General features: G+C 55.5%; 5 protein-coding genes across 5 annotated transcripts in view; 2 read left to right on the forward strand and 3 right to left on the reverse strand.

Moving 5' to 3' along the window:
* The first annotated feature begins 14,771 nt into the window (after positions 1-14,771).
* SRC (SRC proto-oncogene, non-receptor tyrosine kinase) lies at positions 14,772-23,506 on the forward strand. The gene is made up of 11 exons (XM_054392018.1): positions 14,772-15,015; positions 15,252-15,351; positions 19,155-19,253; positions 19,944-20,047; positions 20,921-21,070; positions 21,343-21,498; positions 21,659-21,838; positions 21,917-21,993; positions 22,327-22,480; positions 22,712-22,843; positions 23,298-23,506. Exons 1-11 carry the CDS (start codon positions 14,772-14,774, stop codon positions 23,504-23,506), a joined length of 1,605 nt encoding a protein of 534 aa, XP_054247993.1.
* Positions 23,507-32,720: 9,214 nt separating this feature from the next.
* BLCAP (BLCAP apoptosis inducing factor) lies at positions 32,721-39,545 on the reverse strand. Its single transcript, XM_054391879.1, has 2 exons — positions 39,507-39,545; positions 32,721-33,118 (listed from the first exon to the last, which is right to left on the reverse strand). Exon 2 carries the CDS (start codon positions 33,028-33,030, stop codon positions 32,767-32,769), a length of 264 nt encoding a protein of 87 aa, XP_054247854.1. The 5' UTR covers positions 33,031-33,118; positions 39,507-39,545; the 3' UTR covers positions 32,721-32,766.
* Positions 39,546-42,467: 2,922 nt separating this feature from the next.
* Positions 42,468-47,934, reverse strand: PIGT (phosphatidylinositol glycan anchor biosynthesis class T). Its single transcript, XM_054391839.1, has 12 exons — positions 47,760-47,934; positions 46,837-47,014; positions 45,889-46,016; positions 45,314-45,414; positions 45,070-45,156; positions 44,726-44,813; positions 44,539-44,636; positions 44,076-44,241; positions 43,778-43,978; positions 43,136-43,301; positions 42,916-42,999; positions 42,468-42,779 (listed from the first exon to the last, which is right to left on the reverse strand). Exons 1-12 carry the CDS (start codon positions 47,932-47,934, stop codon positions 42,527-42,529), a joined length of 1,725 nt encoding a protein of 574 aa, XP_054247814.1. The 3' UTR covers positions 42,468-42,526.
* A 1,880-nt stretch (positions 47,935-49,814) lies between these two features.
* On the reverse strand, positions 49,815-56,563 carry DBNDD2 (dysbindin domain containing 2). Its single transcript, XM_054392019.1, has 4 exons — positions 56,543-56,563; positions 51,743-51,898; positions 51,137-51,280; positions 49,815-50,379 (listed from the first exon to the last, which is right to left on the reverse strand). The coding sequence occupies exons 2-4, from the start codon at positions 51,891-51,893 to the stop codon at positions 50,171-50,173; spliced, it is 504 nt and encodes a 167-aa protein (XP_054247994.1). The 5' UTR covers positions 51,894-51,898; positions 56,543-56,563; the 3' UTR covers positions 49,815-50,170.
* A 7,723-nt stretch (positions 56,564-64,286) lies between these two features.
* LOC128975293 (neuritin-like) overlaps positions 64,287-67,292 on the forward strand; it is a 4,151-nt gene continuing 1,145 nt past the window's right edge. Inside the window, exons 1-2 of the mRNA XM_054392113.1 lie at positions 64,287-64,329; positions 64,780-64,927. Coding sequence (XP_054248088.1) covers positions 64,287-64,329; positions 64,780-64,927 — 191 coding nt within the window. The remainder of the gene's footprint in view (positions 64,330-64,779; positions 64,928-67,292) is intronic.

Raw genomic sequence — 67,292 nt, forward strand, 5'->3', positions numbered from 1 at the left:
CTTGGACTTGTGGCTGGAGATAGCCGTCCCAGCCTGGCAGTTCTGGGACAGCAGTGCGGATTGTCACTGTTTTCCAGCCCAAACTCCTCTTTTTGGCTGCCTGTAGCTGTGGGGGGTGCAGATCAAGTCCCCTAGGGCTTGAGTCTTGCTGAAATTTCCTGCCCGTCAGAAAAAACGTGCAGGGTGTGAGAGGCTCTTGGAGCAAGCCTCAGAGAAACAGTCGTGCCTTGGGCCTTCGTCCTTGAAATGGGCAGCAAGCTGTGAGATAGCCCAGTGTATTGTGTGCTCAGGAGGGGAAAAAGAATGTAGTGAACTGGCTGATCATGGTACGGCAGTGTGGGCTGCAGTCGGTGCTTGAGTGCATCCAGGCCCCCAACTTGGCCCCGTGTTGGCACAGGTGACCTCAGTGCTGGCTGCAGCAGGAACTGGTGCTGCTTTGCACATGCCTCTGCACACACAAGCTTTGAGAAGAAAGCCCTGAAACAGATTTCAGGAACAAATGCGGTTTGAACCTGGGCCAGGAACCAGGACCTGCAAATCTGTGTCTTGTGCTGACTTCCCTGCAGGCTACAGATCTTCTGGCTGCCCTGGCTGTGGAGCAGGGAGGTGTTTGGGAGGGCTGGGAGCTGCTGCGGGGCATTGGCCTCTGGACAAGAGGGGGCCATCACTGATCTTAAGTCAGACCTTAAAGAAATCTGCCCAAACCCCTTGGCTCCAGGTGGTCTAGGTGGAGATGCACCATCCAAAGTACCCATAGGTAGGTGTGCAGGATCAATGGGTGCATATGGAGGGCTTTGGGAGCAGAACCCCCTGGGTGTTTAAGGCAAAAATAGAAGGGGTGTAGGGAGGCTGCCCTCACCTTGCAGCCAGGAAACCAGCAGAGGTGTGGGCAAGCCCTGCAGCCGCCGGCGTGCCTGGGCCCCATGCTGGGAAGGTATTGGGGTGATTTTGAGGTCCACAGCAAGGGTGAGCAGGTTGTGCTGGTTCAGCACCACCTCCCACGCGTGACATGGGGACACTTGTGACTCGGACTCCGCTGCGCTTCCTTCCCCACAAGTCTTGAAGGCTGGCCCCGAGTTTCCCATTCCTGTCCCAGGCTTGACCTGTTGTGGTCTTGCTTCCGTGACCATGAGGTTTCAGCTGGCCCTGAGCCCACTTCTTTAGGGCTGGCTGGATGAAGGAAAACCTGACTGCCCGCTGCAAAAATAGCTTCCACCCAGCATGGCTGCTCCCATCCTTCCTGACCGTGTGTGGCAATCTTGGCCACCAAAAACCTGGGCAATGAGGGGAAAAGCTCACTGCTGCATTGACCTTTCCACTGTGGGTGAGGTTAACCTCAAAGTCCAGCTTGTTCTGAGCCACATGCCTGTTCCCATGCAGCATCCCAGGCTGTGTCCTGGTTTGGAGACAGCGGGCTGAGGGCAGCTAAACTGATCCTAAAACATCTCCCCTTGGAGCACCCTTTAGCAGGAATTTGGAGTGGAGGTGCAGCACTGTGCCTGGGTTTCACCGCTTCGTTTCACTTCCCTACCTGGTAAAGAGCACTGTGTGCCTCAGTTTCCCTCAGGAGCACCTGCGGAGCTGCTGTTGAAGGTCGGTAAGGTTTTACACTGAGTGTGTGCCTCAGTTTCCCTCTCTCCTGCCCCAGCTGCCTTACTTTGCACTGTGCACCCTCCACGGGCAAAGCTCTTCCTTAGGCAGGGCAAATAGAATCTGATCTCCATGAAGTGCCACTGTCTTCTTCACCCACTTGCCCACACCCTCTCAGATGCTGTTTTCAACATCTTCTTCCCCAGGCTGTGGCCCAGCTGGGCACCAACTTCCCTGGCTGAAACCAGCCCTCGTGGCTTGGTGGTTTTGTGGTGGCACTAGTGGCAGCAGGGTCAGGCTGTACCATTCTCAGCTCTGGATGCTCTCAGGGTGGAGGCATACACTTGCTGACTTCTGCAAAAATATTACCCAACAGAGAAAGGCTTCAGAGTTGCTCTCTCCTCAGCCAGGCTCCTTCCTTCCCCTGCCCATCAGATGAGTGTTGGCAGTGCCAGGGAAGGGATCAGGAAGCCTTGGCACAGCTATGGGGGAGCTGCAGTTGAGCACTCCACTGCGCTGGGCAGGGAGGGTAGCAAGGGGCATGGCATGGTGCCTAGGTAGCTGCAGAAGTCTCTGCAGCCAGGGTGGGTTTCATGCTCCAGCAGCACAGATAGTTGAAAGTGTAGGGAGTGAGAAGAAAGGCACAGGGTGCTGGAACTGGTGTGTGGCTGGAGCTGGGTAAGGAAGTAAGGAAAGCAGTTCACGGGGGCTGCCTGCCCACGTGTAGGGCTGTGTGGCTTAGTGCACCTGTGTGCACATGCCCTAATCTGAGCCCTTCGTGGTGCTTTGGGGATGGGGGCAGCTCTTGTGCCAGGGTCTGGGTGGGTTGTGCTGAAGCCACCGTGAGCCACAAGTGATGAAAAGCAGAGGAGATGCATTTTGTCCTTTCGTTCCTTTGTCCTTTCATCCCATCTCTACAGGCCCTGCCCAAGAGAGAGGCAGCTTTGGGTAGGAAGAGCAGCACGAGTGATGGCAGGAGAGATGCCATGGGAGGGTGCAAGGTCCACCTGCAGCTTGGGCTGGTCCCATCCACCTCACCAATAGCCTGTCTCTGCTTTCCACCAGCATGGCAGCGAACAGGCACGGCCAGGAGGTGTGTGGAGCTGGGAGGTGTGTGCAGCCCGGCTCTCCCTTCAGGAGTGACAGGGATAAAAGACACCAGCTCAGCGTTTTTCTTTGTTTTTCATCTGCTCGGGCTGTTGATAGCAAGCTCCGTCTGAGGCTTCACCTCCCGGCCGGCTCCTCTCCCAGAGGCTCCACTGGAGCTGTTGAGCATCCTGCCTACCCCAGGAACAGCCTGAGGAATCAGCCACAGCATTTTGGATATGGAAATGCTGTCCAGGGCTGGCTGGGCTCCGTTCACCCTGGTTGCTTCGTCTGACACCTCCTGGGCTTTGTTTTGGTGGTGCAGATGGGAGTGGCTGTGGGAACCAGCATCTCTCAAGGCTCTGCCACCATCAAGGTCCAGACTCTCTGGGTGTGCCTTGGTATGGAGTCTTACAGTGCTGAGTAAAGAGCCACACTCCAGGGCTGTGCCCTCTGCTGTGGGAGCTGCTTCCATCACAGCCATGCTCACAGGGGTGAAAGCAGGAGTCGAGTGTGCGTTGCTAGAGGTTGATCCTGATCACACACACACACTCATAGCATGTATTCATTACAGCTGGTGGCCCCACAGTTCCCAGAGCATGTGGCTTGTGTCAAGCAGATGCCCCCCAAGGCCCAGAGTAACCTGGGAAAATAAGCCAAGAATCAGCATAAATTTGCTGTGTGGGGTCCTGCCTCTTCGGTTTGAACTGTTCAGGGGTCTGTGAAGTGTTGGAAATGGGTGATGGAAGACCCTTGGCCTCTGCTTTGCTTCTCCTTCATACCCTCCCATTGCAGCGAACCCAGCACATGTCCTGCCCAGTCCCCATGGCTCTTGGCCAGTAGCAGGGCAATGCCTGACCCCACAGGGTTTGTGTGGGGGTGCAAATACCCTCCCTGCATTTTCCATTTTTCACCAGTGAGTGCTTCAGTTCCTGTTTCATGTCAGGAGGCTTGCTGGGAGGTTCCTTGCCATGGAGGACCTGCAGGACCCCTTTGCAGGGCTGATGGGACTCAGCTCTAGTTCTGGAGGGCCAGTGGAGCTCCTCTCCTCGCTGGACTGGATGGGCTGGTTTCTTTGAAAGTGGAAATGTTTTAGCAGTGACGCCAGCGTGGCCAGGGGTGGTTGTAACTTGCTAAGATCCAGAGATTTTTTGCCTGCTGAGTGTTCCTTGCCCCCTTCCTCCCCCTGCACTGGAGATTTGCCACCTGCCTGTGCTGACGTCCTCACCTGGGGGTGAAGTTGCTGTGGGGTGCTGTTGGGTGTGGCAGCCCTGGAGCTGAGACAGGAGCAGCTGGCAACATGGTTTTGGCCGGATCTGAGCCACCTGTGAGTCACATCAGCCTTTCACTGACACCTGCCCCTTGCTCAGGAGCCAGTATGGGCTGGGTGCTGTGCCACAGCCATCCCCAGAGAACCCAGAGACCAGATGTCCCTTTCCAGAAAGCAGAACCAAACTCCATTTCCTGCAGCCCGAGGCTGGCTGTGCTGGGAGAGGCCCTGCAGAAATGAGGAACAGAAATCCTCCCTTCTCCTTGAGCATGTCACTGCATCTTCTTCACCCCCTCCAGCCAGCCAGTCTCTTGTCCTGGTGCTTCACCTGGATGGGAGCAGTGCTGATGTGATGGGGCCATGGGAAGCTGGGGAATTAGGTGGTAAGTGATGGGAGCAACTGGATGCCAGCATGATTGGGGGCTAGCATTAAAACTACATTTTGGGGGGCACTGAATCCCCAGTGGCTGTTTTGGGGAAGTATTGCCCCACAGCTCCAGGCAGTCCTGATGGCAGGAGCTCCAGCTCCCAGTGCTGACCCAGCTTGACATGGATGCTCTCCTGCCCAACATCCATCCTCCCCAGCCCCGAAGGCATTCCTGCCCTTGGAAGCATTTCCTCTCTGTTTCTTTCTGGAGTTGGCAGAAGAGCAGTGCCCTCATCACCTGTCTGGGAGAAGCTACCTTCAGGTTAACACAGGCCAAAGGCTTTGTGTGCCTTTGGAAAGTGTTTGCTGGAGTTATTGGGCAATTCCTGGCTTTGGCTGGTGTCCTAGTGGGAATACTGGCAGTGCAGGCTGAGGTAAGCTGGGAGGCACTGAGAGGAGTCCCTACTCTTACCCAGAGCTGCACCAGCAAGGTCAGGGTACACAGTGCCACAGCTATGAACAGCTCCTCTAGGAGATCCCACCATCTCTCCAGTGCTGGACCACCCTTGTGGTGAGGTTTTTTTCTCCCCATCTCTAGTTGGCAGGATGCTCTTGCAGTGCAGGAAGGGCTGGGGGATGTGGTGCTGGCCAGGAAGCAAGCCCTGCTTCTCCCCCTTGGCTCTTGGCTTCCCTTTCCTCTATGCAGGCAAGCATCAGGACCTGCATCTTTGTTGCCCACTTGTCCCCGAGCTCTCCCAAAGTGCCAGTGCATGGGTAACAGGGGACAATGGAGACTCCAAGAGCCTCCAATCAACTTTCATTTCCTCGCTGACCCCAAACACTCCCCCAGTGCCCTGAACCCAAGGGGTCTTCTTTGGACCAGGGCATGGGGCTAGCAGAGCTGCAGACGTCTGAATTTTTGGGGTAGAAAGAAAAAATGGAGCCCTGCTGGCTGCCCACTCTCCCTTGTGGCAGCAGCAGCTCCTTGTGCAGCTCTCTGCAAGGGACTGCAGCTCCCAGCAGCCACCATCCCAGCACTGGGTGATGCTGGGGAGTGGGGTGCTGGTCAGGAAAGGCAGTCACCAGCTGCCTCTGGAGCTCTCCATGCTGCTCGGTGATGGGATACAAACCAGGTGTCTTGAGGGAAGCTGGGGCCGAGTGGAGCTTTACAAGCTCCAGCTCTCAGGGTGAGCATCACAGTGGGTCAGCCCAGGCTGCTGCCATCTGGATGCTGAGGGACTGCAAGTCATGGCCCTGCCGCTCCCCGGGTCTGCTGCAGTGCAGTGGTGGGGATCTGACATAGTGTGGCAATGGCCTCCTTCCCTTCTCCCAGCCCTTGGGGCAGAAAAAGACTTAAACCCCAGCAGTCTAGGTTGAAAGCCACCCCCAGTGTCTTAAGCCTGGGTGTGTTTTTAGCACACTTCAAACCAGCCAGCACATCTTGCCACACGTCCTGCTGCTGCTGTTCCTGCAGGGAGATAAGGCTTTGGCGTTTTCTCTTCAGCCTGACGCAAGATGGTCTGGTGGGGCACCCACTGTTGAGCTGCCCCTGCCCTCACCCAGATTCAGGGTGCTGAGGGGGTGGTATGGGGCACTGCCTGCAGCTGTGACCAGCTGCTGGTGGTGCCAGAGCTTGCTGCCCATCACCTCGGCAAGCCAAAACCTGCCTGGCGAGGGGCTGGCCCCATGGTAGTGCGGAGAGCTTGAGCTCTGTGTGTGTGTGTCTGGTGTTTCCCAGCTTCCTGGCCAGATAAAGATCCAGAACCTGCATTTGTGTGTCTCAGGGGTTTGTTATGGTTTCTTCAACTCCCTGTTTTGACATGTCTTTCAGAGGCATTTTGCATCACTCCTGACCAGGACTCTCCCCCATGCTTAGCAGGGGGAATTTGGATGCTTGATTTAATTATCCTTTCCCCTTTCATGACCCACTGGCCTCTGCAAGCTCAGGCTGTGGAGCTTTAATTAAGATGGGTTTAAATTTAACGGGAGTTGACAGGGTCGGATGGGAGGGGCTGGGAATTACATATGTGGGGAGCATGTAGCTGGCCCTGCACAGCAGCTGTGCTGTCCTCCCCTCCACCACTGATTCCTCTCATCTGGGAGAGGTTTCCATGAGCCGGGAGTAGCCAGGGGAGGACTGGGGTCCCTAACTCAGTTGCTTTCACCATGTAAGTCACTGGGCAAAGCTAGGGTGGGCACTAGAGACACTGCCCACAGCTTGGTCCCACAGATTGGAGCTGAGAGATGAATTCAGCATTTCCACATCTCTCCTTTTTCTAGGAATCAGTGCAGCTGAGGAGCGAGTGTCCTTGCAGAGAAGGGCTGGAGGCATGACCCAGACATGCCTTCACAGCGTCAGCCAGGCAGGGAGGGGAGCTGCAGCATCAAACCCTGGTTTGCAGGGCTTGGGAGGGAGCAGTTCCCCCTTTTTCACCAGCACCTGGGGCTCATTGCAGCAGAGCTGGTCCCAGCCTGGCAGAGATGTGCCTCTGTGTTCCCACCTTGTAAGAAAGCCTGATGGCACAGGATAGGGGACTGGAATTGCTTTTTTCCATGGAGGACACAGTGACCTGGTGTATTTGGGAGGCAGGATGAGATGGTGGGCTGAGTCAGGGCAGTGAGGCTTTCCCTAGAGCACCAGGGGCTTTGCTGCCCTTCACTGGCACCCATCTGTGATGCTTGCTGTGGGAAAAGGTAAAACCAGTAGCATCCCCTGAGACCCAGGGGGAAACTGCCGTGGGACTGTGGCTGGGGCTGCGTTTCCTCCCCAGATGTGGAGAGGGAGCAAGGGGCAACAACAGGAGGGGATGGGGTGCTGGGATGCATCCTGTTCAGGTACCACCTTGCCATGGTTGTGGTAGTGCCAACCAAGCAGCAATTCACGGTCTCTGGCTTGACAGGGTGCTGGCCTCGCTGTCTGGGTGCCACTGTTGGGGAGCACCACTGCCACCTCTTCTTGCTACCTGTGCAGGAGGACATGGGGGATGGCAAAGTGCCCTTTAGCTCTTGGCTACCTGCCTGCATCCAGTCTAGGATCTCTGGTTTTTGTAGCCCTCCTGTTTGTCCTGCTTGGATCCTGCTTGGATCCAGCCCTGGCTGGACTCTGGTCCTGCTGGCATCGGGGCAGTTGTGTGCAAAGGGGGCTGGAGCAGGGTGGGTTTGGCATCACTGCTCTCTCTTCTTTCCCATCCCCAGTGCCTGCTGCCGTCGGCTGGATGCTGTGGGGCTGCTTTGTCTCGTCCACCATCCTGCTCACTTCATTTTTCAGTCTGCCCTGAGACAGTCACCATTATTCATCTCGCTGGGGCCGTGCGACCGCAGACGTGGCTCAGCTCTCCCCGCCAGCGGGTGGGCGCTGATGCCCCGGGCCCCTCACCCACCTCTTATCAGGCACCCACCCCATCCCGTCTGCTGGCGGTGCCCCTCGGCACCCACCCAGCTCCTCCGCAGCCCCAAGGACAGAGCCTTTTCTGCTGGAGACATTTCCCTCTCCAAGGCTCCGTGTCTGGGGTTGGGCTCCAGCCCGTCGCGGCATTTCCCAAGGTTTCTGCCTGCAGAAGCCGTGCTGCTGTGTTTTGTCGGCTCCCAATCAGTGTCTTTTGTTGGTGTCTTTGCAAAGCAGATAAGATCGTTTCCCGCTCCGCCGCCAGCCCCACTATCAGCCTGGCCTTGCCACGGCCATTGTATCCTTGAGCGATCCGGGCGCAGCGGAAGGCAGCGGGAGCAGGACCTGCTAGAGAGCAACAGATCCCCTCTGCTGCCTGCCCAACAGCATCTCTTCCCTGGGGAGGTAGGGCATCGAGCCTCTTTCTGCATCCCAGCTTGCCAGCCAATTTGCGGGGGGATAAAGCCTGGGGACAGAGGTGTTGGAGAAGCGGGGATGCTGGGTGGGGATGCTGGGTGGGTCAGGCAGCGTTTCCAGCGCCGGCGGGGGATGCCGGGGGTGCCGCTGACTCGTGTGCCGTGATCTGATCCGAGCTGAGTTGTGCAGCTGAGTGTGCTTCATTTTTTAATTGCTTTTGAAGAGGGGAGGGCGGGGGTGGCCTCTTGCTGGGGCTCTCTCCTTGCTGTGGCCTCTGCCCCAGGCAGGGTGCGCGGCTGGGCTCCGCCCTGGCACCCTCCCCTTCAGCTGCCACTCAGCCCAGCTGCAATCTGGGGGGGAAGTGGGAGGCTGGGAAGAGCCGAATGCAGAACCTGGCAGCACACGGGGCTGGCAGTGGTGCGGGGGTGCTCAAGCCCCACTGTCGCCATGCCAGTGATGTATCAGGTAGGATCACAGTTTTTCTCGGGAGTTGGGCAGCAGGGTTGTGCCACAGTGTGCCAGGCTGTGCTGGAGCAGCCATTCTCAGCCACCATATTCCTAAAGTGTAAGGATGTGAGTGCGTCCATCCTCCTGGCAGCCATGTGAGGACCAGTCCCTTTTGGCAGACCTTACACCTCACTGAACCCAGGTTCAGAGGTGCATTTGGGTTTCCCCAGTGGATTTTTCAGTCCTGTTTTGTCTAAACACAGCCATGGCCTCTCAGCGTGTGCCCAGGAGCCTGGGTGGCACAGTGTGCCCAGGCTGGGAAGTACATGGGCACCACGTGTGTACACAGAACAGCCTTATTTGTATGTGCTGCAGCCTGGAGTTGAGACTGCAGTTTCCCCCCTCCCCACCCCGCTGTGCAATTATTGCTGGTGAATATTAGTCAAGTACAAATTACAAACCATTCAAAGGCTTAAGGAGCTGTCAATCAGACGCTGCTTATTATCCTAATCAAATGCACTAAAAATAGTGACAAAACTTATTAGCAGGGGGAAAGAGGAGGCCATCAAAATAAAGCAGCGGTGTGGCACATCAGCTGCCTGGCAGCCGTCCTCCCAGGTGCCCCTCCAGTGAGAGGGACATGGGGCAGCTGCCTGGCATTGTGCTGACATAAGGACAAACTTCTTAACTTTGAGGGTGCCAGAACCCTGGAGCAGACTGCCCAGAGAGGCTGTGGGGTCTCCTTCTCTGGAGAGATTCCAAACCCACCTGGACATTGTGATCCTGGGCAAGCTGCTGTAGGTGACTCTGCTTTAGCAGGGAGGTTGAACTAGGTCAGAGGTCCCTTCCAATCCCCACCTCTCTGGGATTCTGTCACCCCATGGAGGTTTGCTTGTTGGTTTTCCACCCTCCCACCCCTGGCGCTTGCAATGTAGCAAGCCTGATGTGTGTTCCATGGGGCTGCACATTGTGATCTGGGGAATGCCCAGGCTGAGAGGGTCAGGGCAGCTGGGGCCAGGGAGACTGTGATGGCAATGGGCAGTGCAGGGGGAGCGGCAGCTCTTTCCTCTTCTGTCATCTCTCTACAAACCTCTCCTGGCTATGTCTCTGTGGCTGAGGGCATAAAGACAGGAGGTTGTGGCTGGTCTCACTTCTAGGCTTGCTGCCAGCAGGGTCAAATGGCAGGGCAGCAAAAACTTGCCCACACTGTCTTCGGGTGTTCCTTCTGATGAGATGTGAAACTTGGGCTTCAGCCAGGACTGGAGCCTGTTGGGATGCTGCTTGGAGCTGAGAAGCTGGAGGTGATGCAGAGGCTGAGTCTCCACTGTGCCAAGCAAGCAGGCAACTCTGCCTGGCACTGATTGAACAGGGTTGACTGGAGAGGGATTTCACTTTTGGTAGGAGAAGGGACAGCTTCTGCATGATCTGGGGGCTAGGAGGGATTGCAGAGCCAGGTAGGTGGACTCTGTCCTGCAGGACTCTGCCCTTCTTTGATTTTGACCCGAAGCTCTGCCGCAAGCCACTGCTGCTGACAAGTGCCCCCTTCCCCCTCCCCTCCCCCATCACACACATTTGTCCTTTCTGAAAAATCTGGATAAAACTTGCTTTTCTGTCTGAGTCAGGGCTTGAGCAGCACAAGGTGCTCCCAGACCTCATAGTGGTTCATGCTGTAGCACATCAGTGCTGGTGGGGATGCAGAAGATGACTCTCATCCCTGGGGACATGTACCCTGATTTGTGGCCAACCCTCCCTGCCACCAGTCCCAGCTGTCCTATATGGAGCAGCAGGGCTGAAGCTGCTGGTGTGTATCCAGAAGAATCAGCTCTGCTTCGCACTTGAAGAGTCTCCAGGTGGGCTAGGGGTGCCTGTGCTCCCACCTCACCCTGGGACATCACTCAGGGCAGCTCCAGCCACCTCCTCTCCTGTCCCTGGATGGGTTTGATGAAGTGGAGCAGAGAATTGTCCCCTCTTCACACATGAGAGATCAGAGCGAGTGGGTGTGAGCTGCTGACCCATGCTGGAGGAACAGTGAGGAGGAGGAGGAGGAGGAGGAGGAGGAAGGCAGTGACAGCCCTGAGTACTGGACTCTGGTGTAGGGAAGAATGGGTGTTGGGATGTGGGAACGGCGGTGGCTGCCGTGGGTGCTGACGTCCCTTCTGTCTCTCAGTCTGCAGCGGGAGCTGAGCTGACTTCGCCGGCGGCCCCTCCCCACCCCGCAGCGAAGCTGTAGCCGGAAAGCGCTGGTAAGTCATCTGCATCAGCCCCGAAGACGGGGACCGGGCTGAATGAGACCATCTGGGAAAAGGGACAACCTCCCAATCTCCTAGGGATCTCGGGTCTGCGGTACCGGGTGCTCTGCACCAGCCGGATTTGGCCCTTGAGCATCCCCGGGTGGGTCGGATGCTGGGTGCAAGAGCAAAAGGCAGAACCCTCCCTCCATCCTCCCCACTCTGGTGCTTCCTGCGGCGTGGCCAGCCCGGAGTGGGTGGCTGAGCTGAGGCCACGGTCGCCGTGGTGCCTTGCGATCTGCCGCCAGCACTGACCCCGGAGCCGGGAGCAGGGAAGCTCCTGCGGCTGCGACGTGCCCGGGCTGCTAATCCCCGCCGCAGGGACGCCGCCTCCCCACGCCGCCTCGCATCCCTCGCAGCGCTGGCCCTGCTCCAGCCTACTGCCGCCGCGCAGACCTTGGGAGGGGAGGCCCTGCCCAAAGCAGGGCTGTAGAGTGGTGCTGAGCCCCCCATTGCAGCGCTGTCAGCTGTGAGAAGCGTGGGAGCAGGGAATTATCCTGCCAAGCATCGGCCAGGCTGCCAGGGCTGGACGCTGGCAGCGTATTCTTTGCAATGTGATGCTGTCCCACAGCTCCCAGTGATGCTGCTGGGCTGTGCTGGGAGCCAGGTGAAGTGGGTTCAGCCACTTCCTTCTCTACCCCTTGGCTTCCCAGAGAGCTGGGAGTTTCATCACTAGCTCTGCTGGAGGCAGGAGGGGCTGGTGAGTGACCCCTCTTCTCCCAGGGACCTGAGCTCACAGCACATTCCTGCCACCATTAGTAACTCCTCTGTGTGGCTCTTGCACAACCTCCTGCATGGTTCCCTGAGAATCTGCACCCTTTTCTCACCAGGTGCCAAGGCACTGATGTGGGTGTCAGAGGACTGATGTGGGGTGGCAGGGGGTTTCTTGAGCCCTTCTCCCTTCTCTAGGGGCAGATGGGGAATGTCGTCTGCAGGGCAGCCACAGGGCTAAAACCTTAGGGTCATGTTGGCTGAGTGACCCGGGGCTTAGAGTGGGGGTGGTATGAGACTGCCTCTGGGCATGTTTTGGGGTTGACAAGCTACATTTTGCAGTGGCCAAATCAAAACTAGTGTGTGCAGGTATTTAGGTGCAAGGACCTTTGCAACAGGAGAGCTCAGAGCAGGGCTCACTGCTCTGTGATCCCTTCCCCAGAAGACCATGGGCTTGTGCTTCCTCCTTCTCTTCCTCCTCCTCTCCCATCTTCGGCTCTTTCAGTCAAAGCCCTGTGGCTGTATTGTGCCCCTCAGAGCAGCATGTCCTGCTGAGTAGCACACACACAAGTAAAACCCCGAGGAGGGTTATCAGCCAGGCAGAGGCTGGAGCTTGGGGTGTGTGTTGGAGAACCCTTCCTCCCCAAAAGCACCACACAAGGAGGGATGAACTTGTAGTCAGTGGTGTCCCTGACCAGGATGTGCCTGGAGGATGCCCAGTGGTCTAATGGGGGTGAAGGCAAGGATCCCCTGGCTTTGGAGATACTGAGGAAGTGCCTTAAGTACCCAGCCTTCCACTTCTGTGCTCCGGTCCTGGCTAATCTCAATGCACATCGACTATTTACACTCCGTTTTATCTCAGTGTGTTGATAAATGAGTTGCTAGGCCAGGCTGGCAGCCCCGTGGGGTGCACTGGGGGTACTGCCAATCCCCCCTGCCTCGGCCAGGCTGTTTTCCTGCCTGGGGAAGTGCTGTTTCCAGGGGAAACTCTGAGCAGTTGTGTCCCTTGCTCATGGTCGCGTGGGCAGTCACAAGCCACACGGTCACAGCCCCACTGTGTCCCTGCTTTCCTCCCCGTGCTGCCGCTGCCATCTGGGGAGTGCCAGCGGGTGCCAGAGCCCTGGGCAGAGGTGAGCAAAGGGCTGCCTGGGGCATGGGGAGCTTCATTTTCCTTAGCTCTTGGGGCTTTTTCTTGTCCTTTTCAAGATCCTGGTTCCCTCCCCCCCCACCCCCCCCCAGTTCTGCTTTAGCATCTTCTGCACCAGGGTTTTGAAAGTGCAGTTATTTATGGATCCCCTTTGCCATGGGAGCTGCCTGGGGATTGCCAGCAGTGATGTTTTGTAAGCACAAAGCTTCTATTTGACCTTCCTTTGCGCCAAGGCCCCCAAAGCCTGACAGACATCTGTGAGCTGAGTCCTGTGGAAGATAGAGGCATTGGTCTCTCCTCTTCACCTACATGCGTAGGAGGAAGGACAGCTCAGCTGCCTGCTGGAGCAGCTGCCATAGCTGTATCCACCCCAGTTTATTCCAGTTCCTAAACCCTGTCAGGGTCTGATCCTGCCAGCATGGTTGCAGTTGAAGCCAACCTGTGTGGAAGTGAAATGGGAGGCTACTGGTGCAATTTAAAGGTGGAAAACAGTAGATACAAGCAGGTCTTTTGGAAAATAAGCCCCAGTTGACAGGCAAAGCCCTCATCATGGGGAGGGGAGCAGAGCTTGTGTCTGGCACCCTTAAGCTTCCCCATGGCAGGAGCTGAGAGGCTTTGCCCCACCAACACCAGGGCTCTGCAGGCTACTAGAGCTGCCCTATGGCTCTGGTCCTGCTCATGGGGGCTCACCTGAGCTTCTTTAAAAAGCTGGGTTAGAAAAACCATCTGTTGGATGAGGCTGAGCCCTCAACAAAGCCTTGTGGGTGGATGTGTTCAGGTCTGCACCCTGCGGGCAGCAACTGCCTCCTCTGCTCCTTCTCTGCTTGTTTTTTCTTATCAGAGATATTCTCCCTGGTTGTCTCCACCTCCTGTACTCCTCCTGCCATGCATGATCTAGCCTAAATATTTCCTTCCATAGCTTCAGGACACTGCTGGCTATCCTGCCATCTTTGGGACTGCAAATAATTCCCTTCCTTCATTTATATTGTTACCTTGGAGGTATTTATAGAGCATGATCTTGAGTGGAAAGGAAGGCATGACTATATATAAAGCCAAGATCCCTTGGTCCTTAGCTGCTACTGCCTGAAACTGCTCCTGGTTTAAACTTTTCTCCCATTTGCTGCACATTTTGGACTTCACAGGAACATTTTCAGCATTCAAATCCCCATCCTGAGCAAGCAAAATGACGCAGCTGTGGGTTTGCCGTATTTCTCCTGTCAGAGTAATCCAAATCTGTGAATGTTTACCTGAGTCTTGTCTTCTTCTGTCTGTGCCCTGGTAGAAACCCTAGCATAGGAAGAAATGTGGCTGCTTGAGGTGCTGAACTACATCCCACAGTGGGTACCTGGCCCTGGAGCATCCACATTCCTGAGCACCAGTCTGGTCTCTGTGCTCAGCATCCTCCCTCCACACTCCCTTTGCTGAGCGTGCTTCCTTCTGCTCCCAGAGCAGTCCCAGGGCTGAGCGTGCTTCCTTCTGCTCCCAGAGCAGTCCCAGGGCTGAGCGTGCTTCCTTCTGCTCCCAGAGCAGTCCCAGGGCTGAGCGTGCTTCCTTCTGCTCCCAGAGCAGTCCCAGGGCTGAGTGTGCTTCCTTCTGCTCCCAGAGCAGTCCCAGGGCTGAGTGTGCTTCCTTCTGCTCCCAGAGCAGTCCCAGGGCTGAGCGTGCTTCCCTCTGCTCCCAGAGCAGTCCCAGGGCTGAGTGTGCTTCCCTCTGCTCCCAGAGCAGTCCCAGGGCTGAGTGTGCTTCCCTCTGCTCCCAGAGCAGTCCCAGGGCTGAGCATGCTTCTCTCTGCTCCTGGAGCACTCCCGGCAGCTCTAATCCTGGTGTCTTGCTGGCAGCCGTGGTGAGGTGGGAGGTGGCTGGGAGTTAATGAGGAGTGATGGTGTCCCAGGGCAAGGGCAGGATGGGCAGACTTCCTGGCAGCTGATGCCTGAACAGACTCCAGAGGTTGTTTTGTTGCCTAGTGGGCAGGCGTCAGTCATGCAAGCCTCATAGTAATCCTCATCACAACCATCATCAGAGAAGCCCTCTGCATGTGTGTCTGTCTCCTGCAGCCCAGGACCATGGGGAGCAGCAAGAGCAAGCCCAAAGACCCCAGCCAGCGCCGGCGCAGCCTGGAGCCCCCCGACAATGCCCACCACGGGGGTTACCCTGCCTCCCAGACGCCCAGCAAGGCAGCAGCTCCCGACAATGCCCATCGCACCCCCAGCCGCAACTTCGGCACCATGGCTGCCGAGTCCAAGCTCTTCGGCGGCTTCAACACCTCTGACACGGTCACCTCACCGCAGCGTGCCGGGGCACTGGCTGGTCCGTGTGGGCTGGGGCTCGGGGGGACAGGGAGGGGCTCAGTTGGGTCTTTGGGGGTTTGACTTCAGTTTCATCTCATGGTGATGGAGTCTTCTGCTTCTGAGGGGCTTTGAAGTGGAGAAGAGGAAGAGATCTGTGTCTCGTTGGCTGGTGGGAGAATGATGGGAGAGAAGGGTCCCCAGCAAGGGGCACCCAGCACACATCACTGTGCCTGTCCTGAGTGCTCTCTGTTGCAGGTGGAGTCACCACTTTTGTGGCCCTCTATGACTACGAGTCCCGGACTGAAACAGATTTGTCCTTCAAGAAAGGAGAGCGCCTGCAAATAGTCAACAACACGTGAGTGTCCCTGCAGCCAAGCCCATGGGGTGAGCTGCCACCTTTCTCCTTCCCATGGAGCCCCTGAGCCAAGCTCTCCCCAGGGATGGGTGCTCAAGGAGGGATGTGTCAATACTTGCATGGACACAGTGACTGGCATGGACATCAGTGCTGGAGGTGATCGTTTGCCTCCTCCCACATCCTTCCAGTCCTGCTTCTGATCACTGCTGCCTTGCAGCTTTGTCACCAAATCACCTCCTCTGCTTCTTGGCTGGTCCATGCCTTCCTGATCCTTGCCTTTCCCCTATCCCCGTCTGCATTCAGCTCCCCCTTGTTTGCCTGCACACATCTCCTCCGATTCATGGCCGCTTTCCCCTGTGCTTGCGTGGTCTCTGATCTCAGCTTCTCCCCTGACTCTTTTTTCTCTCCTCTGTGCCATGCTGTCGCTTAGGAGAAAAGTGGACGTCAGGTGTGTATTGCAGATTGTTGCTGTTACTGTTGTTGTTCATCTTAAATGACAGAAGGTTGCCTGCTGCCCAGGTTGGGTGGAGCAGGGCTGGGAGGACGTGGTTGCCTGATGATTTTGTGGTTGGTTGGGTTTGTCCTTCCTTAGTGACCAGGACAGAGTGAGTAGCCCTTTCCCATGCCAGAGAGCTGCCCCATCCAGAGCTGTGTCTGCACCCAGGAGCTCTGAACCTGGCCTGCTTTCCTCATCTGCCTGGCACCCCTCTGCAGTCCCTTTTCCATTGTCTCTCTGCTTCCCCTCAGCATTTTTTGCATTTATTTTCACATTTTTTAATTTATTTTTGATTATTTGTGTGTGCGCATGTGTGTGTGTGTGTGTGTGTGTGTGGCTCAGAGGACTCATGTGCTTCCTGAAGGGGCTGGCTCCTCGTGTTTGCTCTCCATCCTGGTTACAGCAGCACACCCATCGCTTGCTGTGCTGCACAGGGCAGTACCACCAGCTGGAAGCTGCTCTTAAGAGCATGATCCTATATTAAACCCACATGTGCTCTATCCCAGCACAGGGCATACACAGTCTGGAGCCTGACTGGTGAAGCCACTGCCCCAGTCATGAGCTCCCTGGGGTCTGCAGCTCCCACTACGCCCTCCCCCCCAGCTGCTGCCTTTCCACCCAAACACCCGAAACAGCTTTGCAAATGCAGAGGGCTGGAAGACAAGGAGATGTCCTGGGGTGATATTTCTCCTGCAATGGTTGAGCATTGTTGCATAAAAGTGTTTTCAGTTTGGTCCTTGTTCTCCTTGTTCCATCACTGTTTATTAATGGTGGTTTGTTTAATCCATGAAGTCCAGGATGTGGAGGGCTTCAATGCTGCAGAAAAAGCCTGCATTTGGGAGTTTTGGTGCCTCTTGCTTTCACAGACTCTCCACTATACTAGCCCCAGGCTTGTGTTCTTCTTTGGGCTGTCTCAAAGTCAGCCCTGCCCATTGCATGCCCACCTTGGGCTCCTATATGAGGGGTTTTCTTTATGCCTTGTATCACTTCTGGGATTTCCATAGGTTTTTCAACTGTGCTGCTGTTTGTCAAAGGCTCGGTTAGAGGGAGGGGTCAGGGTGTGATGGGCTCTGCAGCATCCTGGGGAGCAAAAGGTCTTGTTTTGCTGATGAAACCCAAGAGTGGAGGATGCAGAAGCTGGCTGCTGACTTTCCTGGTGTCTGCTGTGGGTGCATGGGTGGATGTCCACAAGGAGAGAGGCGCTGGAGAAAGCTGAGCAGTGATCAGAGGGTGCATCTCTCCTCTCACTGAGTGTCCAGATGCTGTTGTGCTTTGGCAACAGCAAACAGCGGCCATGCAATATCCCTTTCCTCTGGGCTCTTCTGGGCTGTGGGGAGGGTGCTGGGGTCAGTCCAGGAGGGACTGGTAAGTCTTGGGAGCCCGTGGCCACATGGAAGACTGTCCACCAGCAGCTTTACATGGTGGCTGCATGCTTGGGCTGCTCTAATGGGCTGGAGTTGGGCAGGGCATGAGGAGAAGCCTCCACATCACTCACCTCCCTGCTCCTGCATCCCAGCAAAGCCCAGGCTGGCTGCAATGACCCTTTGTCTCCCAGACAGGCCAAATCCATCCACCCCAGTGCAGAAAGGCTCTTGTGGTACCATTTCCAGTGGGAGGAGGTCTTCTCCCAGTCAACTGGCAGCCAGCCGGGATGTGGTGGGGTATTTTGGGTAACGTTGTGCAGGGATTGTTGAAATGCTTTGTTTTGATGATGATGATGATTATTATTATTATTTTCCCCACTGAGACATTTTTGGAATAGTTTGTTTTTGCTCAATTCCCAGCTTGCAGCCTTGCAGTCCAAGCTGGAATAAAGCCACCAGTCAAAAACTGGGCATTTCTCAAGCAGATGTTTTTTTCCAGTCTTGTGGGAAAGGAGCCCAACCAACCTCCTGTCCCCTTCAGAGCCACCCCAGTAAAGGTGGGGAGCCCAAGCTACCTGCCATGAGATGTGCTGGGGACTGGGAGAAGTTAAAATACCAGCTGGGGCTTCTGTGGCTCTGGGAATGGGCAGCAGAACCTCACTCTGTGGCTGGGAGGAGATGCCCAAAAGGTTCCTACTTTTCCTGGCCCTGCTGGCACAAACACAGGGAAACAAAGGTCCAAGCAGCACTAGTTTAGGTGAAACAAGCAAAAGTCACAAACTGCTGGTGTCTGGAGTTAGGATGGAGGTTCACACAGCTGTGAGGGTCAGAGATGGGTCTGGATGTGGTCATGGGTCTTGCAGTGGTGACTGAGGTCATTAAGGTTTTCTGTAAGGGGTTTGTGGAGGTCACCCTGCCGAGTCCTTGCATGCTCACAGTGCTGTTCCCACAGATCTGTAGCTTTCCCATAGCCTCATCTCCCTCGTGGTCAGGATAAATTAGATTACTCTTGTCTTTGATGGGCAAGAAAATGTGAGTGGCTGGAGGAAGCCCTTCTGGCTGTGGGGAAGGGGAAGCCACCTCCTGCTGTCCTGTTGTTTTCTATTATTGTCTTTTCCTGCCCTGTCCAATGCAGGAGCCTGTGGGGAGGAGAGCAGAGCATTGAGAAAGCTTTTGCACCCTACTAGGTCCTGCGGATGGGCCTGGGGCCACCATGCCCAGGGCATGAGGGATGGTGGGTCAGCCCTGGGGTTTTGGGGACAGCACAGGGGCTTCTGCAGGGTAGAACTATGCTTGGGGCTGTGGGTGTCCATGGCTCCATGTCATCCATCATGCAGGCACAGCCCATGCTTGGCTGCCTGGAAGCTGGTGGCCAGGGATTGCTTCCATGCAGTGTGCCTGTCCCAGGGCTGGAGGTGATGTGCCTGAGCTGAATGGAGCCTGCTGCATCCGAGCCAGACATCACTGCAGGGCAGGTCTCACTCTCCCTGCCCAAACCTCAGCCTCATGCTGCTGCTTTTCTGCAGCCTGTGTCTAACAAACTCAGCTGGGTTTTCCTGGGGCTTTTTTTCAGTCCCTGCCATCATTCTATTGCTTTTTCCCCACTTCCCTTCCTTGCTCTCCACTGCCTTGGATCCCCAACACCTCTCAGCCACCAGCCAGACCCTGCTGGCAGTCAGGTGGCTCCTGACTGGTACTTTGCCTGCCTGGCTGGCTGCAGTCTAAGTTTAAAGCCTCCCCTGTGGGCAGGGGCTGGCAGCAGGCAGGGTCTGGCTGCAGACTGGGGGCTGAGGGGGCTGCAGACTGGGGGCTGAGGGGGCTGCAGCCCTTCCTGTGGAGCTCTGCCCTGGCTCATCCCTCCTGGTCCCAGTTCCTGCGGGCAGAAGAGGGGCTGGCTGGGGGTCTCCTGGCTTCACACTGAGTGTGTTTTGGTTCTCTTGCAGGGAAGGTGACTGGTGGCTGGCTCATTCCCTCACTACAGGACAGACTGGCTACATCCCCAGTAACTATGTCGCGCCCTCAGACTCCATCCAGGCTGAAGAGTAATTGGCATCTTTTAGACAGCTTACAGACGGGCACATGCACCCTGAGAATTTCCTCCCCTCTGCTGGGCAAAGCCTGCCAGGCCCCTGGGTGTTCCCTTTTGGTTTTCTTTCCCCTTTGAATTTACAAACCCTTCAGACCTTTTCCAGCCTTTCTCTAAGTGTGTAGGTGCAACCTGCTTGTGTGGTGGAGGGGTGAGCTGTGGCCTAGAAGGGGCTGTGGTGGACCTGATGCTTTGGGTCTGGTTTTCACCCTTCCATATGTACCCACATCCATGGGTGAGGATGCTGCCAGCCTTGCCTGAATGGATCAGGCTGAGCACAGAGGTGACTGTCACATGGGGAGAGCAGGCAGGGGCAAAGCTGGGCCTAAGTCTCAGAGAGGAAGGTGCCAGCCATGTCCCCACAGCCAGTGGCATGGCATCCCCCCGAGAAAGACCTCAGGGGGCTTCAGGGGGCTCCAGAGCCCCTTGTTTGGGGAGGCATTTGGAGTGAAGGCACTTGGTGCAGGGTTGCTCCGTGGCAATGCCCAGCCCAGGCTGTATGGGGACACCATGCACCACCAGGTGCCCAAGCCCAGAGACACTTCCCATAGTCTCCAAGCCATGGAGAGGCTGAGCCAGCTGCTTGACCAGGCAATGGAGGGGCTGGGTGAGTGCCAGGCACTGAGCTGCTGCCTTGCTCTTCCAGGTGGTACTTTGGGAAGATCACTCGCCGGGAGTCCGAGCGGCTGCTGCTCAACCCCGAAAACCCCCGAGGGACCTTCCTGGTCCGAGAGAGTGAGACCACAAAAGGTGAGTGGGGCTGCAGGGAGTCAGCCTGGGAGACTCCCTGTCTGGGGAGTAGAGGGACATCTACATGGGGACCCTGGTCCCCTCTGTCTGGTCCGAGCTCCCACAGCTTAGGTGCACAGGACAAGAGAAGGAAAGGAGTTGTACCTTGTAGAGAGGAGCCCATGTTTTGGGGTTAGTTTTTTTCACACCCCCAAACAAGTGGTTTTTTTGGCTTATCCTGGTCCCTCTGTAGTGGCAAAATCTTAACCTGTGCCTCTGGGAAGCAGGCCAAGGAAATGATGATTTTTTTTTTTTAGGTCTCTTTCAAGTCTGATGACTCTTTATACTTCTGTTGTGCCTCCTGAAACTGAGTTGTGATCTTTGCAGTTTGGCTGCCTGAGGATGCAGTTTCTTACCTGGAAACCAGGTTTAGTTTGGCTCCAAATGCAGCTTTGAGAAAAGCTACTCGATGCTTCTTTCTGTTTTGATGCCTTGAACTTGCCACTGATTATTTTATTCTAATGGAAACAGCTTCTTCAGGCAGTGGCAAAATCTTCCTCTCTGTTCTTTGTGGCCCCAGCAGTGCGTGGTGTTGCTCTCCTGTGGGCACAGCAGAGACAAGGGATCTCCCAGAAGGCTTGGCAGAGCTGCCATGCACATGAGGGCAGCTGGAGGCTGTGGTTTCAAGGCGTGGCTGTAGCTGGGGTTGTGTGCTGTCCCTCCCTGGCATGAGGTGCCAGCTTGTGCAGCCAGGAGCTGCTGCCCATCCTCTGGTTTTTGGTGGAAGCAGCAGCCTGCATGCCCCAGTCCTGCATCCACCTTCCCCTTGGGACCCCAAGGGGAGCACCCATCTGCAGCACATCTCCCACCCAGCCCCTTGGTCCTGCTCTTTAGGTGCCTACTGCCTCTCTGTCTCTGACTTCGACAACGCCAAGGGGCTCAATGTGAAGCACTACAAGATCCGCAAGCTGGACAGTGGTGGCTTCTACATCACCTCCCGCACCCAGTTCAACAGCCTGCAGCAGCTGGTGGCCTATTACTCCAGTGGGTAACCACTTCGGGTCCTCTTGGGGTCTTGTGGTAGTTTTAGGCTGGGTGCTGTGCTTGCCCTCGCTGCAGGATGGGTGCTGCTGGGAAGCCAGTGCAGGGCTGGGAGACCCCAAACCATTCTGGGGGGACCTTGGTGAAAAGCTGCTTGGGTTTTGGGGAAGAAGGGGAGGGTCTAGGTATGGGTCCCTGAGGTGTTTTGTGGGGGAGACGTGGGGTAAAGCCATCATGCCCAAATGTCACCCTAATGGTGTCCCCTCCTATGCTAGAACACGCCGATGGCTTGTGCCACCGTCTCACCAACGTCTGCCCCACATCCAAGCCCCAGACCCAAGGCCTTGCCAAGGATGCCTGGGAAATCCCCCGGGAATCGCTGCGGTTGGAGGTCAAGCTGGGACAGGGCTGCTTTGGAGAGGTGTGGATGGGTAAGGACTTTTCCCACCCCACTGTCCCCACTGTGTGCCCACCTGCATCCTCTCCCCAGCCATCTGCAGATGCCCAGTGTCTGCAGGGGTGGGGCGGCAGGTGAGAGACACAATCCCCTACCCCACAAATGTCCCCTGAGCAGCCTGTCCTGTGCTGCAGGGACCTGGAACGGCACCACCCGGGTGGCGATCAAGACATTGAAGCCTGGCACCATGTCCCCAGAGGCCTTCCTGCAGGAAGCTCAGGTCATGAAGAAGCTCCGGCACGAGAAGCTGGTTCAGCTCTACGCCGTGGTTTCAGAGGAGCCTATTTACATCGTCACTGAGTACATGAGCAAGGGTGAGCATGGGAGGGATGCTGGGGGAGCTGTTAGGGCTCTGCTCCTCTGGATTGCCATGACTGTGGTCTTCCTCACAGGGAGCCTCCTGGACTTCCTGAAGGGTGAGATGGGCAAGTACCTGCGGCTGCCCCAGCTCGTGGATATGGCGGCTCAGGTGGGTTTGCGCATCCCTGGGCCTCCTGCATCTCCTCCCGAGGGCACAGCCACCCAAGCACCTCACTGCCCTGGCTGTCAGTTGGTGGGGTGCTCTGCAGCCTCACTCAGCTGGATGCCACCATTCCCTCTGGGTTGCAGTCAGGGACCATCCTTTTGCCCATTCCCATTGCCTCCAGCACTCCCTGGACAGCAAAACTGCATCTTGTGTGGGTTTTCTTGAGCAAGGAACTATTCCCACACCCTGGGTTGGATCCTTCTGCAGAGCTGTTCCCCTTGGCAGACCCTCATGTCACTCTGCCAGCCTCAGTGTCCCATGTGCTGGTCCCCACAGATTGCATCTGGCATGGCCTATGTGGAGAGGATGAACTATGTCCACCGGGACCTTCGGGCAGCCAACATCCTCGTGGGGGAGAACCTGGTGTGCAAAGTGGCTGACTTCGGCTTGGCCCGCCTCATCGAGGACAATGAATACACTGCTCGGCAAGGTGTGTGCCTGGCACTGCCTGAGGCTGCCAGCACCATGCCTGGAGAGGTGGCACCGAGTGATGGCTTCTGGTCCCTAGTCCCTGGTCCCCGGGGCTGTGCACTGCATCTGGAGCTGGCTCCTGGCCCTGGTTGTGCAGGGATCCCAGAGGCACTCACAGCCCCACGCACCCCCATGTACCACAGGGCTGGGAGCAGCCCCTCACAGCCCCTCACCCTGCCTCTCCCTTTAGGTGCCAAGTTCCCCATCAAGTGGACGGCCCCCGAAGCTGCTTTGTACGGCAGGTTTACCATCAAGTCAGACGTCTGGTCCTTTGGCATTCTCTTGACCGAGCTGACCACCAAGGGCAGAGTGCCATACCCAGGTGAGGGCTGGTACCCACCAGCAGAAGCCCCATTGCAGTGCCCCAACACTAGCTGCTGGTGCCCAATGCTGGCCTCTGGCACTCTGTGGCCCTCAGAGCCTTGTTTGCAGAGAAGCAAACTAATGTGAAATTTGTCCTGCAGTTTGGGCAGGAAGGGTGGCTCAGGAGTGAGCTGCCCCTGCCCAGTTCAGGTCCTGCCTGCTAGCATGGGGTGAGCAGAGCCTGGCCAGGATGCAGGGTCACAGCAACCCTCTCCCACGGTTGTCCCCAAACAGGGTGACAAGCTGTCAGGGATGAGCATTGGTGGGCTGGAGGGTCCCTCTCCCTGGGTCATCAGTGTTGCCTGTGGTACTCATCCCAGCTTGATGCCCTTGGTGTCCCCTCTGGGAAAGGTGTGGTGGTACAGGATCTGGTTGGCTCTAATCGACCCCACATCTCCTCTGGCCACGCACAGGAATGGTGAACCGGGAGGTGCTGGACCAGGTGGAGCGGGGGTACCGCATGCCCTGCCCGCCTGAGTGCCCTGAGTCCCTGCACGACCTCATGTGCCAGTGCTGGCGGAAGGACCCCGAGGAGCGACCCACCTTTGAGTACCTGCAGGCATTCCTGGAGGACTACTTCACCTCTACAGAGCCCCAGTACCAGCCTGGCGAGAACCTATAGAGTCGGAGCTGCTCCTGGCACCAGGGACGCTGCCGTTCTCGCCGTGGGGCACCAAGGGCTGGCCTCCCTCCCAAGGAGCAGCCCTAGAACAGGATGAGGTGTCATCTCCAGATGTGGCCAGGGGAGGTGCTGGGTCCTCACTGCTCCTTAAGACTTCTGGCCCGTGTTTAATGAAGTGGCACTGTCCCACTGGCAAGAGGAGCCTGTGGGCACTGGTGGACCTGGCTTGGGAGGGTGAGCGGAGCATTGCCCACCGAGAGACTTGGCTTTCAGGAGACCTTTGTTCCTCAGCAGCTCTGGGGAGAGCCTGGAGGAATTGAGGGACAGCATCACCCCACCTTGGACACACAGCCCTGATCTCCTACACCCCCTTTCTAAATCAGCACAAATTTCCCTGCCCCTTTGCTCTCTTCCCCAACCACTCCTTGGCTCCAGCTCTCCCAAGGGCACTGGCAGAGATATTTCTCCATGGGAAAGGTGCAATCCCTGCTTCTGGCTGGTGATGTGCCAGGGTCGTGGTGCCAATGTGGGGTGACAGTGAAATGTTGGTGGTCTCCCTTCCTGGAGTGCCCTTCCCAAGGGCACTGGGAGTGTGAAATGTGGCTGCTTGTGGCTCCATTGACTGACACCATCCCATGGGAGCATCCAGGTGCACATTCAAGTCTTCCAGCTGCCTCTGTCCCCCTCAAAGGACAAAGTGGTGTCCTTCTGGGAGTGGCACAGGGCTGGTTCCAGCAGAGTCCTCCTTAGCCTGTGGCCAACCCCACTAGCCCAGCTCTGCTTTCTCCTACTGAGCACTCCTGGTCTTCCAGCTGACCCCCTGGGAAGTGCACCAGAGCCCCCTCACTAGTCCCTCCCTGACTCTGCCACCAGCTCTCCCACCAGCAGAGTTCCCCAGGCTGGCCCTTCTGCCAAACCTGGTGCCACCACAGGGCTTGGATGCATGGAATGTGTGGCTGTCCAGGGTACTGGAGTGTTTTTGGGGAAATACTAATCTCTCACAGCTGGTTTTTCCCACCCAGTACATTTTTAGCTGCTTTCCCCCAATCCCTCAGTCTCAGCTGCCAGGCTCTGGTACCCATGCAGTGGGAGCAGCCTCAGCCATGGGCCACCATCCTGGAGGAGAGGTCTGGGAAGCACTGTGCCATATGGGAGACATTCCCATCTTCATCTCCTGCCCCTGCTCACTGCCAAAGGCCTCAGCTGTGTTCGGAGGTGGGTGGCTATCCTTGTCTGGTTTTGCCCCCACACACATCCCATGGGGCTAAAGCCCAGCCCCAGCACTCTCTCATCCCAGCACCTGCTTGTACATAGCCCTTGAGCTGTCCTAACACCCTTCCAAACATCACCTTCATTGCATGTGTTGGTTTTTCCCTCTCCTGTGGCTGGACCCAGCTGGAAACCCTTCACCATGGTGGTTCAGAAGGCTTCACTCCCTCACCTCTTGGGTCCTGGGCGCCCTTTCTCCAGGAGCCCTGGGGGATCTTCAGATGCTTTCTGAGACCTGGGGTGGGATGAGGATGCTGGGGGCAGGGGTGATGGCATGCAGCAGTGGGAAGGACCCAGAGTGGGGAATCAGTGGCTTTGCCCACCTCTTGGTCCTCACCTGGAGGGCTTGCTTTGCCTTGCTTGTGGGATAGGGGTTCCCTGTGGCACAGCCTCCTTGCAGGTAGCAGACCCTTCAATCAGGTCCTTGCAGGCCCAAACGACTTCTCACCAGCCCCCACTGCTGTGCCAATGTCCCATGGGCAGGGGGTGGCCAAAACCCCCTCCCCAGAGCTCTGCTGGAGTAGGGCCCAGGCATGCTGCTACCTCCTACTTGCTCCTGCAGCTCCCTGACCACTTATTTATGAACCAAGCGCTCATTTGGTTGCTTGGTGGCTCCTTTTTATGAATAGAACCTTGAAAATCAGCTTGAGTTGGCTCTTCAGCAGTACAGAGATCCTGCTGGCTTGGAGAAGAACAACTGGGTTAATGATTTTTTTTTTTTAATCATTCTGGGACTTGGAGCCTTTTCTTCCCCCTTCCTAGCAGATTTGCTGTGCCTGCATCTCTTCATTTGGGCAGGGGCTCTCCAGACCCTGGATGTTCTGGGTTTTCCCATGTTTGCATCCCTGTCAGTGCTGCCAGAGAAATCCTGTCCTGAGGCAGCCAGTCCGAGGGGTGGGCTGTGCCATAGCTCTGCCTAAATTACACCAAATCCCCATCCCTGGGGAGAAACCTCCTAAAACTGCAAAGTGCAGAAGCCAGATTGGCTCTGAAAGCTGGGGAGAGAGAAGTGCAGATGTTGAGGCTTGGCTCTTGGCTGTCTGCAGCTCATACAGAGTGTTGGTGAGCAGGAGGGGACTGGGCTTCACCCAGTGGGTTGATTTTCTGGCTCTTGGTGGGAAGCAGCAGAGCAGGAACGCAGCCTTGACACATGGAAGACCTCCGAGCTGGCTTCATTCCCTACGGCTTTTGAGAAGCTCTGATGAAGGAGACGTGCTGGGGACATTTCCAAGCAGAAGCCAGCAGAGCAACCCTAAAGGAGCCCTCCTGCACAGGGCTGGGATGTTGTGCATGTTCATGTGTCCCCTGGTGGGTTTGTGCAGGCAGCTTGGTGGCACTCAGCATCCCCAGACTTGCTGCTGCAGCCAGAGGCCCCAGGGATCTGCCACAGCTCCTCCATCACCATCGTTGTCTGCCAATCTCTTTTTTTTTAAGCCAGTAAACTCCAGAGGGGAGCTCCCACCTAAGGATGCTCTTAGGAGTCAACAGCACCCTACAAGTCACTCTCCTCTGCTTATCATTGTTTTTTTTACACACTGTTTTGTAAGATCTCCAACCGACTATGCAGAGAACATGTGGATCTGTGTCTCTCTCCACCCAGCTCCCCTCTCCCTCCCCACCTGCCTTTTTCAGTGTCAAAGTAAAATATTTAGCTTTTTTTTTTCTCCCCCTCTCTTTTTTTATAATAATAAAACTTTGGGAAAACAAACAAACCTGGAAAGGTCCAGCTTTGTGGGTGGTGGGGGGTGGAGATGCTTTGAAACTCTAATGTTGATGTAAATACTTTGCAATTTGATAATTAAATACAAACAGACCTCACAAAACCAAAAGTGTGGCTCATGGTATGAGAGGACTTCTTGGAGCACGTGCAACACCCATGTGTGGCTTCTGGTGCTTCAAAGGCTTTCTAGGATCTGGTGCCACTTCCATGCTGCTGGAGCCATTCATGGGCTTGTGGTCCAGCACAGACCCAGCACCTGCTCCTGGAGGAGAAGGCTCATCTGTTGAGTCCCTCCTGCTCCAAGGGCCAGGGATGGATGGCTGCTGGTGGTGGGTGAGTTCCCTGCGCCCAGACCATTCTGGTGCAGCAGCACAGGCATGGTGGGCACAGAATCAGGCCCAGTGTGCCCTGACCTGAGCTGGGATGCAGGCTGCATCACCGGTGGGATCCCAGCTGCAGTTGTCAAGGTGGAGCAGAGGGCTGTGGCATGCACCACTGGCACATGAAGGACCCTCTGCTGTGTCCATAGGTGTTTCCTATTCTGGAACACCCAGGTCCCTGCCCACACAGCAGGGGCAGCCCCAGTGGCTGTGAGTGATACAGTGACCATCCTGCACACATCCATTTGGCCAAATCCAGGGCCAGCAAAGCAGCCCTGAGCCCAGCAGGCAGGAAACTCAACCTTTAACCCCCACTGGCTGGGCTGGGGTGGGATGGGCACAGGATGGGGCAAAGGCAGCTCTCCCACAGAATCTGCTTCATCAGCAGCTACGAGAAGCAGGCCTGCCTCATTAGGATAATGAGTGGGTGTTGATTGGGATCCCTCACTGTGTGATCAAGTAATTGATATATAGCACAGTGTTGGGGGAGCAGAGGTGTTGCTGCTTCTGCTGCTGATGGTGATAATGCTGATGCTGCTCGTGCTACTCCTTCACCACCACAATCCGGGGTGACTCCAGTGCCCTAAACCCTGGGTCTGGTTGCTCTGTGCTGGCATGTGGCTGTTCCCTCCTCCTTCTTGGGCTGGTAAGTGACTCAATCTTATCACCTTCAATGTTTAATACTTTCTGGTTTGCTTCTCTTTAAAGTAATTAAGTGATCGAGGGATTATCTCTTCTTGGCAAGTCCCTGGGTCTGTGTGCAGTGTGTGGGCTGGGCCAGTGGGGCTGCTCCTAGGAGGATAGCTGGTGCCAAGGTTCCTCTAGCTCTTGGCTTTGCAATGTGGTGTCACTGCTCGAGTATGGGGTGTCTGTGGGGTGCTGAAGGGCAACCATGGGGTGCCACAGAGATGCAGCGTGCTGTGGTCCAGCCTGAGCCCTGGGGCAGTGTGAGTGTCTCTGGTGGGTTGTGCTTGGGGGATGAGAGTGCTGGATTCAGTACTTCCAGGTGCTATTCTTTGCTTCTTCCTTTGTGTGTCTTCTTCACTTTGTGGCTGGTTCTGAGCCTTGGAGGCAGCTGAAGCTTCTTGGGGCAGCTGGCAGGACCTGTAGCCCACCATGGCTGGTCAGCCATGGAGACAGTCCCCTTGTGTCACTCAGACCAGCTAGAGCCCCTGCCAGGCATCCCCAGCCTGAGCCAGGCAGATGCTCCTGGGGATTACACCACATGCCTCCTGTAATGGACTTAATCTTGATGTTTGCTGCATGCTCATGCTGTGCCCTGTAAGCCCAGGAGAGGATTGGGGTGTTGGGGTGGGGGGCTGGTGAGGAGATGGGGGTCCTGGGCTGGGCAGCTTTTGCTATCAACAGGTCGAAAATGGCCAGGGTGAGTTGTTTGGCCTGAACATTCCCTGGAGTTTCCCCAAAGCACCTCAAGTGCTGGCTCTTGATCCAGGCCCCCAGAGGATGAAATGTTTGTACTTGGAAGGCAGCCCTGAACTGTTCAATGTGTTGAAGGTCCTCCAGAGCAGACCCTGGGTGGTGGGTCTGGGGTCTCTCCCACAGCCCAGACCCAACTGAAGGATGCTTGGGGCAGGAGCAGGGTGCTCATTAAAGGGATGGGCTGCAGCAGGGCTGTGCCCCACTGCCAGGCACTTGCGTCTCACAGGCTGTGTTGCTCAATGGTAGCAAAGGGGGTGCACAGGAGGCTGGCACACACTGACTTGAAGGACAAAACCTGTCTCTGTCCCCTGGGGATTTTGTCACTCATATCTCACCACCCCCCCACCCCCCCCCAGCAGCAGCTGATGGCACCCGAGCTATCCCTCCTGCCTTGCCCTGCTGCCAGAAGGTTTGCCTTTGCTTAGAGCAGTAGCAAAACCCTCTTGCCAAGGGTTAACCTCCAGGCTGCCAAAGGAAGGGCTGAAGTCCTTACTTGAAGTGTAGCTTCACCTGAGCTTTCACTGAAGGCTATGAAACAGCTTGGTGCAAGGAGCAAGAGACAGGCAAGAACAAAGGGCAATGGCAGGGCTCTCTGTGGCCCTGAGCAATGTTTTTGGCTTCTCTGGTGCACTGGTTTTGGCTAAAGTTTATTTTCTGGCTCAGTGGGGTTTGGCTGGAAGAGCCCCAGGGCAATAGTATGAGGGGATGGGGCTGGAGGCCTTGGGAGCCTGGTGCTGTCAGCAGCAGGACTGCATCTCTACGCATTGCAGCTTTTCTGAGCTGGCTGCTGGGTGCTTCCAGCCTAAACAGCTCCTCAAGTCTGCTGCTAAGTTGTTAAGGCCAGGCTGAGGGCTTGTCTCAGGGTAAGCATCCAGGCAGGAGGTGCTAAGCACCTGATGAGATCCAGGGATGGATGGGCAGGTGCTGGGAGAGCAAGCTGATGGCTGTGGTGGACTCAGACAGATGGCTCCCAGCTTGCATGCCAAGCAGAGCTGGGGCTCTCATCTACCAAACATCAGGCAGTCATGGTCAAACCTTCTCCATGGGAAGCCCTGTGCTGTTCCAGTTCCTTATCTTGAGGTTGATGAGTAGCGAGGAAGGAGGGAGAAGCCCCTGGACACTGAGGCTGCAGTGAGGAGCCCGAAGACCACCTGATGTATGCTGCATCTCTGTTTCTAGGGATCTGTGTCTGGGTTTGGTAGATTTTTTTTCCACCCCCTCTCCCGACCCTGCTGTGTCACTGATCTGTTACATGACCTAGAAAAGAAAATGATCTGCCCTTCAAATGCAAAGATAAAGGAACAGCTTAAGGCTCTTGCTGCCTGTATCTAGGATGCACCAGGCAGATGGACATTATAATACAACAAGGTGTTGAGTCTCCTCTGTGCCAAAGCCCTTGCAGGCAGTGTCCAGGCTCAACAGGACCTGGCACACAGCAGTGGTTGTGTTTTAAACCCTACTGCTTTCAGTAAGTAGTGCAGCTACCCCCTAGAGTGCCTGCTCATCAGCACAGGCCCCATGCAGAGACCCCTTGATGCCTTCAGGATGCTGGGGACAGAGCCACCCTCCCGCTCCTCTGGCACAGAGAGAGAGGATCCTTGAGATCAGGACAAAACATCTCCTCTGAGCTTTCTTCTCTGCAGCCAGCAAACACCTGCCTGAGAGTGCAGGTGCTGTCTGCGCAGGCTCAGCCCCACTGGTGCTGCACAAGCAGCAGAGCTGTGCCAGAGCCATCGGGTCCGACCTGTTCTGCAGTCACAGGCTGGTTTTTCATGGTCTCTTTACAGAGGACAAGAAGGGCATTAGCATGAGATGTGAGGCCTGCTTGGGTTCCTCACTCTGCCCCAGGCTTTCTGTCTGACCATGATGAAGTTGCTTTAATTTTCTATCTTTAAAATGAAGATGGTATCTCAGTGCCCTGGAGAGGGTAAGGCAGTGCTGGGGAGGACTGTGAGCAGCATATCAAAGCGTGCTCTCTATCTGCACTTAGGGAGGGAGGGCTGCAAAAAATGGGTTCCTTACCCATCAGTTGCCCAGATCTCTCCTGTCACTACACTCCCCTTTTTGAAGTGCTTTTTAGGTCCAGGGTGGGCCCTGCAGATGAGAACCCTGCAGCCATACCTTGCCTTGAACCCCAGGTACAAAGCTTGCTGTCATCCCAAGGACTGTCTGGCTTCATGGCTAGGATTTATTTAAATCACTGCAGAGGGCAAGCTGGCTGGTTAGGAAGAAGGTGGTGCTCCTGAAAACTGCTTTAGCTCTACTCCATTGAAAGTTAGAAGTTGCTCAGAGCAGAAGTTGCTGCCAGAGCTTGTGAATGCGATGCCCTCCCCTCTCTGTTCTGTCATCTCTGCTGTAGCTGATATGGCAGCTGCTGGGGTTTCCCTCGGCCTGGCAGGTGACAGAGCTGTCACATTTATTCTTGGTGATGTGGCATACGCTTTTTTTTATTTAGACTTGAAAACACTGATAAGCCCTGAACCCTGTCCAACTTGGACTTGGTCTCCAGGGCTTTGGAGCAAGGGTGGAAGAAGCTAGTGTCAGCTCCAGCAGCACAGCTCCTATGCCCTTTAACTCTCTGAGGTGCTCCTGGGTGCTGTCAGGTCTGATAGCCCCGTGTCTGGCTGCAGCATGTCCCCTTTCTGCCCCCCCCAGCACAATACTGGGTCATGGCCAAAGCTGAGGAAAGGCCAACACAACTGAATCTCCCTGTGGATGAGTCATGGCAGTTGGTTTGCAGCCTGGTCTCTGCCCTCAGCAGGGGATTGGTTGGGCAGATGTGGTGCTGAGGGCTGGGCTCAGCAGGTCACACTTTTACTGTCAGCACAGGGGATTAGCAGCTCAGGACACTGCTCTGGTTTTACACATTAAGTGATAAGGGAAGGGGGAATCTGTCACCTAAGTGCAGAGACACCACACACAACCTCCTGCGTTGTGTGCAAGATGAGTCTGTTGAGGTGTAACCAGTGTGGTTCTGTCTGCCCGCAGCCAGGCTGAGGAGCTGCTGGGAGCAACAGGGCAAACAGCCTCTGCCTCTTGCTTGGAGACTCTCTGGGGTTACTGTGCAGGCAACAGAACAACAGACACATGATCACTGGGCTAAGGCACCAGCAAAGAGCAGCCAATGCATCACGCTGGGCAGGAGGCCATAGGCCAAAGTTTATAAAGCTTTATTAAACGTTTTGAACAGCTGTGCAATGAACAAACAATACTCTGCAAGTTTCACAACCTCATTGCTTGAACTTCCTTGGGACAGCAACAGCCACTTCTGCTGCTCTCCACCACCAGACTGAAGTCAAGACAAACTGATGGCAAAGGGAAGGGAACCCTTGGAAGTTCAGAGTATTTTTTGTTAACCTCTAAGGTTTCTCACAAACCAATCTCTGCAGAGTAGTTTCTGCAGCCTGGAGCTTTGCACTGCTGTGGCTGTAGGACTGCCCAACCACCACCTTGGCTCTTTGAATCCTCATGCCAGGGGAGATGGAGACACCTCCAGCTTCCTCCCTTCTCCGTTCAGTAGCACCAGCACCTTCTATCATCACTGACCCAAACCCACTCTCATTAAAAACGAGTGAAGCATTTACTGCTTCAAGCCATGCCTCCACCTTGGGATCCTCTCCTGTCCTGTCTACCCCTGGCCTTTTGGACTAGTGTGAGTTTTCTAGGTGAGGTTCATAGTGGCTTTCAGAACCCCACACCTTGCAGCATACCTGCTCTTTTATCCCAACAGTCAACACCTTGGTAAATCCTGGAAATCTAGAAGGAGGGGAAGAGACAAGTCTCCACTACCTGTGAGGCTTTATAAAAGCAGCAGCATAACTGAGGCTTTCAGGCTATGATCTCGGAGCAGAAGTAGTTCAGAAAGCACTTCAGCAGTGCACACATCTCTTTGGCAGGCTGAGCAGGAGGAGATGACTCAACTGCCTCTGGCTCCAGCAGCTTTTGGCCAAGTGCATCTGTGAGCTGTCGAGCTTGCCCTTGATCAGCAAGGCAGGAAGGCTGGCTCCCCGCAAAGAGAAAGGTGGAGAGAATCTTGTAGCTACTCGGGCAGAACGGGTGGGCTGAGAGCCCTGAGCTAGACCACAGTGGCCTAAAGCAGGCAGGGGAGTGACACACAACTCCACCACCACACAACAGACAGCTGGGCAGAGGCCAGCAGCTCGCTCCTCCACCAGCTCTGGTTAGGAGGGTCGGTGTCCGTTCCCGGTGATACGGGAAGGAAAATCCAATTCTGCTTCTAAAAAAGCAGGTGGTGCTGCCAGAGTTCACACAGTAAACAAGTTGAATTTCACAGGTAGAGTGGGAGGAGTTTACCACTCTAGTCCACACAGAGTTACAGGAAACAGGCTGGTTTTACTCCAGTCACATGCCCACCACCCCTCCCTCCTCCCTAGCCCACCCCCTTTCCAAAAGCAAAACGAGCCCTCAGCAGACTGTAAGATTATTGTCTTTTAGGTGCCCACTATGCTGGGATCATGAGCTGATTCTGGCAGCTGGGATCCCGTGCAGTGATACAAGAAGCAGTTCCCCCAGCAGCTGTAGCAGATGAGGCATAGAGCTGCCAGGAAGACCAAGGCACAAATTGTGCAAGGTTTCCGTTCCAGGAGGAAGCTCAGCAGGTAGAAGCCCATGAACATTGAGTGACTGAACCACAACGCTGGGTTGAGGGGCTTGGGTATGAGCAGGACGGGTAGCAGCCACTGAAGGCAGTACATGGTGGCTGGCTGGCTGGGACCCTGTGGCAGCAGCAATCAGATGGGCTCCAGAACAGTCTCCAGGAACTCCTCCTGCAGGCAGGCTGTTCTGTGGGGAGAGGCAAAAACGTCAGACTGTCAGAGAAACACAGCAAATAATTCAACAGACATTGTTCTTGTACAGCTTTGTTTGCTCCCAGTGTTCAGTTCTGCTGCGTCCCAAAGCTGGTGGGAAGCTTCCTGCTTTCTGAACCACTCAGCTGGGAACATGATTATCTATTGCTGGTGTTGAAGTGTATCTCATGCACTCTGCTTCTCAGGCTTTTACCCAGGCTAAGAGCTGGGAGATCCTTTTCTTCAGCTGAAACTGAAAGGGAGAGGGGAAACAGCAAGGAAAACAAAACTGCACAGCATTCCCCACACACACTTATCCCAGGCTGTCCACAGACTTGTGTGGTAGTAGGAAGAAATGCAACTGGGGGGGCAAACTATTGGTGCTACAGTGAAGTTTTAAGGAAACATTGATGCAAGAAGTAACTAGGAAGCGTTAGACATACAAACTGCTTTGTCCTTAGGCAGATTAAGTCTCTCAGCAGGATGGCAGAGAATTCAAGCTATACATATGTTCAGGCTGCAAAAAAAGAGAAGGCCAGTCCTGCTTAAGGTATTTAGAATCTTTGCCAATCAGCTAAACTCAGATAAGACAAAGAATACGAATAGATCAAAGAGAGGACAGTCTCCAAATAGCAATTTTCATAAATGCTGTAAACACAGGATTTCCTCACTTGGATTATTATCCTTTGGAAACAGTGAGCTTTAAGGTGTTCTGTATCCAGGGATGGCAGCACACTCCAGCTCCAGAAAACACACTCCTACCTTTAGCAACCATGTAACTACACTAAGCCTGTGGAAATTGGTTGCAGTTTCTAAGCAGTACAAACATCTTCATCCAGGAATTTCAGACGGTTTTAAAAATACTAAAGGTCTTACAGGTGTTTCCATAGAGTCAGGAGTGTTGAAAGGGGGCAGAAAGGTGGAGTTTTGCAGGCTGGGCTAGCAACAGCAGGTGAGGCTAGAAGGTACCAGTGTTGTTGGGAGGGAACAGCCAGAAGTTTTCCTTCAGTGCACACAACACTGAAACCATGAGAAGGCGGCACTCCTTGCTTACCATCCCAAAAACATGTAGGGGAACAGTGGAGTCTGGGAAGCATGCTCTTCCCTGCTATCCCCTGTATCATGATGACATGCTGCAGAACTGAATAAAACAGCTGCCAGCCAGGGCACAAAGACAGGTAAGAGGACAGCCCAGCCTTGAACACCACCATGGTCTCACCCCAGCTAAGCACAGCCTGGTCAGAACAGCTCCTTGCAGCAATCCTTTCATCTGAAAACACTCCACTGAGTAGTGCTCTGTCAGGAGGATGAAGGACTGAGCCTAGCCTGTTAGGATTACAGCTGGGGGGGTGGGAAGGTTAGTAGGATGAAGGAGTGAGAAGGTAAACAAACAGCACATTCTGTTGGCTCCCGCTGGCAGGAGAAGGGATTTCCTGGCCAAGGGAGAGAGAATGAGGGATTGCACAGAAAAGCCAAGAGAAAACCACACATGGTTCTCTTCCAACAAACCACTGAGGTCAGGCTTGTCTTGCAGCTCTGCAAGCTCATAGGTACCAACCAGCTCTGTCAGAAGCAGGAAGCTCTCTGCCATCCACAGCATTCCTAGCAGCAGGATCTGCTTTCATGTCAGTGAGTGAGAGCATGGCCAAGATTTCCACCAGGCAAACAGAGCAGGAGTATTTGGGGAAAGTATATTGTGCTGGCACTCCTGCAAGAGAGTGTTCTCCAGCAGAGAGAGGGCAGCTGGGGTCCAATTAGCAAAACTAAGCTGTAGCTAGGCAGCCAAAGAATAAGGAAGGAGTTATTTTATGCTACAGTATGAATAAAGCCGAAGGAACGAAACTCCCAGTGTTAGTCCTGGTTTATGCAGGTCACTCAGTTGCATCTTTAGGAGCAAGTCTAGTCCCAAGCCTGTTTTCCTCATCTGTAAACTAGAAATTAGATTTATTTCATAGCTGAGCATGCTGTCTGCTAGCCTTTGTGAATCATGGAGATTCTCTGGAGTGAATTCACTCCGGAGTGAAAGTACTGCAGAAGTATGAGGTAACTTTTCTTTCCAAGGAGATAAGATTTAACAACAAAGGTTTGAACAGAAAGGTAGTTAAACCCCCATCACCCATCTCTAGTTCAGATTGCACTGACTGTGACAAAGTTGAACCAATCAATGATCTGCAGCCATCTTAATCCTCCTGAAATGTTCTTCTTTAAGTCTCCTACAGTTCTTCTCTCCCAAATGCTCTGAACCCTGAGCAGTACAAATCACTGTGTAAACACGTTATACTTCTGCTAAATCCAGCCCTGAAGTCACATCAGCTTTGACTTCTGTACCTGTAACGTGTGTCAGTCTTTGGGTCACCTCTTCTTGAAGCTTTAGTTTGAGGTGCCTACAGGCAACTGCTTTGGGCTTTCTGCCTCTAGAGTAAAGGAATGGCTGAAAACCCACCTCAGACAATGTGTCTGTCAGAAGAGCACAAGGCTGCTCTAGCAAAGCACAAAGCTCTGCCATCTTCCAGGATTAATGTCATAAATCTGGTAGCCTTAAGGCCACATGCTGCTATTGAGCCCATAGCCCCCAAACTCCACAGCTGACCACAGTTTCAGTACAACCACAACTTGTGATGTAGCTGCATTTCACCCCACAGCCCAGCCTCCTCACCAAGGTCAAGACTCCAGTGGCAACACTGAGCAGTGAGCTGATCCCAGGTGTGCAAGCATCACCTGAACACCTCCTACAAACACAATCTTACCTCAGAACAAGTTACCCAGTTTTAAACATTGGTATTTCCTGCAAGAGCCACTTGTTTGTAGTAACTGATGCAATCACTCTGCAGGATAAAGACCCACTTAACAGTGGTTATCTCTACCATGAAGTTTCAATGTCAATACCCTCTGACCTGCAAACCTCTTGAACTTCTAACAAATACAGATGTTCCAACAGTTGGTCTTGTTTCTGTAATCAGTTTGCTTGTGTTTTCATGTAGCCCTTTGCTATCCATCAGTTAAAGGTTGAAAATCCTTTTGTCTGCTCATCCTAGGCAAGGTATCTGCTACTTGACCTCTGCAGCTGTCTTACTGAAGGGACTTTCCACTAGTAAGGCACATACTCATCCTAGCTCTTTGGTGGAGATTTCTTTGTACAGCTACCCGTGACACTGGGTTCTCTTTTCATGCTTTCTATCAAAGAGAAACAGCATCTCCTGCTAGCAACTCTTCACTGAGCAGGGACTGTCACACTTCTTGGTGTCCTTGGAACCATAACAATATTCCATTTTGCCTAGATGATCAAGCAAGGTGAAACTTGCAAATGAAACATTCCTACCTTGTTGTCTTTGTCCCCTCCTCATGATCCAAGCTAAAGATTACCATGTCTGAGGGCAAATAAGAACCTGTCACCCAACAGTCCTTCTACCAGCTCTCTGTTTCACAACCTCATCCTGCTTTTCCTCAACCAGTTGCTCTTGTTCTCCCCAGCCTGACTCATCTCCTTCCCTAGCCAGCCTGGTGTCCTGTGCTCCTCAACGCTGCTGTCATGCTCAAGAGTCATCTGACTTGGCTGCCACTTATGTTTACCAGACAGCTCCTTTCATCACATCAACACTGCCTCCTCTTGCGCCTCCACAGCTCTTGGAACCACTTGAACTTGCTTCAGACCTCTCAGATGTTCCCACTGCTGTCCTCACTCTCAGTGGCTCCTTCTGATCTCCAAGTGCTGCTAGAGCCTCTCCCCTGCCCACTCTGGGAGGCAGAGGAGCAGCCTGGGGAGGTTCCCTGCACAGCAAACACCACAGCTGTTCCACATGCTTATTAATCCACTTCCATCATGTCCACAGCCTACCTTTCTGTCACGTTCCCTCCCCAGAGCATCCCAAAACAGCAGGTCCTACCAGCACATGTTTGTGGGGAGAATTCCCAAGAGGCAGGGCGAGGACAGGAGCACACCTTTCCCAGCCAGAAACACAACTAATTAGGACAAGTCATAGGTGAGCAGCACAGCACACAGTCTGTAATGCTTTGCAAAGGATCAGCCCCGTTTTAGAGTGAAACCATCTGAGGAGCCAGCAAGCTGTTCCTCAACGTCCTACAAGTTAATTCAGTAATTAAGAGGCCGAGAGGTGTCCCTGCACCATAGGTTTTATCTATCGGTATGCCAATACCAAGTCTGTACCCTTCCCAAGAATGTCTTAACTCCTTAACAGTCCATTTACCATGACAGAGGAGAATAATCACCCGGCTTTCACTAAGCATTTAAAAGCTTGTTCAAACCTTACTAAGGGAGCCATTAAGCCACCACTGACTGTAAGGAACCTCCCCAGCAGACACCACAGAAACAGTCACCTAGCCTGGCAGCTGAAACTGCAATAAAAGACCTAGTAACCTTTTTATTGAGGGGTGGCAGTGCCAACCTTCCCCTTTACCAGAAGCTGAAGTTTCTGCTTGGGAACAAAAAGCCACATTGTCTAGATCCAAATCTCACAGCACACAAATTTCAGAGTCGGCCTTGGGGACCTGCTCTGAGCTTCTCATCGGTAAGGCTCACCTGTATCACAATTTGCTTAAAACTTTTTTAAGTCAAACTCTGTCCCAGCCACATAACTGGATCTGATGTGTGTGGGCAGTGCGTTGTGCTGGCAGCTTGTTTCAAAACCACCTCTCAAATAACCATGCAGAAGCACCCAAAACAGCTGCTAAAAACTTCCTAATATCCAAAGCACTGGCAGGAGTGGGGGGAAAGAGGTGAGCTATCAAGTGACAGGCTTGATGAGTTCAGCTAAGAAAAGCAACAGCAAACCAGCACACTGGATGCCAACTCTCACTCGTAATAGCCCCAAGAACCATAACTGTTCAAGCTTTAAGACCTATTTGCAGTATCAGGGATTTAACTTCTCCAGGGCTTTTTTGTTGGTTTTTTTTGCCCCATTGCTATTTTTTCTAAAGCTTTATCTGCCAGTATGACTCAGCTGGAAAAAGCAAGTCTTCATTTTTTGGCGAATGCCTTACCTCAGGCTTTGTGAAGTTCATGCCTTGAACACTTGATGTAGACTCAGAAATGGTGCAATATAATTGCAAACAGTTTCCAAAAGAGTGGCAAATCCTTGACAAACCAAGCCTCAGGGTTACAAAGTGTTATGATTTCTCGAGATGGAGATAAGCCAAAGCGGCTCATTTCATGAAAAGCTGAGGCACTCTGCTGAGCTGCTCTTTTCACCACTGTCACAACTGCTCTCCAAGCTTCCATTACTGCCCCAGGTCTGATCCAAAGGTGGAGCAGAGCCCGCTCCCTTTGGACTACATGCTGCACCAGGGTGAAAAAACCTCCACCTGCATACGGCAGCAGTGAGATCTTGTGTCCCACTGCAAGGTAAATCACAGAGGTGGAACCCTAAATCAGCCAGCTCTGTGGTGGGAAGAGATGTCGACACCAACAGTTGTCATCTGAAGTAGGCTACTTCCATTTGTACTGATATATTAACTCTCAGTGGTCCTCATTCCCACCCTCTGCCTTTAACTGTCAATGATCATGAATTCCAGCCTCATTCCAAGTTCCCTGAGAAACAGTATTATTTTTAAGTTTGTCTCTAATTTCATGCCTTTGACAGGCTTCAGAAATCTGAATACAGCCTGAAAAAAAAAAAAAAAACAAAACCAAAACAAAACCGTTTTCTGTGTCTTGCATAAATGCAGCACTGGCCAAGGGTTCTGGGGAGTCATGAGACACAGGTTGGTAAGGCAAAGGTTGCTCCACTGTGACAGTAATTGCAAGACCAACTGTAATGTTTTGATACAGGGGGAATGAAGTGCAGCAGAGTCTGGTGTGTGGTGGTGTATTTAAGAGCTTCTCATCTTGTACTTGCAAGTTTGGGATGTAACAAGCAAGGCTGGTACAACAAAACGGCATCTAAACTGCCTCTACAACCGGCTCAGAGCGCTGGCGTGCCGGTGCCTGGCCGGGCACTAGCATTGCAGGGCTGCTGCATTAGTGCTGGACAAAAGGATGCCAGGGAGTTGCCTTCTCTGGGCAGAAGCAGGCCTGTCTTTGGTTTTGGAAGGTGGCAGGCAAGCTGTGAGAAGGAAGCAATGCCTCGGGGGACGCACGCAGCGATGCTTTCCTGTCACGCTGACGATAAACCGAAGCCTAATCTAGGCTGGGCCCGGCTCTTGTATAACTTGACCACGCTCTGCTCTCCCGCCGGCACAGCGCTGGGAACCCCCGGCGCACCCTGCCTCTGTCTCCTAAGTTCTGAACCACCTCCCTCCCGCTTCGACAGCCCCCCGCCTGCCCGCCAGCCCCCCGCCCCATCTCTTCCTCCGTTCTGCTGCCGGCCTAAAGCCAGGCCGGGCCCCGACGCGCCCGCTGCCCGCTCCCCTCCACTCCCCGTACTCACGACACAGTGCCTCGGCCTCACGCCGCCATCCCGGGGCCGTCTCCGCCACGGGGCCGTCCGCGCCGCGCCCTGAGGAGCGAAGGGTGAGGCCGCCGGGGGACACCCCCCACCCGCCGCCTGCGCGCCCCGACCGGGCGACGCCGCTCCGCCAGGACCCCACCGCGGCTGCCTACCGCCCGCCTGTCCCTGCGGCCTGCACCGCGCCGGCCCCGCAGCGCTGCAGCTCCGCCGCGGGTTCCGTCGGTGGCGGCGGCCGAAGAGGGCCGATGGGGGGGGCGCAGGTTGGTCAGGCGGTGCCGGCCGGTCAGGCAGCGCTGCGGGCAGCCCTGAGAGGCGGGCGGGGCGCATGCGCCGGGGTCGGGCTCTGCAGGGTGTCGCCCGGTGGTCTCGGGGAGCTTTGTTGCTTTTGAAGGAATCCTGTGTAGTTGTGTGGGTTTACTTTTAAAGTCCCGGTTAAACGCCTGCCTCTTTGCACCGCCTCCTGGGTACAGCCTTGTTCAACATATCCATCAGTGGGCTACGGGAAGGCACAGAGTGTTCCCCGAAGTCTACTGGTGGTGCCAAACTGGGAGCAGTGGTGACACCCCCCCAGGCTTTGGTGCCATCCAGCGAGACCTGCACGGGCTGGGGAGGTGGGTGGAGGGAACCTCATGAAGCTCAGCGAGGGCAAGTGTGAAGTCCTGACCCTGGGTTGGAATAATTCCCTGCACCAGTACAGTACGGGGCTGACCTGCTGGGAAGCAAGTCCATGGTGGGGGCGACAAGTTGCCTGTGATCCAGCATTGTGCCCCCGTAGCAAAGAAGACAAATACCTTCTGGGGTATATGTGGCCAGCAGGTCAAGGGAGGTTCTCCTCCCCCTCTGCGCTAATGAGGCCACACCTGGAGTATTGTGTCCAGTTCTGGGCTCCCCAGTTCAAGAGAGATAGGGAACTACTGGAAAGAGTCCAGTGGAGGCTACAAAGGTCCTGAGGGCCCTAGAATATCTGTGAGGAGGAAAGGCTGAGAGACCTGGGGCACCCTGAGAGGGGATCTTCTCAATGCTCTGTAAGAGCTAAAGGGCGGGGAGCATGAGGATGGGGTCAGTCAGTGGGATCAGTGGTGCCCACTGACAGGACAAGGGGCAATCGGCCAAAACTGGAACCCAGCAGCTTCCACCTGAACAGAAGGTAAAACATCTTTCCTTTTCTATGAGGGTGCTGGAGCTCTGGAGCAGGCTGTCCAGAGAGGGCATAGCCCCAAAGGTTTTGGCTGGTGCCAGCTACGGTGCCCTTTGGCTTCTGGCTGGCCCTGGCTCTTGCTGCCCTCATCATACTCAGCGTGGGGACCTTTTCTCCTGCAGAAACGATGGTTGGGTTTGCAGCTCTGCTGTGTTTCTCATGTGGCTTTTGGCTGGTTTGGCTTGTGCTGTCAGCTGCGTACATGGGTGCTGGCCTCAGTGCTCAGGAGGCTTTGCTGGATCCCACCTAATACCTGCAATATGCAGGATTTGCACAGGGACCTGGGCTGGGGGGACCTTGGCTACTCTTGAGTTGTTCCAGCATGTGCTGGTGATTGCAGCCTGCAGGCCACCAAATTCTTTTGCAAACTGGAACAGGGACCCTTATGCCTGAAACTCCTGGCCATGAGTTCCTCCCCCTTCACTGCTGTGAAGGGGGACACACTTGGGTTTGGGTTTGATTTGGTTGTAGTTCCATCTCTCTATAAATGAATTCCAGTTTGTGCTTGAAGCCTCACTGGTAAATCTGTAGCAGCAGTCCTGTGGCTGGAAGTAGCATGAGCTTCCAGTCCCAGGGTATCCTTCTCAGCAAGCAGAGACAGAAAGGAAGAGGGATTGTCCCAAACCCATGTATTCATGGAGCCATCCAGTGGAACAGATCATAAAGAGCTGGGGAGAGAAAAGCATCTCTGGTAGGGAAGGGAAAAGTAATCCTAGGGCAGTGGGAACAGACTGTGCAGGACACGAGGCAGTGGGGGTTTTATGATCTTTCTGTTCAAGCAGAAGCTGTTAAGAGGACCTCTGACTGTGCTTTGCTTTGATTCTAGGGAATATTTCTCCTAATGATTGCCTTGTTTAGCTGCCTGTAGGCAGTTGTCTGTTCCTATCACAAAAGCTGTAATCGGAGATGCAAAGGACAAACCCCTGAAACAGCTGAGGAGCTCCATCAGCATCCTCTGCCTCTGCACAAACCACAGCAAGGCCACACCTTGTGTTTCATGAAAATAACTGAAGAGTGCAGTGGAGCCATGGTTCCTGCCTTCCCAGCTCAGAAAGGGCTCAGGCTGCTGCCTACAAGCAGAGCCTGGTGGGCTGGAGCTCAGAACTTGGGGTCTGCCACACCCAGAGGTTCCCCAAAGCTTAGGTGACAGTGTTGGGTGCAAGGGAGCTGTCAAGTAGATGTGGAGGCTGAAGAGGATCTCGTGCTGCAGCAGAGGGGTGAGCAGGTGGAGGGGTTTCAAAATGCTGCAAACAGAAGCTGGGAGCGAGGGCAGCTTTTTGCTGAGAAAGAAAATGAATCCTTGGTATGGCTGAAGTATGTCCAAACCATTGGTACACCCCAAAATTAATTTGCAAGCTGCCTCAAGTGTGGTGAAGTGTGGCAGGAGGGAGCTATGAAAGGTGGCAGTTGTAGAAGGTGAGATGGTAGAACAGAGGAACCCATCTCTTCACTGCAGGTCACATTCCTTCCCCTTCCCTGAGCTGGCTCAGGAAGCTCCCAGTCTTACACGTTCATAGTAAAACCAAGCAGGAGCAGCACGAACATACAAAACAGTTCAAGTTTACTTCCAGGCTCGTTCCCAGCACATAAGTTACCCCTCTCCCAAACAGAAGCCTGACACCCTTCCCAGTCCCATAGTAGTGCAGTTCAGTAGTTGATGGGCTTAGAGACATTTCCCATCTCAACAATGGCAGCAGTCTCGCAGCCAGTTGGATCCTGAAGAGAGATCCAGGCAGCAAAATGGGAAGAGACACAATGCTGCAGGTCTCCCAGGGAGGCCCATGGCCAGCTCTGGTTTCTCTCAGAGCGGGGGCACCCCTCTGAGTTTGCGGATGATGTTGGCCAGACGCTTGGCCAGCCCGCCCCGGCTCGGCTCTTCCACATGAAAGGTTCTGGTCAGCAGGTTGTAGAAGGAGCCATAGCACACGGCCACCACAGTGCAGGTCAGGCAGATGACATTATAGGGCATGCTGAAATCTGGCGTCGGCAAGTTCACCAGCAGCGGCTCCGTGTACAGGCGCACAAAATAGCTGGAGCCATCCGAGGAAGGAAACCTGGAGAGTGGAAGAAAGGGAGCGTCAGCCCACCCAGGAGCACTGCTTCATGCTCACCAGACAGGATGACAGTGGCTGGCAGCCCATCAGTGCTGCAGCAGCGTGGCTCCCCACTCCCCAACAAGGGCACACTCACAGTGAGGTGAAGAGGGGGCTCTGCTCCATGTCCACTTCCTTCATCGCAATGATGCTGGGAACCAGGGCACTAAGCACCGAGGAACTAAGGAGACAAAGGACATGGTCGTGTCAGTCCTTCCAGCCAAGAGATAGCAAAAGTGCTTCCTGTCCCCAGAGACCTTGGCAGCAAGTCCTACATGAGGCTTGGAAGGGGATGAGGAGCTAGGGAATATTGTTACCCAACATAAAAGCCATGATTGGGGTCAGGTGGGTACTCTGTCCACTTCAATAAGGCCCTCTCAAACTGGATTGTGATCTTGGTGATGGAGTTGGCTGGCAGCTGGATCAGCATTTCCAAGAGGTGAGGCCGTCTCCGGTCCTGGGCTGGCTGGTAGTGGATATAACCTAACACAGAGACACATCAGTGGCACTGGGGGGACCTTGTTCTATCTCACACCTCCCACAGGATGGGTGCTCCTGCTTGCCTTGTTCTGGGAGCGGTGTTCTGGGCAAGACAGCAAAAAACGTGTAAAAGCTACATCTGTCTGGTCTGAGCTGATGACCCAGGTGTTCATAAGGAAAAGTTCAAATGCAAAATAAGACCTGGCTTTAAATCAGGCCTCTGAACAATTCACTTTGGTTTAGATCTTCGTTGGATTTATGAAGCAACATCCATGTGCCTCTTATAAAACAGACTTAATAAAGCCTCATCTGCTGTGAGCAGTGAACTGAAGGTTAGGAAAACATCCTAAGGTGTTTTGTTTCGCAATCCAGTTTCCCAATGACCACTGGGGCCCAAGAGAGGGATGAAACCATCTCTGGAATGAACTTCTTATGCCAAGGGAATTGGGTGGCTTGTGCACCTGGGAGGGTTTACTTACTTGGCTTGTTTTCCTTCCCTTTGGTGATGATAGTCAGAGTGTGCACGTAGAGCCGCAGGTACCAGGGCACAGTCTCCAGCAGGATGACAGGGAAGGCACGGTAGGGGTGGGTGTTGTAGACCAGGGTGCTGATCTCCCCGGTCTGCAGCCCGTACCCGCTCACGTAGCGGTGAGCATGGAGGACAGGTATGGGCAGCTCCGCTATCAAAGAGAAAAGGACACAAGAATAAGAGGATTTTCAAGCCTGGAGCCCTGACTAGTGGTGTAGGTGGAGTGAGGTGAGGTGCTGGTCACTCACAGCTGTCCTGGGGCCGTGTCCACTTCAGCTGCACGTTGAGACTGCGAGATGTGTTGAAGAGCAAGGGGCTCAGCAGGTCATAGACAGCATAGGTTCTCTTCTCACCCTGGACAACAGCTTCATGTAGAGATGCTGGAGGTGGGGTGACTTCCAATAACTCCTTTTCCTGAGAAAGCAAATGAATGATAAAAGGAAAAGTGACCCCCAAAGTAACTGTGAGTGCTGGGGAAAGCCCCTCTGGCTGTCCCTGACCCTTCCCACCCAACAGCCAGTTCAGTTCTGTTAACACCATCACGCTCATCCCTGCAGCTTTGCTCAGAGGAAGGAAACCACCTCCCTTCATTAGCCCTGAAGGGCTCCTGGGGGGCCTGGCCATGCAGGAGATGGAGGTGAGATATTTCAGAGCCACACAAAGTGGCTGAACTGAGGAAGCAGGAGGTCTTCTCTGGACTGTGAGCTTTACCTTGTTCTTAGGAGAGATGTCAACGTAGACTTTGCTCTGCGATGCCAGAGGACACGCGTCGGTAAGCGTGCGAGAGAACATCCTGAAGAGGGACCAGTCTGCAGGAAGCAAAGTCAGGGGCAGGCAGGCTAAAGTGCTGCAGGCCAGGGGCACTTCAGAGACCACAGCCCACTGCCACCAAGCTTACCTTTCTTTCCTTGGCCACTGGCAAAGCTGTCAAAGACCACAGTGAGGGTCTGTCTAAGCTCCCAGGACAGAGACAGGCAAGAGGCATCCTGGACAAGGGAGAGATAGGTGAGATCACACCTTCTGAAGGAGCAGGACATCAGGATGGAGCTGGAGCTCCACCAGGACTCCAAGAATTCCCCTGGGATGCAGGGGAGACCAGAGAAGCAGGATGACAGCTATGTTAGACACAATGAACCCACCATAGGGGAGATGGGCACACCAGTATGTCACCTTGCAGTGTCACAAGGTGGCTTTGGATTTTCTCTTGGAAGTGTTAAAGGAGGTCCTGAGCTTTGTGCTTACCCTGCAGATGGGGCGGATGTGCACTGCCTGTGAGTGGTAGCTGCTGTGGAACAAGCGCTCAGCCCTCAGCAGCACAGCAAGCCCAGCCTGTGGGGACAGAAGGAGAAACTCAGCCCCAGGTCTGTTCTCTGCTCCCACTGAGAGAATGGCCATGCTGAGACTTCCCAAAGTGTGTTCCTGGATTGCTGTCGGGAACTCAGCTCCACTGAGGGTCGCCCAGTGAGGCAGCAGGACTTGCCATTACCTTGGAGCCACATGGGAGCAGCTTCTTCCACGGTGTGAGGTTCTCTGTGCAGACGACCTCCCGGGGCAGGACAGCATATCGCAGGAGATGGTGATCTGTACCTGAGCAGGGAGGCAGAGGGTCAGCAGGCTGGTACAGCTACAGGCATGACAGCACAAGCAGACCTGTTCCACCCACAGCCTCAGTGTACCCCACAGCCCACCACCCTCTCAGCATGGCAGAAATGCCACAAACTCAATCAGGACTAGATCCCACTCTGTTCAGAGTCATTTGGAAAGAAGAGGGAAGGGTGCAGACTTCTTAATGAGTGCCTTAAATTCTCTAGTCCTCCCTGTTTCACAAAATACTTTCCAGAGACACAGATGAGGCCCTGGGAGCATCTGTCATGTACTGCTCGTGGGTTTCCTCTGTTCAGATAAAAGCCTCATTCAAAGTGGGAGGAAATGCTTCCAAGAGAAGGTTAACAGACCCAGAGTCCTTGGAGGATCTGCCCCAGGACTTCCCACAATGGCACAGGCAGAACTAAAGCTAAAGGCAAGAGTGAGAGGGCAGAGCTGAGCGCAGGCTGGACTTACCATTGCCTAAGCCCAGGGGCTTGAAGGATGCTGTTGGGGTGACTGTGTTGGTTGAGTCAATGAAGTTGAGAGAAGCACAGAATATTCCTGAGAGGATATTACTCAGCTCTTTCCAGGCTTTGTCAACACTATGTGAGAAGAGGTACCAGAGATTAGTCAGCAGCTCAAATCCTCAGATCAACAAGCATTAAGTCAGTAACATTCAATAAATACACAGAAATACACAGAGGTGCCCACAGCAGCTTTCAGAAGCTGCAAGAAATATGCAGGCAGAGGCTGCTGGTCATGCACTCTCCAGCTGTCTTGGTACTTTATTCTAATGCTTGAGATCTAGGGGATGTTCACTCCAAGGACAGAGCTTCACACAGCCAGGGACCTGGCAGTAGGTGCAGGTGAGGAGAGGGACTGGGGGACAGGGAGCATGTGGGAGGTGATCTGTGGTGTATGGAGAAGGGGCTCTGAGACCTAAATCAACACCTTAGTGCAGCTCTGAAGGCTAACCAGCAGACCGAGGATAGTCCCTTTGTAGGGAGGAGACCTCTGTGAGTTCAGAGCTGCTGTGGCTCAAACAGTGGCTGTGTACTAAGGGAAGTGGTGACAGGTATTGGATGGGAGTCAAAGGAAGTGAGTCACAGCTAAGACATCAAGATATAATCCCTGCAGTGAGGAGCTTGTCATCACAGAGCCCACAGGAGAATTACTTGTTCCTTTAGTGACCAAGGGTTTGCCCTCAGCACCACATTGGGCTACACACACTGAATGGGGCTACATTCTGCTTTTCCTCAGAGCTGCTCCTGGAATTGGAGGCTCTTTATTCCAGTGGACATTTTCCAATCCAGAAGTCCCCTGCACACACCACAGCTGCCTCACATGAGAGGGGTGACAGCTCCTGGGGGCAGTGGCTGTGGAGGGGACGCAGAGGGACAGACCCGCAGCTGCAGTACCTACTCAGTTACGGTGGGCTGGAACCAGACCCAGAGCTCAGCACCAGCAGGTGCTTGGAGAGGTGGCTGCCCCCAGGTCCGGGTGCGCCAAAAACCCTGGGTGAGGGCAAGGTGGAGCTCCCGCACACCCAGTGCTGCCACCAGCCGTCCCAGCGCCTTTGGGAACAACCTGTAGTGAGAGACTGTGGGCAGCATTAGTCCTTGCCCTGCTCCTCCCCTCAGTCCCTTCACAGTATTGCTGGAAGGGTCATTTAAAAAGGGAGCTAAAGACCTAAAAAGGACCTAAAAATCCCCCTTGCCATGGGCAGCGACACCTTCTACTAGATCAGGTTGCTCAAAGCCCCATCCAACCTGGCTTTGGACACTTCCAGTGAGGGCACACCCAGAACCTCTTTGGACAACCTGTTCCAGCATCTCACCAACCTCACAATGAAGAACATCTTCCCTATATCTAACCTAACTCTCCCCTCTGTCAGTTTTAAACTGACATTCCTTGTCCTATCCCTACACTCCATGATTAAGTACTGCTCCCCATCTTTCCTGTAGGCCCCTTTAGGTACTGGGAGGCTGCTATAAGATCTCCTCTGGTATCACACCAAGGTCTAGCCACACCAAACATCCTCCCCTGGCACTACCCCAGCCTGTGTCACTACACCAACCCCCCTGTGCTGATGTCACTGCAGCACTTAGCCCACCGTAGGCTTGCTCTATGCTTTCCTATGCCCACCTCAGCACCCATCGAGCCGTTTCTAACATCACTTGCCCCGTGACGTACTCACCGCGATGCACCCCTCATGCATCACGGTGCGAAATAGCCCCGCCCCGCCCCCCCCCCCGCTCCACGCCTCAACCAATGCCTGCCCGCCCGTCCTACCCGCACCACAGCCAATGGCGGCCCGTCCCTCCTCCTGGCCCCGCCCGCCCTACCCGCGCCCCGCTGCAGGTCCGCGTCCCAGCGCGTTCGGAACTGGAAGGTGGCGGCCACGTCTCCGGCGGGCAACGGGCTCAGCAGCAGTTCCTCCCGCAGCACGTCTGGCCGCGCCCGGCCCGGCCCCGCTGCCGCCAGCAACAGCACCAGCACCACCGCTGCAGCCGCCTCCATCCCTCCGGCCCCGCCCCAGCACCCACTTCCGCTTCCGGCCTCCCGGCCAATGGCGTCCGTTTCCGGGGTCGCGATGGCGCCGCAGCGCCGCTCCTCCGCCTCGCCTTGTTTCGCACTGTGGGGGCTTGGCCTTGCGTAGGAGGTTCTGTTCCCCTTCATGGGAGGGCAAAGGAGAGGTTGTAAGGGGCAGGTCCGGAGCCTGGGACCCGGCCTGGGGTGAGGCGGGACGCGCTTGCCTGGCTATGCCTTGCCCGGCAGAGGGAGAGCAGCAGCAGCGGTTGCCCCCGGGTGCGGAACAAGAGCACTCATCTTGAGGGGTGCTCCCCAAGGACGCCCTCCCCCCTGCTTTTAAAATTGAAGGAGTTCTGGTGGGTCTCGGCTTTGGTAGTTCACTGCAAGGCTGTATCGTGCACAGAATTCTGCAAGGACTCTCTAAGTGTTTCTCTGTGAGGCCAGGCTGAAGAGATTTGGAGTTGTTCGGCCTAGAGAAGAGAAGGCTCCGGGGAGACCTTATGGCTTTTCAGCCACAAGGGACGCTACAGGAATAATGGGGACGGACTTTTTAGCAGGACCTGGTAAAACAGGAAAAGGAGTGATGGTTTTAAATTAAAAGAGGGGAGATTCAGTCTCGATAGAAGAGATTATTTACACTGAGTATGGTGAGACACTGGCTCAGTTTGCCCAGAGAGGTGGTAGAAGCCTCATACCTGGAAACGTTTCAGCTTAGGTTGTTTGGGACTCTGAGCAACGATCTAGTTGAAGATGTTCCTTCAAACTACAGTGGGGTTGGACTGCATGACCTTTAAACATCCAACCCAAGACATTCTATGATTCTGTGATTGTGTGTGACTTCCACTTCTCAGCTCTTCCCGCTGTTATCTGCTTTCCTTCCTTGACATCCCCTTTCCGGAGGGCAGTGTCTATCTCTGAGCGCACAACCATCCGGAAGCACCCTGTTTACCCCCGGCTGCCAGCCTGAGTCCACCCCAGGACGAAGCGAAGTGCAGCTGCAGCAAGGCAGCGCTGGGGGCAGCAGTCCGATGGAGGTCACAGTGCCTTCCACTCTGGCCAGTTGTTCGCTGGGTAACTGAGGTACTTCAGCTGATCTCATGAAGGGTTGGTAGTCGCAGGGGGGAGTACGGCAGGGTCTGAACACCCGCCTGGGAAGCAGCTGGCGTGCGGCGCATTCCCTGGCTCCTATTGCTTATCTCCCAGGCTCATTCCTCGTGGGGGTGACCACAGTTGTGCTGACGAAGGCTGAGCTGGGATAGTGCTTTCCTGGCCTGCAGCCACCGATAGCAGCAGTGGCCTCTGGCTGGCTCTCTGCCTGACTCCTTGTGACCCATCCCGCAGGGAGCAAGTGCAAGTGCTTTGCAAGGTTGCAAAGCGGCTTAATTTTTGCATCTCTTCCTAAGATCTTCTGAAGCAGTCTCCAACCAGGGCTGCTGCCATCATGCTGTGCCGGGGGAGCAGCAGCTGCGGGTGCTGCCTGAGCTGATGTTCTCCACTCAAGCCCATTTGTGTGGGAAATTCCTGAGTGTTGTCACAGCAGGTAGTAGTTACAGGTCACCAACCGTGACACTGCTGCAGCCACTGACTCTCAGAGGCTGCACCCAAGTTACTCAGTTCTGTGACCTATCCCACAAACAGCTGCTTATCTCCATTGAGGTCCATTCTGCCTGCTCTCATCCTGGGCACAGGGACCATTCATATGCTGGAGCTGAGCTGTGCAACAAGAGGTTTCACCTGCTTCCACATAGCACACTTAGCTTTATACCACTCTCCTTCAATCCCTTCCCTGTAAACCCTCCCGTGCAGTGCTGTTCTCCCAATAACAAACACACCTACTGCTTCTTTAGATCAGAGTGTTATTTCTCTGTATGCCATCGTTAAGTGCTCAGCTGGACAGGACCTTTGTCAGTAGGATAGGGGGAGCTGGGCTCCCAAGAGATGGCTTTTGAGGCATGGTGGGGCTGTGGAATGCTGAGCATTTGGGGGAGTGAAGCAGGAAATGTTAGCAGCAAAGTCTGAAAAGTTAGTTTTGAAAGCCTACAAATACCCCTTTCCTTCTCTTTTGGCTGTCAGGAGAATCTGTGGAGGGAGAGGAGGGGAAAAACATCTCCTCTCCTGCAGGGCAGCAGTCCAGGGTGGGGTTTACTGAGTGCCAGCAGCTTTCCTTCCCCAGGGCTGGCAGGTCCAACCTCAGAGGAGGCTGAGAGCAGGGCAGAGCTGGCTGCTAGCTCCTTGCCACCTGGTCTTTGGGACTGTCCTCCTGCAGGTCCTCCTCATCTGATTGCACTACAGGGGTCTCAGCCCCCTCCTCGCTGGTGTCCAGGCTGTTCAAATCCGTGGAGACAGAGGATGTGGACGAGATGCGTGACTTGCTCTCAGCTGCACTGGGCACTTGCAAGGTGATTTCCTCTGGGCACTGGCTGGCATCTGCCCCTGGAGGAGAGAGCAGTAAGAGAAAAGGCTTTCTGAAGGTTTCTGGCTATCTAAACTTCACAGCCCCTCCAACTGCGTCTTACTCCTCCTCCTCTTACTCCTTACAGTGCTTTTCTGGCTGCTCTCTATCTCACACCCCTGGCTCTGGACAGTACTGTACACTCCTCCAGTTTTGGCAGCAGAGCCTTTTCTGTCTCACATGAAACGTGGCTTGGAACCGTGCTGTGTGAGACCATTGACTACAGCAAGCAAGAGATGTTTGGCTTGGCCTTGGTGAGTCACTGCAGTGTGTGTGCAGGGAGGAAGGTGCTGGCACCATGGGCTTTCCCTGCAGGACCCCAGCCCAGTTCCCTGGGGTCTGGCTGGGAGATGGAGGGCTCCTGCAGCCTTCCTGCTTGGCACAGTGAGCTCTGCAGCACAGTGGGGACCTGGGAAATCATGACAAGGCACTGGCTGCCCCAGAGGAGCTTCAAGACAAGAGAAATTGCTTCATGGACTCTGGCAAGTGCCTGGGCCCTCCTGTCTTCTGCAGCATAAAGTATTTACAGGGCACTGTTAACTCTGGGCTGTGGATATAGATGTTGACATAGACCAGACCAGGGTGAGGTCCCTTCAGCCTCCCAGACCCCAGCACCAAGTATGGGTGTGTGTAGGTGTGCACACAGGGTGGCTGGGGTAGGGTGAAAAACACGGTGTGGGTACTGGAGGCAGGAAGGGTTCCCAGGCTGGCCCACAAAAGGTTTGAGACTGCACATACCTGGCAAAGACCCAGCAATACTGCTCTCTTCTGTCCCACAGCCCAGAAACACGTCGACTGTGTCCTGGTCTGACAAGTCCATCATGTCCATCTGCTCCAGCATGTCCACGTTCACCTCCATGGAAGAAATGCTGCCCAGTGGGGCTGCAGAGACAGTGAAAATGTGAGTGCTAGTGCAAGGCAAAGGGCACTGTGAGCCCTGTGCAGGCAGAGTCCTGAGGAGGGAGGCCAGCTTTGCCAGTGGGAACTGAACTCTACTTGCTGGTAAGAGGCCCTCAGGAGATCATGTTTCCTTAAAAGATCACTCTGGAAGGCCCTTCTGTCTCGCAGCAGCCCTTGTCCTTGCCCCAGACTGCTGTCTGGAGGAGCCTGTCTGCAGCTAGTGACTTTACAGGGCGCCAGCCTGGGTACCCATGTGCAGTGACTTCAGTTAAGTGGTGTGAGTAATCCATAGCACACCCACACGCAGCCTGTGTGGTCCTGTCTCAGTGCAGTGTCCCCAGCTGCCTCCAGCCTGGAGGTGTCCCACCGATCCCTAACACCAGTGCCCTGAAACACCTCGAGCCCCATGCTGGTACCCCTGCTGGTGCCCATGCTGGTACTTACGTCTCCGATGCTCTATCTGCAGGTGAGACATAGGGAAGAAGAAATCCACATCATGCTGGAAAACCTCCTCAAAGAACTTCTGCCGGTCCCGTAGCTTCAGCTGCTGCTGCTGCATCTGCTCCACATCCAGGTTCCGCTGTGCCTGCTCCATGTCGGCTGGGGAGAAAGGTGAGGAGGGTTGGACCAGGCAGGGCTGTCAGAACCCTTCTGCCTGTCCTAGTTCAGGCAGTACAGCCATGATGGAGAGCAGGTGATTCCCTTCTGCTCTGCTTTACCAGCACACGCTGGTTTAGTCACTGTGAGTAGATGTCACACACCAGAAGGGCAGTGTCACCAGCACTTGCTGCGCTGGAGCCTCAGCTCTTGCTTCAGAGATGCAGGGCAGCCAGGACTGGGGAGCTCCTGTGCTGTCATCACAGCTGCTGAAGTGAATTACCGAGGGGGAAGGGTGGTGTTAGCAGGTCAGCCATGGCTTGTACATGTTGAAGTGTCAGCTTCCTTGCTACTAAACAGGGCTGTCTGTGACCGCTGACAAGCAGGGGAAACTCCAAGGGACAAGAAGTGGTGTCAGTACTCCAGGCTTTCAGGGCTGAGGCATGAGTAATAAAAGGCATTAGCAGCCCTGTAACCTTGCACACGCCAGCCCTGCCGCCACCGTCACTATAAACGCGGACACGCCCCCGCTGGCGGCTCCCCTCCCCGCTCCCATCCCGCCTGCACAGCCAGCTGCCTGCACAAACATTTTCATTCCTGCAATTCCTCCTGCAGTTCAGCGTCCCTGCCTGTGTCCCCAGCTCACACAGGAGGCAGGGATGGGAGCCCTTGGGATATTGGTGAAGATGCTTCTTGCTGCATCCCTGGGCCTGCTACCTCTCTTTCAGGTTGGGTACCCGCAACAGCAAGGACCCAAATGGCACAGAGGGGCTGTGACTGGTGCTCCCGGCTGTTCCCAGGTTGGTGTTTGACCTCGGCCATTCCAAATTTCTTCTCAGCTGCTCTTGGCCCAGCTAGCATAAGGAAAATGTGATTACCAGAGCAGGCAGTGCAGTAACTAAGGAAACCAAACAAACATCCTCTGCTATGCCGGAGCACGGCCCAAACCCTCCCCTCCTTCAGGCTGGAGAGGAGGGAGCAGAAGGAACAGCATCCCCACCCTGTCTGACAGGAGTGGGGATGAGGATGACAGTAGGGCTGGTTGTCACCATTATATAGCAGCATACAAGGACCCCAACAGGAAAGACCTGGTGACATGTCCTGGAGATCAGTGTCACATCTTCCCAGGGCCCCTTTGTACCCCATTTCTGGACCATCCTTCAACTAAACCCCATGATCTGCAGGTGCTTGCCCTGAGAGGCCAGGTTGTGCCTGTAGCACAGTGTGGGGATGTACAGTGTGAGGATGCACTGTGCCTCAAGGCCTGTCAGAGCCTGGAAGAGGCTGAGGTCCTCTTCTGGCTGTTCATTGTCTTCCTGCAGTGCCTGGGGCAGTGATCCTGGGTGCCCAAAGGAGCCTTTGCCTTGTTTGTCTGACCTGAGCACTGGGTGCAGAGCTTGTGCTGCGCAGTGCCCAGGCCAAGAGCTGCAGTGATGGTGAAGCTATCCTGGCAAGGCTGACTGGCAGGTTAAGTGTTGCTGTCTTAAGGTGAAAACTTCCTGCCTCCCCTGTGCTATCTGCAGAAGAGGATGGAGCCAAGAACGGGGAGGAAGTGAGTGGGGCATTGTCTATGGAGTTTGTTGCCTTCAGCAGCTGGAGCCGGCCCTGTCCTGTCTGTCCTAGGCAGAGCTCTGCCTTCCAGCCCAGCTGTGCCAACTCCATGGCAAACTGCCACAGTTCACCACCCTGAGGAGAGCCCAGCAGGCTCAGGGCAGAGGCTGTACTGGCTCCCAAATCCAGGGTGACAGACCAGCTCTTTGTGCAGCATCTTGCTGAAAGGACCCCAACATGTAGGTAAGAAGGAGCGGCTCTAAATCCTCCTGCAGTACAAATAAAAAATAGAGCTAAATGCTGTCAGGTGCTGTTCCACGTGCCATGAGTGTGGCTGTGCTGTGCCATTAACATTCTCACTGCCCATCATGCACCGACACGTGACCGATACTTGGGGTAAGGGTGCTTGGGAGAGTCAGGACGGGTGCTGGTGGCAGCATTCCTGTGGGTGCTGGGATTCCTCTTGCAGGAGAAATTAGCAGGACCTGTTTATGAACTTGTTTTCGAGCTCTCTCTGGGTGGTTGGGCACGAGCACTGTGCTCCCATTATGTAAGGAATGCCGGCAGCAGGAGATGGCAGCTGGGCTGTGCTTGGCCCTGCCTGACCCGTGACCGTGGTGAGAGTCGGGGACGGAGCCTGCCCCCCTCCCGGGGCTCTTCCGGGCCCAGAGGGGAGCAAACAGCCCTGCTAGTGTGTCTGCTCCTCAGCAACCCTCGACAGGGAAAGAAAGGAGAGCGGCGATCCCTGCCGCGGCCCTTCCCCATGTGAGGGCTAGTCACACTTCCCGGCTGTCAGCCCTGGGATTGTCTCATCCGGCTGGCATGTTCCCACCGCGGAACAACTTGGTGCACACAATGCCGCCCCTGTGCACCGTGGGGGATCTGTCGGTACCTGCTGGTGGCCTTGGCTTTTCTTACTATTGTCATGGTTATGACTACAGCCCGCTCAGCCAAGGGGCTGGAGGCTTATCAGCATTCAGAGCCAAGCTCTTCCCCGCTGGCTGAACCGCCTAGCGCGGCTGCGGCAGCACTGAGCACCCCACTGCCTTCAGATCCTTCCGGCTCCCACGGCTGATCAGCCAGCGCTGCTCGGAGAGGAATGGGAGCCAAGTGCTGGTGCAGGGCAGGGCAGGGCAGGAGCCCCCGCAGGAGGTGCAGGTTTTGTCCTGCCTGGTCCCAGGCACCTGCCCAAGGGGCGGGCTGTGGGAGTGGACGCTGGCTTCTCTGGTCCCTCGCATGGCTCATGGCCAGCACCACGGTAGGGAAGAACACGGGAGGGCTGGTGGTGAAGCAAACGGCTCCAAGCTCTCCCCTCCACCCCCTCGTCAAAGCGTGTTGGGAGAAGAGCAGGTTCTGGTGTACAGTTAGCAAGAGGTGAGGGCCAGGCAGTGCTTCAAGGATGCTGGGAGCACCCAACATCCAGGCCAGGAGCCTGTTCAGTTCTCCAGCTGTGTTTCTGTTGGGAGGGGACGTGTTTTTCATTCCTCTTTGGCCCATGGGATCCCAGTACAACCTCCCTCTGTGCTGGTGAATAGAAGGGGTGTATCTGGGGGTGGGAGAAGGCTTGTTAGTGGAGGCACAAGTCCAGGAGAGGATGGGGATGGCCTTTTCTTGAGGTCATGGCTCTGTAATACCTTGCAGAGATTTTGAGGGATTTGAAGAAGGTCTTGAAATATAATGTGGGCTGTGGAAAGGGAGAGGGGGTGATGGGGAGGTGAGGCAGAGTTTAAGTGAGGGGTCACTCCAAGCATGAGAAAGTTGCTTGGTGAATGAAAGAGCTAGGACAGGCTGGCACAGTCAGATGTTGCCTTTCTTCAGAGGTGGTGCCTTCTCCAGGTGACTTTGCTCCCAGAGAGGACCCTAGCACCCTACCACTGCTGCCAGCCTGTGCCTTGTGCTCCCAGTCCCTGCATGCAGGGCTGTGAGGAGATCAGGTGGGGTGAAGGTGCAGCTCCTTGGGTGCCACAGCATCTTGCAGGAGGCCCTTCCCTATTACCCTGCCCCAACCGGGATAAATCCCACAGGCTTTCAGTTCCTTTAACTCTGGGAGAAGCAGCTGTTATGGAGAGCTGGGAATACCCCTGAGAATCGTGCAGGGTCAAGGCGTGTGGAGATGGGCTGCCTAGACACACTGGCTGCCTGAGTGTTAATTCCCTGGCAGTCTCTTCAGGATCGGCATTCCTGACCTCGTGTTGCAGCACAGCAGAAAATAACCATGGCCCCGGTGAGAGGAAATGCACCAGGCAAGTGTGAGGGAGGCAGCGGTTTTGGCAGAGACACTGCTGGGAAAAGCTGGAGGGAGGGGGAGCTACAGAGGGAGGACATGGCATCTCGCAACCCCTGCCAGTGCCGCGGCTGAATCGCCTGCACTGCTCAGCCAGCTCCAAATCCCCTGCGTCTCAGCACTAAAAATATCCCCGCCGCCCAGAGCTCTTTCCCCGGCAGAGGCTGTCATGAGACCCTGCTATTTACGGGCCCCGCTGCCGTTCCTGCGGGAAGCGGCGTGAGGACAAAGGAGCCAGGAGGGTAGCACGGTGCCCCGGGCACACTGTGGGAGCCCCGGGCATGGCTCCGTGGCAGGCTGTCCCATGCCAGCCCCCCGACACCCCGATGTCACTCACCCTGCCGCGCTCGCTGATGTCTGTGCTCTGTGCAGCCTCTTCTTCCCCTAAACCTAAAACCCTAAAAGGGGTTCTGTGCCTCCTAGGGGGTCTCGGTGCACCGGCGGGTGCCGCTGCCCCTCCACACCGAGCCCGTGGGGATCCACTCCTCCCAGAGGCCCCGCGGTACTGATGCCACCCCGGAATCAGCCCGTGGCCCAACAGGTCCTCGCGTTCAGCCGTTTCCCAGGCAGGTACCCCCCACTCCATCCCGAGCATCCCCATCCCAGGCACGGAGCATCCCGTGCAGCCCCGGGAGCAGTGCAGGCGCAGCAGGTTGGTCCAGCAGGGGCTCGGGGGTGGGATGGGGGCCATAGGTGCTCTGCAAGGGCCATTGTATGGATGTCGCGGGGGTATGCGGGCAGCCCCAGCCCTGCCCGCCCGCTCGGTACCCTGATGCCCTCCCGCTCAGCGTACCCTGCAGCTCGGAACTTACCGGGTAGCCGCCGGCTGCGGCTCTGAGCCCCGGGCCCCGACATGCGGCTGCTGCTGGCACCGGCGCGGGATGGGGTCGGGCCGGGCCGCGCCGCTTGGGCTCAGCGCCTGGGGGACGCCGCGTCCCCCCCCGCCGCCGCCTCCCGCCGCCGCCGTTCGCCCATCGCTCTGGGGCGGTGCTCGGGCTGCCGGGGCGGTGCCAGCGCGCCCAGCCCCGCGGCATCGCGGCGACGTCGATCGACTGCTGTCCGGCCGCGGTCCCGGAGGCGGGGACGGGGGTCTCCGGTGCCCGGGGAGGGCCCCTGCAAAGGGTCCCGGTTCAGGGTCTCTGTCCGAGTCGGGAGCAAGGGTCTCCATGAGCAGTACCCACTCATCACGGTGGGTCTCTGTTCTCCCGGGGCCCATAGAAAGTCACCATGGTCCTCATGCAAGGTCCCTGGTCCCGAAAGAGGGTCCCTGGTTCCTAAGGAGGGTCGCTGCAGAAGGTCCCTCCACACATCCACAACCACCCCAGGCAGAACTCTGTGCCTGCAGTGCCCAGCTGCAGGTGCTCTGCTCCGCACCTGGGGTGGGCAGCACTGTGGGCAGGGGCTCTCTGCCTGGGCAGGGAGCAGTTACCAGTCATGGTTCCTTTGTTTTCCTGGTTTTCTTCTCTAAACTCACACAATCATGCAGGAGAGATGACAGGATGCTCTGTGGGTGGATCACGGACTTCCTCCCCAGCTCACCTCATCTCACTTCTGGTCTTTGGAGACCCTCATCCCCCAGCAGATCCCACTCTGGGAGGGTTTCTCCCATGTTCAACCCTGCACATCGCGGCTGCTCCTTGGCAGAGAAGAGGACTTGGCCTCCCGCCTCCTTCCTCTATCGCAGCAGGGTGAGTCAGTGCCTCGCTGTGCCCAGCGCCAGCTCTGCCTGCAGCCTGGTCACTGCCAAGCCAGGACGGGGCGGGGGGGCATCCACTCTGCCCTTTTCTCTGGCTGAAAGGGAGTTTCCAGTGTCTGTGGCATGTCCCGCCTGCTCTGCTCTCAGTTTCTCTCATCTTAGTATCTTAGATGACTAAAGATAACTAGGTATTGTTTGTGTCCCAGCTCTGTTTTGGCTACTGTTGCTTTGCTGTCCCCCCATGCCTCCAGGGAGTTGCTGAAAACTGGCTTTGTGCTGGGGATGTGGTGCCCACACCCTCTGCACTTGCCTGTAGCTGCTGGCTTCAGCTCTTACGGTGCTTACAAGGGATGAACTTGTTCACGTGAATTTATCTATATCCAAAAAGCACCCTCAGTCCTGTCTGATGGTTTCAGCCTGAGCATGAGATGCCAGGTCTCTGTTTTGGTCCTGGAGGCATGGGGGATCAGGCTGCTGTATCAAGAGTGGGGAGGGTTACGGTCTTTGAGGAACCACAGGAGCAAATCTCTTCTGGGTACCTGCTGGCCCTGGCTTGTCCACAGCTCCATGTACTCTGGTATGGCCTCTGGGCAGCATTAGCCATTTGCCCCCATCCCTGCTGACCCCCTCCCTGCCCTTGGAGGCGAGGAGGCTGAGCACCCCAAGTTCCCAAGGGCCCACTGCAGCCCAAGTGCCCGCTGTGGGGATGTCGCATGTGTCTGTTCTCCGTGCCGAGTGCCAGACCCCCAGACCCCCACTGCTGCAGCCCCTCCACCCTGCCTTGCTGGGAGGGGGTTGGACTTGCAGTGATATCATCGGCACGGAGCCTGACTCATCCCAGCTCTCCAGCACAAGCCGTGCTGCGCAGCGGGGCACACATTTTATTCCAATTAAACCAATGCAGGCAAGCCAGCTCCACACCATGACTTTTTCACTCATAGCAAAACGTGCCTGCTCCTGGCCAGGAGGTGAGAGGGGACAGAGGTGGCACTTAAGTTGGAGGACAGCCTTCACTTCTGGTAGGGAGCCCTAAGAATAAGCCTTGCCAGATACCTGCAGGGTCTGTCTTGACTGCTGCAGCATCCCTGCCTCACTTGTGCCTCCAGCGCAGGCTGTCGGCATTGTCCTGTGTCAACAGCCCTCACCCTAACCACAAATGCCCAGGTCCTTGGAGATCCAGGTCAGAAGCCCAAGTAGGAATGACGCCTCTTCTCCTCTCCATAACACAGAGTTCAGCTCCTGCCAAAAGTCCCCAGGGGAGCCAGCATCAAAGTGCATGCATCAGCAGCAGAAAATGTAACGTGACTTGTTCCTCCTGCCCTTCCCACTCAGATTTCTCTCATCTATTAGAGGTTTGGGAGGTGAGTCAGGGAGCTGTGGGGTGAGGATGGAGCTGGGGAGGAGTTGGCTGCTAAGGGAAAGGTGAACCCATGCAGGCAGGTGAATCACTTGCTGGTGAAAATAGACCTTGTTCTCTAGGAGGTGAGCGTGGATGGAGCTGGGAGTGAGCCACAGCTTGACTCAATCAGTAGATTGTGGAGTCAAGAGAAAAAGAAGGCAAGGCTGCTTTCCCAGTGAATGAGGAGACACATTGCAGGGGAGCAGCCTGCAGCTGGCAAGGCTTCAACAACCCGAGGTCCTGCAGCTCCCTTAAAAGGGGAGATTTTAGCCTGGGACAGCATGGAGACAGAGAAGCCATAAACACCCTCAAAGGAATGTGATGGTGAGATAGAAGCATCTCTGCAAGGCTGGGGAGGCAAGAGGAGCTGGGTTGAGGTTCACAGCATTACTCCATGCTGGGAGCCATCCAGCTCCTTGGTCACATCCTGACTCAAAAGAGGGGAGGCCAGTCCTGGAGGTGGATCCTGTCAAGCCCTGGAGTGTGTCATGTCCCTGTGTGCTCAGGCTCCACATCACTCAGCTGTTTCTGATGGCATGGAAGCTGGTAGAGCTGGGCACTTGCGTGGGGGCAGCAGGACACACAGCCCTGTCCCCAGGCAAAGAAGGGATATTCCTGGAGCATCTCAGCAGAGACCAGAGCAGAGCAAGGAGAAATCCCATGTCAGGCTGGGACCAGGGCTGCTGCCCCACCATCTGCGCTCACCTGCTTGGCCCTGCAGTTTATGTGTGCTGATGTCCCCTTATGTGGGCAGGTGGCTTCTCCTCATCCAGGAGCCACTGGCTTTGCCCAGGTGGGTGAAAGCCAGGCAGCCTTGGGCACCAGACATGGAGACATGGGGACTAGAGCTGCAGCTCCAGACAGGGTGAACCCACAGGCAATGCCATACAAAGATTCGGTGGGACAAAGGGAGGCCCTGGGAAATTTCCCATAGAGCTGGTGCCAGGTGACCCATTGGGCATCCCTGTGGCTGTCCTAGCAGCCTGGGGTCCTGAGACCCTCTTCAGCCCTGCTCACCCCTGAGGGCAGTAGGTGGAGGAGCAGAGCCAAAATCACCTCCTCCAGCCCCAGCTTTGCCTCTGGTTTGTGGGTAAACCTGGCTGGTTGAAACCCCCTTCCCCAGCTTGGCAAAGTGCTGCTCACAGTCCTCTCAGTACCATGAGCAGGGGACGCTGGTGGGGATGGACAACCAGACAGTGACATGGGACAGGCTGCCAGGGCAGGAGAAGTGTGGCTGGCAGCTAACACGCAGCCTCAGTGCCAAGACACCCAGCATGGTGCTGAGGACAAGACGGCTGGGAGAGATGCCCAGGACAGTGGATACCTCCCAGGGCAGAGGCAACCAAGGGAGCCAGGACAAGCAGGGCTGGAAGGGGACCTTCCCACAGGAAAGTGCTGGTGAGGCTGCAGGGTACTGCTGCAGCAGCAAGGGCACCTGCACTCAGGGATCTCTGAGTTCAAGCATCCTGAGCTTTTTCAGCTCACACTTAAACCAGACTGTCCCAGCCACATGCTGATGGCAGCACATCTTGTCCTTTATTCAGCAGCCGCTGGTGTTGGGCACAGGTCCCGGCACAGACTCAACCCATGCCATGCCCAGCTGGAGCACAGGGCAGCCCAGCTGTGTTCTACCACCAGCTGCATCCAGAGGCTGGACAGGGATGAGTTCTGCCCCCACAGCCACATCCATGCTGGAGGACATCATCAGTACTCGGATCGGCCTGCTGGCTGCTTGTGGGATGACAGAAGAGCAAAGAAGATGGCCTCAACTCATGGAACTGATCCTACACCCCAGCCCTTCTGCAGCTTGGACCTGCTTGGTGCATCTGCATCGTCATCATGGTGAGGTTGTGAAGACTGTGTGTCATGGTGACAGATCCTCTCTGCCCACCCTTGTGTCCTGGACTAGCTCTGTCCCCTTCCCTAGCACTGGCTATGTGTAGCGTGCCCAAAGCTGTCCCATCAGGGCTGCAGGGCTGTCTACTGGGATCAGGATGGGGAACCCCACTCCAAGCTGAGCCTTGAGTTGTGTCATCCTCTCAGGCTGATCCCTGAAGGGGAAATTCAGATGGTAACTGGTCAGCAGTGGGAATTTGTGAGCTGGGCAAGAGGGTCCAGCTCCAGCAGGGGTGAAGCTGGCTGGCATGAGGGATGGCAGAGCCAGCAGGACACTCTGCAAGGGAGTGGAGTTTCCTTTGGGTCAGGAGCAGAAGTATCCCCAACGTTGTCCTGCAGCCTCCTTGGGATGGGAGTGTTCAGGGGCCACCTTTGGGCAGCAGAGGATGGACCCAGAGCTGGTCTGAAGTGCTTTGTGCAATTACTCAGCGACAAGTGCTGGAGCAAGTGGATAGAAGGGAGCTGCTTGTGACACATCTCTCAAGCCTCCTTGAAGAACCGCTGATGGTGGCAGGACTCTGCCCAACTCTCCCTTCATTTTATTTGACACTGTCCTTGTTTAAGCCCCCCAGCCCCACCAAAGCACTCCACAGCTGCTTGCTCTCTCTCCCAATGAGCCTCTTGCAGTGCGATGAGGAGAAGAAAATACAGCAAGAGGCTGGAGACAAAGGACCAGGAGGGCTCCCTCCCCAGACACAGTCCTGGGGAAAAGACAGCCTTGGTTTGGGGAAACAAAATCAATTGAATTTATACAAAACCACCACCAGTTTGCCAACTGAATCAGAGCAGGACAGTGCTGTCCTCTTAGAGGTGCTGATTGGCTCAGCCTTGGCCAGAGGCAGGTCCAGTTTGGAGTGGAGGAAGCTTCTGGAAGCTTCTTCCATGAGCTATGCCACAGCCCCAGCCTCACTCCCCAAACCCTGCTAGACACAAGCCCAACACATCAATTAAAGCACAAAACTGTGCTTAATCTGTCTTGAGGGTCTTGGGAAAATTCCCTGATGTTCCCCATGAAGCTGCAACTGCCTGAGGTGTTGTGCCCATCCCCATTGGCCAGCCAGTAACGGACTCCCCTGGCCAGCTGCACCTGCCAGTGCCTGGCAACGGGCACAACACAGCCCCTCTGCCCTGCTCCCGGTGCAGCCCTTCACTCCTGCTTCTCACCCAGCCCTTCTTCTCTTCTCCCAGTGCCTCAAACCCACACCCAGCCCTTCTCACCTCTCCCAGCACCTTCCCCATTTGCCTGTCAACATCCCAGTGAATGATGGAGCCTCAGAGGAAGAGGAAATTTGCACTGCTGGAGGTGGGCACTCCGCAGCTGGCTGGGCAGGCCTGAGCATGCACCTTGGGGATGGCATGGGGTGGGGACCCTCCTCTGGGGAAATTGTGGGGGCAAGAGCCCTGAGTGTCCTGAGCTCATGGCACAGGGATGCTTGCCGGGACCAGCTGCCTCCTGCCCAGAGCCTGAGCTGGTGCCTTTTCTGCCTCTTTCCAGGCTGGACCCTCAGGATCCCAGGCCTCCCTGCAGTGCAAGAGAGAGCACAGAAGCCACCAGTGTAGGGTAAGGAGCTTCTGAGTGCCAAGGCAGGCATGGGGCCAGGGTCTGTGCCCAGGGCCCCATCGGGGCAGTGAGCAGGACCACTCACCCCTGCCCTCTCTGCTCTGGCAGATCCAGAAGAGCTCAAAGCTGTCCAAGGAGATGAGGAAGAAGGAGATTAAGAGGACAAGGTGGCTGGAGAAACGAGCTGGCCACTCCTGGTGGGTGCTGGTGCTGAAGGAGCCACCCAAGCTCCAGCAAACTCCTGCTGGGGACGTGCCCAGGGACTCCGTTGCCCAGCGGCTCTTGCCAGGCACCAAAAGGGGGCAGGGGTGCCTAGACCCCTATCCCACAGGTCTGCTTGGCTGGACTAATGAACTTTCCTGCTTGACTTTTGGCTTAGGATGTGCCTAAAGAGAAGCAGGATAGAGCAGATGAATGTAAATATGAAAGAGGATGGTGGTGAGCAGATGAAAATAGATGTGGTTGTGGAAGAGGAGATGGAGGTGGATGGGTACATGAAGGAGAAAATGGAAGTGGATGAGGATGGAGAGGAGCCAATGGAAGTGGACCAGAGCCCCCCACAAAACCAGGCATGTATTCCCCATCCTGTGCACACAGCTGGCTTGGGTTACCCACTGCCAGGCTGGGGGTGTGGCTGGGGTGGGTGGTCCCCACTCCAAGGACACAGCACCCTGTCCCCTTGTCCTGGTGGCACCATTGCCACCATTTGGCTGCACTGAGCACCCACCCACGTTGGGCAGGGAGCGATTCCTTAGGGCTCAGCAACCCAAGTGTAACCCAAAGGCCAGTGGGGCTTAGTGCTGGCAGCAGAGTCCTGCTCTGCCAGTGTGTCCCTGGGCTGTGGCACATCCAGTGCCCATCAGGACAAAGTCCAACCTGCAGCTGAGCCATCCAGGAGCCCCCAGCTCTGCTGGGCGAGGGGCTGCTCATTGGGCCAATGGCTCTGTTGCTGGCTTTGCTTCCAGGTTCGTTGGAGTCTTGGAGTCCGGTGCCGAAGGAAGTTGTTTTAGGAAGAGTTGTTGCTTGTTTGCCTTTGTTGTTGATTTCAGTAATTTATTTAGGTCTTCCTGTAAATATGTTTGTTTATATCTTCTTGTAAATATGTTTGGTTTTATCTTCCTGTAAATATGCTTTTTTATATCTTCCTGTAAATATGTTTGTTGATGTCTTTCTGTAGATTCATAGCTTCATAGATTGGTTTGGGTTGGATCTTAAAAGATCATCTAGTTCCAATCTCCCTGCCATGGGCAGTGACACCTTCCACTAGTCCAGCTTGCTCAAGGCCCCATCCAGCCTGGCCTTGAACAGCTACAGCGAGAGGGCTTCCATGACCTCCCTGGGTAACCTGCTCCAACATCTCACAACCCTTACTGTAAAGAATTCAGTCCATTGCCTCTCTTCCTGTCACTACAAGCCCTTGTAAAAAGTCCCTTCCTGGCTTTCTTGTAGACCCCTTTCAGGTACTGCAAGGCTGCTGTAAGGTCTTCCCAGAGCCTTCTTTTCTCCAGGCTGAGCAGCAATACGTTTCTGTATTTCTGAAAATACATTTGTTTCTCTTTTTCCATAAATATATTTGCTTCTGTTTTTCAAACCCAGTCTCTGTCTGATCCTTGGGTTTCCTTTGGGCACTGGTGGGGTTTGCCCGGTTGTGGATTCCACTTGCTTTGTGTTGGTGGGCTGGGGGTGCTGGCAGGGCCACCTTGGGGTAGGGGGAGATGAGCAGAGCAGGGAGGGGATCCCCCACGGGGAGGCAGCTCCAGCTGGGACCCTGTAAGCGCTGCAGCATTGCAGGATGCCGGGGCCGAATGTGCCCCCGGGCACTCGTTAGCCGCGGCCCAGCCCCCTCCCTCCCCAGCCGCTGCCGGAGCCGCTCATTAGCGGCGGTTGGGGCCGGGCCCTCCCCGCGGAGGCGGGCGGGGAGCGGGCAGCAGCGGGCGAGGAGTACTGCCGGCCCCGGGGGAGCGGGCAACGGGACGGCAGCGGCAGGAGCGGAGCCGGCGCGGGATGGGGCAGCGGCGGGGCCCCGCCGTACTGCTCCTCGCCCTGGGTGAGGCTGCTCGGAAGGGCGTCGGAGGGAGGTTCCCGGGTGGGGTTTGGGGTGTCCGGGCTGGGACGGGGCCGCTTGCCCTGCGACTCCCGGGGTGTGTTGGCGGAGGGGCACGCAGGATCCTCTCCGTCCCTTCTGCTGGGGCAGGACCGTGAGTCTCTGTGGTCCGGTGGCTGCCTGTACGGAGCGGGTCGTGCTCCCCCGCTGGTTCCGGCCCCCGCCACGGCTCTCTGCTCTGGCCCAACGGTTCCCACAGGCTCTCTGCAAACGCTGGCAGGTGAGGGATGGAGCGAGGGCTGTCCGTGTCCTGCGTGGAAGAGGTAGCTTCGTGTGCCTGGCAGCACCGACCCTGTGGGTCTCAGGGGCGCCCATGTCACCCCGCGAGGGAGGGAAGCGGGCTCGGTCCCCAAAGGGCTGCATGCTGATGCTGACCCCCTCTGCGGCTGGCAGGGCACTTGGCCAGGCTGCTGGCGTCGGGCACCGCCTGTGACAACGTTTACCGAGGCTTCTCGGACTGCGTCCTCAAGCTGGGGGAAAACATGGCCACGTACGAGGAGACGGACGGCATCGAGCTGCAGGGGCTGCACCGAGTCTGTGGGTGAGTACAGCGCTGCACCGAACATCCTAGGTGTAGCAGCCCCTAGGGACATTCTGAGTACCCTGCCTGCCTCTATCGTGCCTGCCTGCCTTTCCATACCTCCGTCTGTCACACAGCTCCAGCTGTAGTTTGCATCCCCAGCCGCTGGCAACAGCTCCAGCCCCTCGGGTCTCGGCCTACTATCCCCTGCACACTGGCACGCTGCAAGTTTGGGGAGTTAAAGGTGTAAGGTGTACGAGAGCAAGTGAAAGGATAGCAATGCAGTGTATGGGGAGAGAAATGGAGTCACGTCTGTGTGCCTTGCAGTGAGCTGAGGGCGGTGAACAGGAGTGACAGGGAAATGCATCAGCAGTGAAGGGCAAATCCAGGTGCCCTGAGGTGGTGCAAACCTGCCGGGGCGTGGTGAGGGCTGAGCTCCCTGCGGGTCAGGCTTTTTGAGCTGCTGCTAACCACTGGCAGGCTGAGAGGGGAAAGCAGTGCCTGGAGCAATGGGGTGAGGCTCTGGGACCTTGTCCTCAGTGCCAGCACAGGTGGCTGGCACCTGTCAGGGCACAGCAGGGAAGGCACAGCTGGGCCACGGCACTCAGTGGAGCCAGGACAAGGAGCTGGTGCTGCAGCTGAGGCAAGTGGAGGGTCCACAGCCCTCCAGCCTGTCCCAGATAAAATACTTGACTTTGGCTGTGGCCAGAAGTGGCAAACACTTAAGCAAAATTCTTGTGCTCAGGGTGAATGCAAAACCTTTATTTTGTTCGTGTATTCCCTTGCCAGCACGCATGCCCATAGAAGGGTGGCTGTGATCTCCTCTTTTTCTTCTTCTCCTGGGACAGCCTCACTCAGGATGAGCAGCCTGGCTGAGACGTGGCTAAAGACTGGGTTGGAATGGGAACTGCTCTGGTTTATACTGCAATAGAGAGTTTTAGTTTTAAAATGTGGGTGGTTGGTATTGGAGAACAACAGAATGTGCAGCCCAGCTCGGGCTGTGATTGAGTGCTAGAGGATTCCTGATTTCTTTGATCAAACTCACATGACATGTGTCAGTGGAGGGAGGAGTTTTTTACAGGCTCTGGAGCACTGACCATCACAGAATGACTCCTGGGATCTTCCGTGCCCATAGGGCTGGGGCTCTGCACCTTCTGGGATGTACCAGATTCTCCTGCTGGTCCCATTGCACGGTTTGCTGGGTTTGCTGTGGCCAGAGGAAGTATTTCCTGCCAGGAAATATTTCTGAACTACTTGCCTTTAACCTCAGCTTTCTCTGCTGCCATCTGCTTCCCTGGTGCCTTGATCTCCTCTCCAGAGGTATGGGTGAGGAAAGGATGCAGAGCTGGGAGCTGGCGTGTGGCTGGCAGTGCCTCAGCTCTGCATGTGTGGTGCTGCCCCAGACCAGCCTGGGCAAGGTGCTGACAGCAGCCTGGCTAGCCAAGCAGATGGAGGCTGTGAAAGGTGAAACACTGAGAACTGCCACCTGATCTGAGAGCAGGAACAGGAGCTGTCATGCCCCTCCATCTTGCCCCAGCCATCCTTTGCCCAAAGACATGGGCCAGGTTTAACTCTCACCTGGCAGAGCAGCCTGCTGCTGCAGCTTGGGTGTGAGCACAGGAGGTCGGCTGGGTCAGCACCAGCTTTTCTCATTATCTGGGGACATTTATTCCACCACAGTGACTCAGTTTAATGAACTCCCTCACAGCTGGCATTCTGATGTAAGCCCTGCTAGAGAAACTAAATAAGTAGAATGCTTGGGTCTGTGTATCTTCAGAAGGTGTTACCTCCAGCTCGGTGCACTTGGACAAAACCGAGGTGTCCCTTTCCTCTGTGCAGGGTCCCTGCTTGGCCATCTGGGCTGCATCTCCTTTCTGAGTGGTGGCATGTGTGCCCAGTGTCTTGGCATGCACAGGGAAGGTGGCAGAGGACTCCTGTCTTCCAGGTAGCCCCCAGCTTGCAGGTTAATGATGATCTGGAGCCACTTCCAGAGGAGAGGCTGGTCTGTGCCATTTGCTGAGACTTTCAGGCTCCTTCTCTTTCATGTTGTGGGTTTGTAGACACAAGAGAGAGACCTTTCCTGTGAATTCAACTGTTTCTGGAGCAGTACAGACACAGCAACCTGTCAGGCTGTGAGTGCCCTCCCCATCACAGCACCTACAGCAGCCTTTGGGGATATGGAATCTCATGCCACACTGTCCTCAGATACATGGCACCAAAAAAAAAAAGGGAAGTAATGCCCATTCTTGCCCTCCCTGTGCTGGGTGGGAGCCTGGTCCTTCCTGTCCTGGTCTTTGGACAGCTGGAGCTCACCCCTCCCTGCTCAGCCTGACACTTGTGGGATGGAGCTCACGGGAAATGGCTCAAGCCCACCTTCTTCAGAGCC

Source organism: Indicator indicator, chromosome 24, assembly GCF_027791375.1.
Source record: "Indicator indicator isolate 239-I01 chromosome 24, UM_Iind_1.1, whole genome shotgun sequence".
Classification (NCBI taxonomy): Eukaryota; Metazoa; Chordata; class Aves; order Piciformes; family Indicatoridae; genus Indicator; species Indicator indicator.

Bases quoted from the DNA above. Each gene is read 5' to 3' on its own strand.
- SRC (XM_054392018.1), top strand. From the start codon at position 14,772: ATGGGGAGCAGCAAGAGCAAGCCCAAAGACCCCAGCCAGCGCCGGCGC. The intron at 19,254-19,943 runs GTAATTGGCATC...TTGCTCTTCCAG, and splicing joins GACTCCATCCAGGCTGAAGA to GTGGTACTTTGGGAAGATCA. The intron at 21,071-21,342 runs GTGGGTAACCAC...CTCCTATGCTAG, and splicing joins GCTGGTGGCCTATTACTCCA to AACACGCCGATGGCTTGTGC.
- BLCAP (XM_054391879.1), bottom strand. From the start codon at position 33,030: ATGTACTGCCTTCAGTGGCTGCTACCCGTCCTGCTCATACCCAAGCCC.
- PIGT (XM_054391839.1), bottom strand. From the start codon at position 47,934: ATGGAGGCGGCTGCAGCGGTGGTGCTGGTGCTGTTGCTGGCGGCAGCG. The intron at 45,157-45,313 runs GTAATGGCAAGT...CTGTCCCCACAG, and splicing joins TGCTCCCATGTGGCTCCAAG to GCTGGGCTTGCTGTGCTGCT. The intron at 43,979-44,075 runs GTGAGTGACCAG...TCTCTTTGATAG, and splicing joins GACACGGCCCCAGGACAGCT to CGGAGCTGCCCATACCTGTC.
- DBNDD2 (XM_054392019.1), bottom strand. From the start codon at position 51,893: ATGGAGCAGGCACAGCGGAACCTGGATGTGGAGCAGATGCAGCAGCAG. The intron at 51,281-51,742 runs GTAAGTACCAGC...CTGTCTCTGCAG, and splicing joins GCAGATAGAGCATCGGAGAC to CCCCACTGGGCAGCATTTCT. The intron at 50,380-51,136 runs GTATGTGCAGTC...TCTCTCCTCCAG, and splicing joins TATTGCTGGGTCTTTGCCAG to GGGCAGATGCCAGCCAGTGC.